Raw genomic sequence first — 64,461 nt, forward strand, 5'->3', positions numbered from 1 at the left:
AAATAGTCGTCTCTTTGTACATTAAATTGTCCATACATAGGTAAGACCCATGTTCCTCTTTGGCTTTTCTATTTGCTCTTGATTTTTTTTGACTTTGTTGAGCTTCCCTGGATTGGTTTAAAAGAAGGGAAGGATCATATTGAAGATGTTGAGTTGAACTGTGAGATAAACCATTGCCCTTTCTTTCACCTTTGGAACCTAAATTCAAATGCTTCCCCTATTGATAGCAATAAAGTCTTTTACCGCCCCATCAGTCTACTCTCAATCATTAGCAAAGTGATGGAAGGTGTCGTCGACAGTGCTGTCAAGCGGCACTTACTCACCAATAACCTGCTCACCGATGCTCAATTTGGGTTCCACCAGGACCACTCAGCTCCAGACCTCATTACAGCCTTGATCCAAACATGGACAAAAGAGCTGAATTCCAGAGGTGAGGTGAGAGTGACTGCCCTTGACATCAAGGCAGCATTTGACCGAGTGTGGCACCAAGGAGCCCTAGTAAAATTGAAGTCAGTGGGAATCGGGGGAAAACTCTCCAGTGGCTGGAGTCATACCTAGCACAAAGGAAGATGGTAGTGGTTGTTGGAGCCCAATCATCTCAGCCCCAGGACATTGCTGCAGGAGTTCCTCAGGGCAGTGTCCTAGGCCCAACCATCTTCAGCTGCTTCATCAATGACCTTCCCTCCATAAGGTCAGAAATGGGGATGTTCGCTAATGATTGCACAGTGTTCAGTTCCATTTCACAATCCCTCAGATAATGAAGCAGGCCATGCCCGCATGCAGCAAGACCTGGACAACATCCAGGCTTGGGCTGATAAGTAGCAAGTAACATTCGCACCAGACAAGTGCCAGGCAATGACCATCTCCAACAAGAGAGAGTCTAACCACCTCCCCTTGACATTCAATGGCATTACCATCACCGAATCCCCCACCATCAACATCATGGGTGTCACCGTTGACCAGAAACTTAACTGGACCAGCCACATAAATACTGTGGCTACAAGAGCAGGTCAGAGGCTGGGTATTCTGCGGCGAATGACTCACCTCCTGACTCCCCGAAGCCTTGCCACTATCTACAAGGCACAAGTTAGGAATGTGATGGATTACTCTCCACTTGCCTGGATGAATACAGCTCCAACAACACTCAAGAAGCTCGACACCATCCAGGACAAAGCAGCCCACTTGATTGGTACCCCATCCAGCACCCTAAACATTCACTCCCTTCACCACCGGTGCACCGTGGCTGCAGTGTGTACCATCTACAGGATGCACTGCAGCAACTCGCCAAGGTTTCTTCGACAGCACCTCCTAAACCCGCGACCTCTACCACCTAGAAGGACAAGGGCAGCAGGCATATGGGAACACCACCACCTTCACATTCCCCTCCAAGTCACACACCATCCCGACTTGGAAATATATCGCCGCTCCTTCAAGGTCGCTGGATCAAAATCCTGGAACTCCCTACCTAACAGCACCGTGGGAGAACCTTCACAACACGAACTGCAGCGGTTCAAGAAGGGGGCTCACCACCACCTTCTCAAGGGCAATTAGGGATGGGCAATAAATGCCAGTGACGCCCACATCCCATGAACGAATATAAAAAAAATAAAGTCTTTTCTCTCCCCAGTGACCTTTAAGTGCCACACAGCGTAGTAAGTGAAAGCTTTCTCATAAAGGTGATTATAAAATAGTTGATCATAAAATAGAAATGTCACAATTACACACTAAAGAGGTGCATTTCTGAGATGTAATTAATGCAGATTGTGTGTTTTTTTTGTGTGTGGATATGGGCAGCTGTTCTGCACTGTGCATCAAAGTAAAGATGGAGCGATTACATTTTAATACCATCTTCAAAGTGGTGTTTGGGACTCAGTCTCCACTAACAAGGCTATATTGCTATAATCTCAATACTATTTTCATATCAGGAGATGCTTAAAAAATGTAAACAAAACATTTGTTGGACTGTACATGAACTTGGACTGCTTTGTGCTGTGAATGAGTGCAGAGAAACATTCCTCGTGTGAATAAGAATAAAATTCTCTACATGAATAAAAAAGGAGCAGTAACAAGATAAGTCAGACTAAGATGAATAAACAAGTAATAATGACTGTTTGTAAATGTATATGCTTTCCAGTTGATGCAATATGTAGAAAAGTTCCTGTTACTTGCAAATTAACATTTCACCAAGAACATTAATATTGCCAGCTGTAAGAAAGCCAACAGCTTTTCAGCTGATAATTGGGCACTAATTGCCCACAGAGTACAGAATTGGTTAATGCAATTAAAAAGTTGTTTGACTGTGATTTATACATACAGCAGACCTATGGTGCATATTCCAAATTAAAGGTTGATTTTGAAGCCACTGGCCTGCTTTCCATCTTTATGATTACTTATGTTGTTAAAACATTTCCAACATTGACATCAACTTTTAATTTCCCAGATGCAGCTTTTCCTCGCAAATAATGAGTACTGGGTTATTCCATATGCAAATTTTGTAAGAGCTGTTCAACAAAATGAAGCATGCATTACTCCTTAACTCTAGATAATGCTACCACTGAGTATAACATTTGTACATAAAAATTTTATTATAGCAGTTTTTCGAGGAAATATTTCAGTTTCTAGAGTGCAAATAAAGCCTTGTTGTCAAATATTAGGATTATTATATTTGCTGTTTAATAGGAGTGTTGGTTTAGTTCTGTTTTTAGAGCTCCAGGAGCAGGAGTAGGCTATTCAGCCCCTCGACCCTGCTCTGCCATTCAATTAGATCATGACTGATCCATACCTCAACTGCATTTACCCACCTTAGCTCTATATCCCTTGATACCCTTACCTAACAAAAATCTATCGAGCATCCACAGCCTTTTGGGGGAGAGAATTCCAGGTATCTACTACCCATTGTGTGAAAAAATGCTTCTTGATTTTCCTCCTCTAGCTTTGGGATTATGTCCCACCTATCTTTCTATCCTTCTACCTACATTAATATATTTGACCTAGGTTTGAAACCACTCTTTTCCACTTTTAGCACTCATGAAGTATCACTGTGCAATCCTATTTCCCCTTTGTTGATACTGGAAAATGTATTAAACCCTTTGGTTTTGTCATTTCTGACCACTGCTATTAGTGGTCCAGCAGATAAAAGGACCATGTGATATCCCATCAAATCATAAGCCAGGATGGCTCCAGGTTCAAACTCTGTCCTGTTAGACTATCCACTGGGATCATTTAAAAGGGAATTGGATAAATATTTGAAAAAGAATATAAAACAGTACAAGGAGATGCAGTGAAATGGCATTAAAATAGATTGTTCCATTTTAAAAAGCTAGCACCTGGACAAGCACGATGGGCCCCTTCTGGATTTTAATTTCTTTGATTCTGTTATTTCAGGTTAAGGTTGGCCTTAACATCCAGGGATTAGGAGAGAAGAAAAATAGCTTCTGCTCCTGATTGCTGTCCAACAACCTTTGTATGGGCGTGCGGATGCCAGCTGATAACACCGAGAGCCATGTTGGCACATGGAGAATGACCACTTGGCTGAGGCATGGGAGGGGGGCTGTGGAATTGTGCTCCAGCATGATTCACCACCTCAGAGTGGGGCTGAAAAAAAAAATTTTTGGTCCTGTTTGAAAATTAGAAAATTCAATGAATGAAATTTACCCCAAAATAGTTTTCCTGCTGGTCCAAGAAAAATTACGAGAACTTTCGAATGAGGTTAAAGTTTATACTTTACGTAAAACATCATGTGCATGGCTGTTAAACTGCAAGATAATGATATCGTATAAATTCAGTCAGGAATCAACATTGTTACATAGAATTACATTACATAGAATGTACAGAACAGAAACAGGCCATTCGGCCCAACAGGTCTATGCTGGTGTTTATGCTCCACACGAGCTTCCTCCCACCCTTCTTCATCTAACCCATCAACATATTCCTTTCTCCTTCATGTGCTTATCTAGCTTCCCCTTAAATGCATCTATGCTAGTCACCTCAACTACTCCTTGTGGCAGCGAGTTCCACACTCTAACCACTCTCTGGGTAAAGAAGTTTCTCCTGAATTCCTTTTGGATTTATTAGTGACTATCTTATATTTATGACCCCTAGTTCTGGTCTCCCCACAATTGGAATCATCATCTCAATGTCTGCCTTTTCATAATCTTAAAGACCTCTATCACGTCACCCCACAGACTTTTCCTTTCTAGAGAAGACATTGCTTAGATGAATGCTAAATCCTGTACAAAATGTAAAAAACATTCAGGCCAAAAACCTGCAGGCCTTTGATTCCACCATAAATACCAGGATGCACTCACTGGCGACATTCAGCAGTGAGCCCTACTAAGTCTGTGGGATTAGGAGGAAGGTGCTCTCATAATAATAATGGCGGACGCCTGCGCCACTAAGAGCACTTTTTAGGTGGCCGCCATGGTGGAGAGACCAGGAATCCCAGCAGGAGGGTGTCAGGAATTTCCTCTCTTTCCCTCCCCTCCTCTTTCCTCATCCAGGAAGAACTCAAAAATGCCCCCACCCCCACCCTTGTAAGGGGCTGAAGTGTCTTGGAAAAAAATTACTCAATCATCAGGGGTCTAGCCCATGATGCAGGCCTGGACCCCCAGGTGGGCCCCACATCTGCTAGTCTAGCAGCTGGCATGACTAATGCTCTGTTCCGGGATAGGGTCACAGAAGTTCCCAGCCTTTTGGCCATGCCCTCTGCTACGCTGCTGACCTTGCAGGCAGAGACTCCACTCCAAAAAGGCCCAGCAGAAACTTTGGGGGAAGGCCAGGATGTGGCCTGTTTAGAATTCTCAAGGGCAATTATGGTTGGGCAATAAATGCTGGCCTTGCCAGCGATGCCCACATCCCATGAACGAATAATTTTTAAAAAATCTTGGCCTAACTGTAGCTCTGAGTGCGCTCGAAGGAGGGGATTTTCAGCTCCATTGAAATCTGAAATTCCAATATGTGAACTATACTAATTAATGATGGTGAGACAAACCTTTCTGTCCTTTTGCTCATGTGTGTCTGTGTGTAAGACGTAACACTGGTTTACAAGATTGTACCATGTTGCAGGGTTCACGTGGCATTCATAAACCACTACTACAAGGACGATTGTCAAAATCCAGAAGCTGAACACACCCTTGTCCATTTACGTGTGTTCATTGAATCAAATCAAGTTTTGTAATTAAGCCAGAAGAGTTTCAGGAATCTTGCTGAGTCTGCTTTTGCTAGAAAGAGAACACAGCCACCAATGTCAAAAGCAAAATACTGCAGATGCTGGAAATCTGAAATAAAGCGCGATCCCACCACCAAACACATCTTCCCCTCCCCTCCCCTTTCAGCATTCTGAAGGGACTGCTCCCTCCGCGACACCCTGGTCCACTCTTCCATCACCCACAACACCCACTGTCCTCCGTATGGCACCTTCCCGTGCAAGTGCAGGAGATGCAACACCTGCCCTTTCACTTCCCCCCTTCCCACCGTCCAGGGCCCCAAACACTCCTTCCAGGTGAAACAGCGGTTTACTTGTACTTCTTTCAATTTAGTATACTGTGTCCGCTGCATATAATGCGGTCTACTCTACATTGGGGAGATCAAATGCAGACTGGGTGATCGCTTTGCTGAAGACCTCCGCTTTGTCTGCAAGTGTGACCCCGATCTGCTGGTCGCTTGCCATTTTAATTCCCCTTCCCACTCCTTCTCTGACCTCTCTGTCCTTGGCCTCTTACACTGTTCCAATGAAGCTCAACGTAAGCTCGAGGAACGGCACCTCATCTTTCGTTTAGGCACTTTACAACCTTCCACACTCAACATTGATTTCAATAACTTCAGATCACAATCATTGCTTCCATTTTTTCAGTCAGCTAGTGCTGGTAATGGTTCTGCTGCTACCATTTACAGCTACTCCTGATCAATCTTTTGTTTCTTAACCTGTCCTATTACCACCTTCCTTGCCTTGCACCATCATCCCTTTTGTCATCACTCATGCCCCTTCTACCTTATCACAGACCTACCCTTTTCTCCCCTCCCCTCCCTCCCCTCCTTTCCCTGGCTCTGTACTTGCTCAAAAACTTTAACTCTTTTAATATCTTCCAGTTCTGACGGAAGGTCTTCGACCTGAATCGTTAACTCTGTTTCTTTCTCTAAAGATGCTGCCTGACTTGCTGAGCTTCTACAGCCACCAATATTCTTGGCCAAGAATCAGAAATTCAACAAATAATACCTAAGCATGGTGGATTAACTGATTTCAGAGCTTTAGCTAGCTGGAGACTAAAGAGTTGGCAGCATAGAACCAGAGCAACCAATAGTTCCTAAGGCTGTGCTAGTGATTGTGATTCTAATACTGTCACTAATTTAGAATAACAGTTTGACTATACGCAGTGGTCAATATATCCTGAAATCTTCCTACCACTCAGTACATAATGTATCTCTCACTGTTTACTTTTACATCTAGCTTCCCTTTCACTCGAAGAAACTAAAGTGGATCCAATAAATATGTAGCAAAGTAACTGGCTTCTTAAATCTACTGGTATTTTAATCTCCTAGTCCCAGGATATGTATGCTTGGTGAAGTTGCTTCTATTGTTTGACGTGCGTTGGTAATATTAAGGTCAGCTGCAAAGTGATTTAATTAATGTCATTAAATAGCGCTGAAATGCTGAGGCAGAAATAATTTGTACACTAATACTACACCCAAACTGAAGTTCATAACCTGAATGGAGGACTCCTGTGATGGCTCAGTGAGTTTATCCAGTAAGTAGCTGAATTCAAACGGAACAGTCTGTCGAAGATTCATTCGCTAGGTATGTAGATGTTGGGTGAGGACAATCGCTGAGAAGGTTTACTCATGAATAATGGTCCCTTAGATGAGGTACCAGGAGGCAAATGGTGCCAATGGTACTGTACTCATTACTGAGGGAGCGCTGCACTGTCGGAGGTGCCGTCCTTCGGATGAGACATTAAACCGTCTGCCCTCTCAGGTGGACGTAAAAGATCCCATGGCACTTTTAAGAAAAACTGCATATTTATCCCTCATTCAACACCTAAAACAGATTATCTGGTCATTATCACATTGCTGTCTGCGGGACCTTGCTCTGCACAAATTGGCTGCCACATTTCCTACATTACAACAGTCACTACACTTCAAACGTACTTCATTAGCTGTAAAGCACTTTGGGACGTCCTGAGGTCTTGAAAGGCGCTATAAAAATGCAAGTCTTTCTTTGTACTCCAGCAATGCCTACAGGAAAAAAGACAAGAAAATTGGTGTCATATATTAAAAAAAACCTGAACAGAAAGTAGAATTCACCTGTACAATATATATTTGTTCTCAAATCTCTCGTGTGGGAGCAATGTGTTTTGTAGAACAGTGTCAGTACTTCTTACAGGCCTTATGATAGACTACTCATCAAAATGAATATCGTGCAAGATTTAGATTTGACTCTTTCGCCAGGAACTCCCTTCGGGGTACTCCCAATCGACTGCCGTAACTTCGATTATTATGCCAGTTCCATCTGACTACTGCTTTCAGACGACTTTCCCCGGATTTCCTGGGGCTCCCACTGCCCACTCCCTCATTTGCATGTGTCAGAGTGAGCGTCAGGTGGCGAAGCATCTCCGAGTTTCCCGGATTTGAGCCGGGTAACGGAACACACGGTTCAAGTGAGGCCCAGCTGCTTTCGGGATCAGCTGCTCAAGGTAGAAGTGAGGAGTTCCTGAAACAGAAGAGGCTGATAATCTTTCAATTCAGATTCCTCCTGGTGGCGATGATTCTTAAAGCAGTTTTTCTTCTGCCATTCTGTCTACAGACCACCTCGCTTGCATCTGACTACACCTCACGGAGTCGGACCAGCGGCAGATTTTTAGACCCTCACTCACCACCCACAGCCCACAGTCAGGGCCTCTCTGGAGCAGGAATGGCATTCCCTGTGGGCATCCATTCTCGTGCTAGCTGCCACCGGAGGGCCAGGGTCCTAGGAGGTGGCCGTCTGCTCATGCTGTACAGAAGGCTCACGGAACTGAGGTGGCCCTCGTCTCATATCAGCTTGCTCCTTAGCTTGTTGTCGCTTCCCACGTTCCACTGGCGGAGTGCTACGAGGGGGAGGCCTGGCATGTACTATTGCCCTGAGAGGTGGCAGTGTCATGTGGCTGCTGGGTGGCTTGATCTTCGTCATCTTCCTCACCACCACCATCGTTATCTTCCTCCTCCCGTGTCGCCTGTTGCTGTGGTGGATCTGCAGGAAAGGAGGCTAGAAGCTAAGAATAGGTAAGCATCACTCCCTTGGGATTAAGGAGACAGAGAAGGGGGTGGATGGTTGTGTCCATGTGGTGCTTCATAGGATTACCAGGGTGATGGTGTCGGTGCTCACAAGGTAAATTGGTGCCGGCAAAAGGCCGCCCATCTTGCCATCTCTTACAGCAAGAGCTTAGCATCTCCCCACGAGTTCCAGGGCCTTGTCCTCGAAAGGGGTGAGGAGTTTAAAGGCATGGACGCCCCTCATGGCCTGGCTGTGGTGGGCATTGTGTGCCTATTTGTCCAGCAATAAAATAGAATGAACGAGTCTAAGGCTAGCAGTTGAGGAGTGTGAGCCAAGTGGAATGGGAGAGGTGAAGTAAGAGATGTGGAGATATGAGGCTGTTAAAATGGAGGCATGGGTTTTAGTGTAAGTAAGTGCTGTGAGGGTAGCCATAAATCAAGGTGCCAAGTTGGAGCCCCCTTAACCAAAGAGCACTGTGAAGGGTTAGTTGTGAAAGTGTTTCTGTAAGAGGGTGAAGAGTGCGCTGGTGTCCAGGGTGAACTTGGAAGAAGATGGAGAGGTGTACAGTATGTTACCTTGCCTGTCCTGGTGAGGCTGTGGAACTTTTTGGGGCATTGTTCCGCAGTCCTGGAGACGAGGGAATTGGCTCCTTGAGTGTTCATAATTCTGTACAGGTGTAATAAAAATATTGCTAAGACATACAGTGACGATATCAGAGAGTGAAGTGAAAGAGCCAAGCACTGTTGCTCTCTTACTTGTCTGTCTTCCAGTGCAGGCTGAACTGCCTTTTTAAAGGCAGCATAGAATTTTCCAGGTAGTTCAGCTGCTTACACCTGTTTTACACCAATACCTGCACCAACAGGAATCCAAATGAGGAGATGAAGGAAAAGTATATCTTCCTCTAGAAGCCACTGGCTGATGCAACACTTTTATTAAAGATGCAACAACAGTGTAAGTCATTTTGAGGTTGTTCACTCTGCGATGGTTCTCCCGTTCGTCCACCGTAACTTCGGCGGAATTAGTTGCAGAAGCCCTGGAGAAATGGCAGAAATTCACCCTCTTTTTATTTTTATTTACGTATCTGCATTAATTAACAACAGCTATGATAATTTGCATACCTATTGGAGTAACACCCAAGTTTTTGGTTTGCGGTAACTTTGCGGTGATGTTCATTTAACCAGGTACCGTTTACCTACTGCCGCGAAAGCAAAGTATGGGATGGTAAACTAGCAAATTACTTGGGATAATGGTGAGTGTGTGTAGATTCTATTTCCAAAGAAGGTCCTTGGTGCCTGTACTAATTGCTTACATGCAGCAAGGCTGTGCTAAAACTGCAATTACTAAATATTTCCATGGTAATCACTTTAATATGATATACTCAAGCACTGGATCACACGGAGATTGTGCTGTTTCAATTAAACATGAAAGCAAGTTCTCAAAACTTTTTATATTGTTACAATGCTAATCTGCTATGGTAAATTATTTCACTAAACCATTTTGCATATTATTTTAATTAGCATGTTGTTATTATTGCTGTTATTTTTAGATTTGTGAGAACAGTAACAAGCATGGCAGCCGATGTGTGCTTCTCAAAACTGGAGATCTGGTTTCGGCTGGTTCTCCTCATTGGTGCAGGTAAGACCCAGAGTTTTTTGGGTTCTGAACAATTGTCTAAAAGTTAGGATCTAGAACTGAAATAAAATCTATTAACGAGTTGCCATTTTGAGTCATGTTAGAAATACAGTGAAATCATTATTGTGGCAGCAAAGACATCTGATTTTGAAATTTATGAAAACAACTTTTATATAGTGCCTTTTTAAAATAAAATCCCAAGCAGCTTCATGGAGGTGTCATCAGACAAAAATGGACATCGAGCCAAAGACGGAGAAATTAGGAAGGGTGACAATAAGCCTGGACAAAGAAATGGGTGTTAAGGAGAGTCATAAAGGAGCTGGAGGGGTTTAGGAATGAAATTCCAGAGCGTGGGGTGAAGGGGGCACAAGGTGCCAGAGTCGAAGGAACGAAGAGTTCTGGGGGAAAGACCATGCAGGGATTTAAACATGAGGATGAGAATTTTAAATGTGAGGCGTTTACAACTAAATTATAGAATTGTTGCTACTGTGAGAAAAAGGTAGCGCCAGTATACTCTGATAGAGAAAATGCATTAGATGTATGGAATAATTGACACTTGTGAGTGTGTTACAAGGCGTACTCAGATACAGAAATTCCACTACATATCTATCAGTCAGACGTTAAAAACTTTGCATCCGTGCACATTTCCTGTCAACTTTTTCCATTATAAATTCTTATGTCCACGTTTATAATGGAAACTGCCAAGGTAAACTTGTTACACACCTGCAGCACCACCATTATATGAGGATGTAATTATAGGTGACAACTTTACATAGGCAGTTTCCATTATAAATATGGAAACTATGTAGGAATTTTTTAATGGGAATATAAAAATAAGGCAGGAATGTTTGACTTTAAAATGGGGATTGAATTACATCTGTGTGTTCTGTCCAGTTATCCGCCACCCTCTAACCCTGCTTCACTTGAAGACTACATTTGGTTTTGACTCCCTGTGTATAATGCCACAGGAGATAAACTAGTATATAAAATAACAACACATATCTATGAGTTTATTATAAGGCATTAACTACAAAATGTTTTACTTCTTTGAAACATACTCTTGCCTATTGTTTAAAACACATGCAAAATCAAAAGTTAATACTGGGCGCATAAGATTCAAGGGAACAAATATGGATATGAAGGAAGTACCAGTTGATTGACATGAAGGAAAATTATTGACCTGGTTAGGAAATTAGCTGAGTGGCAGGACACAGAGTAGGGATAATGGGCAGGTACTCAGATTGGCAGGATGTGACTAGTGGTGTTCCACAGGGATCTGTGTTGGGGCCTCAACTATTCACTGTATTTATTAATGACTTAGATGACAGGATAGAGAGCCTCATATCCAAGTTTGCTTTTGACACAAAAAAGATAGGCAGCATTGTAAGCAGTGTAGATGGAAGCATAAAATTACAGAGATATTAATAGATTAAGTGAATGGGCAAAACTGTGGCAAGTGGGAGGTCATCCACTTTGGACCTAAAAAGGATAGATCAGAGTACTTTCTAAATGGTAAAAAGCTCAAAACAGTGGAGGTCCAAAAAGACATGGAGGTCCATGTACATAGATTGTTAAAATGTCGTGGACAGGTACAGAAAATAATGAAAAATGCTAATGGAAAGCTGGCCTTTATATCTAGAGGACTAGAATACAAGGGGGTAGAAGTTATGCTACAGCTATACAAAGCCCTAGTTAGACCGCACCTGGAGTACTGTGTGCATTTCTGGGTACCGCACCATAGGAAGGATATATTAGCTATGGAGGGAGTGCAGCATAGATTTACTAGAACGATACCTGGATTCCAAGGGTTGAATTACGAGGAGAGAGTACACAAACTAGGGTAGTATTCCCTGGAATTTATAAGATTAAGGGGTGATTTGATAGAAGTTTTCAAGTTATTAAGGGGAACTGATAGGGTAGATAGAGAGAAACTATTTCTGCTGGTTGTGGAGTCTACGACTAGGGGACATAGCCTAAAAATTAGAGCCAGGACTTTCAGGAGTGAAGTTAGGAAACACTTCTACACCCAAAGAGGGGGGTAGAAATTTGGAACTCTCTTCCGCAAATGGCAGTTGATGCTAGCTCAATTGTTAATTTTAAATCCGAGAATAGAATCATAGAATGGTTACAGCATAGAAGGAGGCCATTCGGCCCGTCGAGCCCGTGCTGGGTCTCTGCAAGAGCAATCCAGTGAGTCCCACTCCCCCGCCCTTTCTCCGTAGCTCTGCAGATTTTTTCCCTTCAAGTACTTATCCAATTCCCTTTTGAAAGCCATGATTGAATCTGCCTCCACCACCCTTTCAGGCAGTGCATTCCAGATCATAAGCACTCACTGTGTAAAGAAGTTTTTCCTCATGTCACCTTTGGTTCTTTTGCCAGTCACCTTAAATCTGTGTCCCCTGGTTCTTGATCCTTCCACCAATGGGAAGAGTTTCTCTCTATCTACTCTGTCTAGACCCCTTATGATTTTGTACACCTCTATCAAATCTCCTCTTAACCTTCTCTGCTGTAAGGGGAACAACCCCAGCTTCTCCAGTCTATCCACGTAACTGAAGTCCCTCATCCCTGGAACCATTCTAGTAAATCTTTTCTGTACCCTCTCTAAGGCCTTCACATCCTTCCTAAAGTGCAGTGCCCAGAATTGGACACAATACTCCAGTTGTGGCTGAAACAGTGTTTTATGAAGGTTTGTCATAACCTCCTTGCTTTTGTACTCTATGCCTCTATTTATAAATTGTAAACAATTTTACAACACCAAGTTATAGTCCAGCAATTTTATTTTAAATTCACAAGCTTTCGGAGATTTTCTCCTTCCTCAGGCAAATGTTTCAAGATCTCCTTGAAGCCTACGCATTTATACATATTGAACAATAATACATGGTGTTTACAGACTGCCCCTGCAACTGCCCGTTGCCAAGGCAATCACCGTGTTCAGACAGAGAGGTGTTACCTGCAGAACCTCCGAATACACATTCAACAAAAAAACAAACAGGGAAAAAAAACAGAGAAAAAAAAACACAGAGAGAGGCAGAAACATCCGGAAGGCAGAGAGAGCCAGCAAATGACCCATTATATTAAAAACAGATAACATTTGTTCGCTGGTGGGGTAACGTGTAGCGTGACATGAACCCAAGATCCCGGTTGAGGCCGTCCTCATGGGTGCGGAACTTGGCTATCAATTTCTGCTCGACGATTTTGCGTTGTCGTGTGTCTCGAAGGCCGCCTTGGAGTACGCTTACCCGAAGGTCGGTGGATGAATGTCCATGACTGCTGAAGTGTTCCCCGACTGGGAGGGAACCCTCCTGTTTGGCGATTGTTGCGCGGTGTCCGTTCATCCGTTGTCGCAGCGTCTGCATGGTCTCGCCAATGTACCATGCTCTGGGGCATCCTTTCCTGCAACGTATGAGGTAGACAACGTTGGCTGAGTCACAGGAGTATGAACCATGCACCTGGTGGGTGGTGTCATCTCGTGTGATGGTGGTATCTGTGTCGATGATCTGGCATGTCTTGCAGAGGTTACCGTGGCAGGGTTGTGTGGCGTCGTGGACGCTGTTCTCTTGAAAGCTAGGTAGTTTGCTGCGAACGATGGTCTGTTTGAGGTTGGGTGGCTGTTTAAAGGCGAGTAGTGGAGGTGTGGGGATGGCCATAGCGAGGTGTTTGTCCTCATTGATGACATGTTGAAGGCTGCGGAGAACATGGCGTAGTTTCTCCGCTCCGGGGAAGTACTGGACGACAAGCCCAGGATCCTGTATACTTTTTTAACTGCTTTCTCAACCTGCCCTGCCACCTTCAACGATTTGTGCACATATACCCTTGGGTCTCTCTGTTCCTGCACCCCCTTTAGAATTGTACCCTTTAGTTTATACTGCCTCTCCTCGTTCTCCATACCAAAATGTATCACTTTGCACTTCTCTGCATTAAATTTCATCTGCCACGTGTCCCCCCATTCCACCACCCTGTCTCTGTCCTCCTGAAGTCTATCACTATCGTCCTCACTGTTCACTACACTTTCAAATTTTTTGTCATCTGCACATTTTGAAATTGTGCCCTGTACATCCAAGCCCAAGTCATTAATATATATCATATATTATGTTCTTGATAGAATTTTGTTAACCAAACGTATCATGGGATATGGGGCTACGGCGGGTATATGGAGTTAGGTCACAAATCAACCATGATCTCATTGAATGGCGGAACAGGCTCGTGGGGCCAAATGGCCTACTCCTGTTCCTAAGGAAAATAAATTGGGGCACCCTGGTCCCTCATACTTAACACCAAACCTTTCTCATTTAGAGCCATCAGGTGGAAGGCAAAGATAAGAAGTTTTTCACTTTTATATACATTTCATATGGAGCTGAGCAATCATGGTGCAAACCTAAGTTGGGAACTGTTGCACTTTCTGGAAGGTACCATTTCAAGCATTGTACACAGCCATTGTTCTTCAACTCACATTCTTTCATTGTGCCAAAACTGGATGGCATACTGTCTTGATGATGGAGGTGGCAGCCAAGGAAAGGCAAACAGAAATTGTGGCATTCAGCCCAAGGTGCTTCTCTGCTCTTAAGAGGTCATCAACCATGGAAGTAGTGGATAACCCTGTTCTCATAGGAGTCATCCACCCAGTGTTGCTTCTCATTCAAATAATATGAACACCATGGACTGCTACATAATGGAGGGAAGATGGCTGCTTCCTGGTAACAGTCACTGTTTAATGATGTTTCTGGACAGCTACTACCTGGACAGTATTGAGTGCAAACCCTTTCTATTCGGGAAGGCTATGGGATGACATGAAGAGCCCTGGCACCAACAAGGGTACCATTTTTGACACTTTGTACTGAATGGAATTCCACCATCTGGTGAAAACTGTACATGCTCTCCAGTAGATGCCTCCTTTCCACAGCAGATGTGATAAAGATGTTGACCCTTGCAAACATAGTGTTTGTCATTCTTGATACATGTATGCACTGCAGACTACCTGATGTGGCACATGTTTCCTGAGGTGACTTGGAAGGATTCGGTGGCATGAAAATTTAATGATGTGGTAACCTTCACTTCTACGGAAAGAGCTATCCCTGATCCAAATGTAGTCTGCAGGTGCATCAGATGATACAACTCTATAGCAGCCTGTTTTGTGAAGTGAAGATAGGGCTCCTTTGATATGTCTAGGTACATGTGAAGGGGTCTATAAATGCAGGTCCCAGGACAGTGATGGAAATAGCCAAAGTACCTCATGTTGTTGCACTTGCATCTGCTGGCCCCTCACACGTTCTTCCTCATCTTAGTCAGACAGCATATTTGGAAGCCCCAAAATCTATCCTCATGAAGCAATATATTGAAAGGAAATGAGCAAAAATACAGGATCACCCAGCAAAGCCAAGCAATGCTCAGAACAAAATGCGATGAAATATATTTGGAAACGCAAAAAAGAATTTTTACTTGCAACAGAAGCAGCCTTTGAGAAGCCTATTCAAGCAGACCAGGTCCTAGGCCTCATCATGCATCCAGTTTTAATGGGTGAGCCTCTCGCTGTGGGCGAAGCTTTACTCAAAGATGTGAAATTTAGCGTGGGGCCTTAGAACAGGTTATCTGACTATTGGAATGAGGCTGTTTGTGGCGGAGCTTTTGATTCCCTCACATGGTGGGATATTACAGCAACTTATTGCTTCTTAAATAATCCCAGGGTTTTCTGTTCCACCTGGAAGTCCACACCAAATGTTGATCACACTTTGTATCAGAAAGAGATTCCTGACATCATTCTTAAATTTGTTTTTTCACTAGTTCCTACCTGTGTCCCCAGTTGGTAGTCTCACGATTCAGTTTGAAGTAATTTTCGGAATCAAACCTCTTCATACCATTTACTCTCTTATAAACTTCACACACGACATATTGCCGCTGGGTGAGGTATTTGAGGGCTGTCGGATTGAACTGTACTCACCAGGAGTCAATGTCTTTATGAGAGCAGAGGAGAAAATTGAAAAAAATAAAAGGCTGATTGAGGGACAAAGCTCACGAATTATCTGGTTTGCTCAAATTATTCTGTTATCCTTTCACTAAACTACAGAAACAACAATCACTGAGTCCGAATCAGGGTTCTGACCTTTTGATAGCCAAAGAAATGGTTTTGTCTTTCCCTTAATACAAAGCCAAGGTTCTCCTCCAAGGCATCAACATAATAGGAACATAGGAACAGGAGTGGGCCATTCAGCCCCTCGTGCCTTCTCCGCCATTTGATAAGATCATGGCTGATCTGTGATCTAGCTCCATATACCTGCTTTTGGCCCATATCCCTTAATACCTTTGGTTGCCAAAAACCTATCTATCTCATATTTAAATTTAGCAATTGAGCTAGTATCAATTGCTGTTTGCGGAAGAGAGTTCCAAACTTCTACCACCCTTTGTGTGTAGAAATGTTTTCTAATCTCACTCCTGAAAGGTCTGGCTCTAATTTTTAGACTGTGCCCCCTACTCCTAGAATCCCCAACCAGCGGAAATAGTTTCTCTCTATCCACCCTATCCGTTCCCCTTAATATCTTATAAACTTCGATCAGATCACCCCTTAACCTTCTAAACTCTAGAGAATACAACCCCAATTTGTGTAATCTCTCCTCGTAACTTAACCCTTGAAGTCCGGGTATCATTCTAGTAAACCTACGCTGCACTCCCTCCAAGGCCAATATGTCCTTCTGTAGATGCGGTGCCCAGAACTGCTCACAGTACTCCAGGTGCGGTCGAACCAGGGTTTTGTATAGCTGCAGCATAACTTCTGCCCCCTTGTACTCCAGTCCCCTAGATATAAAGGCCAGCATTCCATTTGCCTTCTTGATTATTTTCTGCACCTGTTCATGACAATTCAATGATCTATGTACCTGAACCCCTAAGTCCCTTTGGACATCCACTGTTTTTAACTTTATACCATTTAGAAAGTACCCTGTTCTATCCTTTTTTGATCCAAAGTGGATGACCTCATATTTGTCTACATTGAATTCCATTTGCCACAGTTTTGCCCTCAATCCTCAAACTATTTTCGGAAGAGTGTGACCACTGTAAAAATGCTTGGGATAACAAGAGTCAGGAATATAATTTTTTGTATGTACAAGACTGGCACATTTTTGAATTGTATGTGTTTGGTGGTATTGGCTAATGAAGAGAGGAGAGGAGGCTGAAACTAGTCTGTGGTTACAATTGCATAAGTGACAATACTGCTCATGCACTCAATGATCTAAACCACCTTAAAACCACACGCGTGTTTATATTTCATCTCCTGCCCAGGTCGTTATTATTCCCTGATTCACACGCTCAAAGCCTGAGTCATCCAGCCTGCACACATGAGGCAGCAGTTGGCAATGAACACATTCTAGTTTACTGAACGTCTTAGCAAACTGAAGATGTTGCAAAATCAATCAGCAGGCATTGTATTATTAATGTTCTTTTAAGCTACAATAATGAGGTTGGTGGAGTATCTCTTAACTGTCACAAAATTTACAAAGCTGTGCGAATATTTAACTGTTTAACAGATATCACCACAGGAACCATAAATTTAAGTACGGAAATGTCTTAATCTTTTTACCAGAACAAATAGTGGATGATATTTGGCACTGCTCACTTATGTTGCTGCGGTCGTTATTCTTCACTCAACTACACTATTTTGTACAATTCAGTTCCTGCTAATGTGAATAATTATAATCCAGGTACTCAATTGAAGTCAATTAAAATACTTTTAAAACTGTTACTTTGCTGGTATTTATGAATAAATGTTTATTGGTTCCAGCTAGAAAAAGCAGTTAAATTTAAGTCTTCGCCACTCAATGGGTCATTATGATCAAGCTTTAAACCCTGGTGCTGATCATCCACTCCTCGATGCCCCTGGTACCAATCCATTTCAGGTAGCAGTGGCCCACATTAGGAAGCACTAAGATCTCAGGTGTATGGAGTTGCCAATGTGCACTGCACTCATTAATGTGCTCCAGAGATATCTATACTGGTCAAAGTGGGACTTGAACACAGGTCTACCTGACTGGAAGGTGAAGGTACCACCAACTGAGCTAAGCTGACGCATGTTTACTTTATTTGAGGGAAGGCTTTTGTTCTTTGGGGAACTAGTTAGTCTGAAGTGCTAAGTGTAAATGCCAGCTCTTGTGTTTGCAGATGTTAAAAGGATGGGTCTTTGCAAATGGATTCATTCAATTGAGAATTAGGAACTATGTATATCGGTGAGCGGCGGGAGAGAGCGAGACCAGAGCGGGGGTAAAAATAGCGCGGAGAGAGCGAGAGTTCAGTCGGTGAGCGGCGGTAAAGAGCGAGACCAGAGCGGGGATAAAAACAGCGCGGAGAGAGCGAGAGTTCAGTCGGTGAGCGGCGGGAGAGAGCGAGACCAGAGCGGGGATATAAACAGCGCGGAGAGAGCGAGAGTTCAGTCGGTGAGCGGCGGGAGAGAGCGAGACCAGAGCGGGGATATAAACAGCGCGGAGAGAGCGAGAGTCCAGTCGGTGAGCGGCGGGAGAGAGCGAGACCAGAGCGGGGATATAAACAGCGCGGAGAGAGCGAGAGTTCAGTCGGTGAGCGGCGGGAGAGAGCGAGACCAGAGCGGGGGTATAAACAGCGCGGAGAGAGCGAGAGTTCAGTCGGTGAGCGGCGGGAGAGAGCGAGACCAGAGCGGGGATAAAAACAGCGTGGAGAGAGCGAGAGTTCAGTCGGTGAGCGGCGGGAGAGATCGAGACCAGAGCGGGGATATAAACAGCGCGGAGAGAGCGAGAGTTCAGTCGGTGAGCGGCGGGAAAGAGCGAGACCAGAACTTGCTCTGAGAGCGAGACTCTGAGACCAGCGGCAGTTCGGGGTGACGTCACCAGTCAGAAAGTGACGCGGCACAGGGGAGGCAGCTGATTGGTGAGTAGGTTCAGGTGAGTATTTCTACCATTTTACTGTAAGTAAAGTAATAAGAAAGGGAAGATCTGCAGGTTTTATAGCAGATAGTGTTTTTTTTTAGTGAACCTAGGTCCCTAGTATAGTTAACATTTTCTAATTTCAACGTAATTTAAAAGGGGTAACTAAGCTAAGGCAAGTCATGGCAGCAGACCTCGCACCCGTGATATGCTCCTCCTGCAAGATGTGGGAAGTCATGGACACTACCAGTGTCCCTGCCGACCATGTGTGCGGGAAGTGTGTCCACCTGCAGCTACTGACCGATCGTATCTCGGAGCTGGAGCTGCGGGTGGACTCACTGTGGAGCATCCGCGATGCAGAGAAACTCGTGGATAGCACGTTTAGCGAGTTGGTCACACCGCAGGTAAAGGGTATACAGGCAGGAAGTGAATGGGTGACCACCAGGAAGAGTAAGAGGTGCAGGCAGGTAGTGCAGGGGTCCCCTGTGGCCATCCCCCTCTCAAACAGATATGCCACTTTGGATGCTGTTGGGGGGGATGACTTATCAGGGGAAGGCAGCAGCAGCCAACTTCCTGGCACCACGGGTAGCTCTGCTGCACAGGCTGGGAGGAAAAAGAGTGAAAGAGCTATAGTGATAGGGGACTCAATTGTAAGGGGAATAGACAGGCGTTTCTGCGGCCGCAACCGAGACTCCAGGATGGTGTGTTGCCTCCCTGGTGCAAGGATCAAGGATGTCTCGGAGCGGCTACAGAACATTTTGGAGGGGGAGGGCGAACAGCCAGCTGTCGTGGTGCACATAGGCACCAACGATATAGGTAAAAAAGGGGATGAGGTCCTAAAAGCAGAATATAGGGAGTTAGGAGGTAAATTAAAAAATAGGACCTCAAAGGTAGTAATCTCAGGATTGCTGCCAGTGCCACGTGCTAGTCAGAGTAGAAATAGGAGGATATTTCAAATGAATACGTGGCTAGAGGAATGGTGCAAGGGGGAGGGATTCAAATTCCTGGGACACTGGAAACGGTTCTGGGGGAGGTGGGACCAATACAAACCGGACGGTCTGCACCTGGGCAGGGCCGGGACCGCTGTCCTAGGAGGAGTGTTTGCTAGTGCTGTTGGGGAGGGTTTAAACTAAAGTGGCAGGGGGTTGGGAACCTGAGCAGGGAGAGAGAGGAAAGCGTAACAGGAAGGGACAGAAGGTATGGAGTAATAGGTAAAGTGTTAAAAAAGGAAAAAGCAGGAACTAAGCGTCACAAAACAGATTTGAAAGTTCTTTATCTGAATGCACGTAGCATTCGTAACAAAATGGACGAGTTAACGGCACAAATAACTACGTATGGGTATGATCTTGTGGCCATTACAGAAACATGGCTGCAGGGTGACAACGACTGGGAATTAAATATGCCAGGGTATTTAACAATCAGGAAGGACAGGCAGGAAGGAAGGGGAGGTGGGGTGGCTATGTTAATAAAGGAAGGAATCACTGTAATACAGATAAATGATATTGGGACAAAGCATCAAGATAATGAAACAGTTTGGGTGGAGATAAGGAATAATAAGGGGAAAAAAATATTAGTGGGCGTAGTATATAGGCCTCCTAATAGTTGCAACTCTGCTGGAAGAAGTATTAATCAGGAAATAGTCGGGGCATGTAATAAGGGAACAGCCATAATTATGGGGGATTTTAATTATCATATTAACTGGACAAATCAAATTGGGCAGAGCAGCCTTGAGGACGAGTTCATTGAGTGCATCAGGGATGGATTTCTTGAGCAGTATGTAACTGATCCTACAAGGGGGCAGGCAACCTTGGACCTGGTCCTGTGTAATGAGTCAGGATTAATTAATAATGTCCCAGTTAAGGATCCCCTTGGAATGAGCGACCACAACATGGTTGAATTCCATATCCAATTAGAGGGTGAGAAGGTTGATTCTCAAACAAGCGTACTGAGCTTGAATAAAGGAGACTATGATGGTATGAGAGCGGAATTGATTAAAGTGGACTGGGAAAATAGATTAAAGGGTAAGACGGTACATGAGCAGTGGTGTTCATTTAGGGAGTTATTTTACAACTTTCAAAATAAATATATTCCACTGAGGAAAAAAGGGTGTAAAAGAAATGACAGCCATCCGTGGCTAAGTAAAGAAATCAAGGATAGTATCCGACTAAAAACAAGGACATATAAGGTAGCCAAACTTAGTGGGAGGATAGAAGATTGGGAATTCTTCAAAAGACAGCAAAAAGTAACTAAAGGATTGATTAAGAAAGGGAAGTTAGATTATGAAAAGAAATTAGCAAAAAATATAAAAACAGATAGCAAGAGTTTCTATAGTTATATAAAAAGAAAAAGGGTGGCTAAGGCAAACGTAGGTCCCTTAGAGGATGAGACCGGGAAATTAATGGTGGGAAACATGGAGATGGCAAAAATGCTGAACAAATATTTTGTTTCAGTCTTTACAGTAGAGGACACTAAGAATATCCCAACACTGGACAAACAGGGGACTCTACGGGGGGAGGAGCTAAATACGATTAAAATCACTCAGGAGATGGTACTCAGTAAAATAATGGGACTCAAGGCGGATAAATCCCCTGGACCTGATGGCTTCCATCCTAGGGTCTTGAGGGAAGTGGCAGTAGGGATTGTGGATGCTTTGGTGATAGTTTTCCAAAATTCCCTGGACTCAGGAGAGGTCCCGGCAGATTGGAAAACTGCTAATGTAACACCGTTATTTAAAAAGGGTAGTAGGCAGAAGGCTAGAAATTATAGGCCAGTTAGCTTAACATCTGTGGTGGGTAAAATTTTGGAGTCTATTATTAAGGAGACAGTAACGGAACATTTAGATAAGCATAATTTAATAGGACAAAGTCAGCATGGCTTTATGAAGGGGAAGTCATGTCTGACAAATTTGCTTGAGTTCTTTGAGGATATAACGTACAGGGTGGATAAAGGGGAACCAGTGGACATAGTGTATTTAGACTTCCAGAAGGCATTCGACAAGGTGCCACATAAAAGATTATTACTTAAGATAAAAAATCACGGGATTGGGGGTAATATTCTGGCATGGGTGGAGGATTGGTTATCGAACAGGAAGCAGAGAGTTGGGATAAATGGTTCATTTTCGGACTGGCAACCAGTAACCAGTGGTGTTCCACAGGGGTCGGTGCTGGGTCCCCAACTCTTTACAATCTATATTAACGATTTGGAGGAGGGGACCGAGTGCAACATATCAAAATTTGCAGATGATACAAAGATGGGAGGGAAAGTAGAGAGTGAGGAGGACATAAAAAACCTGCAAGGGGATATAGACAGGCTGGGTGAGTGGGCGGAGATTTGGCAGATGCAATATAATATTGGAAAATGTGAGGCTATGCACTTTGGCAGGAAAAATCAGAGAGCAAGTTATTTTCTTAATGGCGAGAGACTGGAAAGTACTGCAGTACAAAGGGATCTGGGGGTCCTAGTGCAAGAAAATCAAAAAGTTGGTATGCAGGTGCAGCAGGTGATCAAGAAAGCCAACGGAATGTTGGCTTTTATTGCTCGGGGGATAGAATATAAAAACAGGGAGGTATTGCTGCAGTTATATAAGGTATTGGTGAGACCGCACCTGGAATACTGCATACAGTTTTGGTCTCCATACTTAAGAAAAGACATACTTGCTCTCGAGGCAGTACAAAGAAGGTTCACTCGGTTAATCCCGGGGATGAGGGGGCGGACATATGAGGAGAGGTTGAGTAGATTGGGACTCTACTCATTGGAGTTCAGAAGAATGAGAGGCGATCTTATTGAAACATATAAGATTGTGAAGGGGCTTGATCAGGTGGATGCAGTAAGAATGTTCCCAAAGATGGGTGAAACTAGAACTAGGGGGCATAATCTTAGAATAAGGGGCTGCTCTTTCAAAACTGAGATGAGGAGAAACTTCTTCACTCAGAGGGTGGTAGGTCTGTGGAATTTGCTGCCCCAGGAAGCTGTGGAAGCTACATCATTAGATAAATTTAAAACAGAAATAGACAGTTTTCTAGAAGTAAAGGGAATTAGGGGTTATGGGGAGCGGGCAGGAAATTGGACATGAAGCTGAGTTCGGATCGGTCAAGGCCCTGTGGGTGGCGCAGAGGGCCCAGGGGCTGTGTGGCCGGGTCCTGCTCCTACTTCTTGTGTTCTTTAGATTTGTGGTTGGGATCAGATCAGCCATGGTCTTATTGAATGGCGGAGCAGGCTCGAGGGGCCGATTGGCCTACTCCTGCTCCAATTTCTTATGTTCTTATGTTCTTATTTCATCACTGTGTAATGTCAAGGCTGAATTGTGGCTTCATGTTAAAACTGGCTAAGTGAGATATGTGAAAATGACTGTGGATTGTATTAAACCTGCACTAAAAAAATAATTTCTTTGATTTGTTGTTTCTGGGGCCTTGCTATATACAAAATGGCTGCCATGTTTGCTTGTAAAACAATCGTGACTTCACTCAAAAATAGATTGTTGGTCGTGAAATGCTTTGGGATGTCCTGAGGATGTTAAAGGGGCTATATAAATGGAAGTTATTTCTTGTATCTATTTTAAATTGTTTTTTGGAAGAATATTATTTTATATACAGTGCACTAAAATAAAACAGCATAAATTTCACAATTTCTGACAACACTGATGAAATGTAACAATTAATGTTAGCATTCTAACTGTAGAAGCAGAGCTAGCAAGAGCTTTAATGTTACAATACCTATATGTCTTGTAATCTAATCCTCTGTATTTTGAAACTTCACCTGATTTCCTAAATAAATTTGATTAATGGTTTTAATCCATCAAGTCTCTGATCTGTCTGTAATATTTTCCAACTGTCCAACATCAGTGTCGGACCATAGCATGAACCTATGCATAATCCAGTAGCACTACCACAATTGGAATAATTTCTAAGTCCCCATGACTATACTCTCTGCAGGGACAGAAAGCATAAAGATACAGAATTCAGATAGTTAGCAGACTATTCCACTGGCCTAGCTGTTCAATGAGAAAATTGTGGAAAAGAACCCAAAACCATAAAAGGGGTTTCAATTATAGACAAACACATGGGGTAGGGAAGAGAGAAAAGAGCAACTGTTCCTTGCCCTTGTCTACTTTTCAAAATCTTTCCAGTTATTTGATGGTGACAGAACCACAGAATCAGCAACTATACATCATGATGCAAAATAAAAACCTGTGCTTGTACTGGCTGATGCTTAGTTGGCTGTTGGTCTTTATTAAGGATGTGCAGATGTAAAATAGATACAAACCCGTGGTTTTGCAGTGGTATAGTTTAAAGTAGTGGGTTTATATTGGAGACTTATACCGGATTTATACCGGTAAAGTCTTCATTGGAATTGGGACAAACGAGTAACTAACTGGTGCACTGAGTTGACTGGTGTTTTTGATCAATCAATTGTTACTCTCTTTGAGTTGCATATAGCTGAGTACACTTGCACTGTTCATGTTTGAGATATGCTTGATGCAGATGAATGATTAAGGGGCAAATGGGGCAACTTCAGCCACTTATTGCTCGAAATGAGCAATACTTCGTGCCTGCAAAGATTTTTGCTATGATTCAACTGTGCTAAAGAAAGAGCTTGCATGTCTAAGCACCTTTTCACATCTCTCAGGACGTCCCACAGCACTTCACATACAATCATCACTTTGAAATGCACACACTGTTGCTGTGCAGGTGAAGACAGCCGCCATTTTTGCACACGGTCTCTCAAACGGCATGCGAAGAATAACCAGTTAATCTGTTTAAACAAGCCTTCCTGTGACAAATATGCAATCTTGATCATTAGTAAATCTCATAATGTTTTAATTCTGCTTTAATTTTACAGAAGTGTGTGGACTGACTGTAGGGATCACTAACGATACGTTGTTTTAATCTTCAGGAGCTGCCGATGTGTTCTGGAAAAACTGCAGTCACATGACATTGAATCCACCAGTTCTTCACCTTGGTCGTCCTTTGAGAGCTTCTTGCCAGCTGAAAAATGAAGACTGTGATTTTGATTCCAGCGTTGATCCGACTGACATAGTCTGGCGAATGGACGAGGAAGATATTTCAAGAAGCCATTACAGTGTGTTGAATGACAGAGTGCCAACGGTGATCATACCTAGTTTCAATCGATTGAAAGGGAACCTGACTTGTTACATCCGTTACAATGAATTGCTGCATCTACTTCAGTGGGCTGAAGTCAAAGCTGGATGTAAGTTCAGAAAAGAAGTGAACGAGATTGCAGTTAATTAAAGTCAAAATACATTACTGCACTAAATGGTATTCATCCAAATTTCAGTTTCATTAATATGCAGCAGTTTAAAACATTTGAGCACTTACTTTGTATCGAACCCCTCATCAACATTTTCCATATTTTTGCAGAATATTCATTTTCACCAATATTATAGCCTTAAAAAAAACAAAATTAGTAAGTAGTTAAATATTCTGAATTTCATTTGTAAGAATATTGGGGGTGTTCTTCAACTGCCAGCTGCCTTAAAAACAGGCGACGGGCAGTTGAAAATCAGGGGGATTTGGGCAAGATCTGCCTGGTGCAATTTTCATGTGGGCCTATGAATTGGCGAGCAGCATAAGGCTGCTGTTTTGGGCGTAAGGCTGCTTAAATATGCAAATTAGGGTGCTACACCCGTTGTAGCACCCTGTTTGCAATTTTTGTGCACCCCCCATTTGTACTGGGTGGTGAGTGGGTTAACTGGCAGAGACTGCTGGTATTTAAGAAAAGGCCAAGAGTTTTGGCGGGGGGCGAGAATTTATGTGGAGTCAGGAGGAACAGGAGCGTTCCTCTTGGCTGCACAAAAATACTACGGCCTGCTGCCTGCCTGCGCTCAACCCTCTGCAGGATCAGATTCTCCTTCCTCCCCCCACAGCAGTGCAGCTGACCTGCCAACTTCACACCCGTTTCAAGTTATTGTTATGAAATATGCTAAGCAGTTTACCATACCCCCTTGTGTTTGATGGTTATACAGCAAGTGAAGGGATTATTTTGTTTTAAAGCTACACAAGTTTATCAATTTATTTTTTAATGTTTGTTTAATACTTCTCATTGTGTAATGTGAGCTGCTTCACCTGTCCTTCCCCTAGATAATGCTCACAAATCCCCTAGGAAGCTTGAAGTATTATATTCACAAAGGGCATTTTGATTCTAAAGATTAACTACTAACATGAACAAGACATGAAACTTGCATAAGTATGTTGCCCAGGATACCATAAAAGAAAAATATGAACGAGTTACTACAACCCGTATAGCTGGCCACATATACAGAAATGACACTATCGCAGCTGTAGTGCAGGGCAGCAAGATCCAAGTGCGTAACATCGCGATAAATTATTTGTATGTGACAAAATTATCGGAGCAATTAAAGGACGTTTCGATCCAGTTGAGAGAATGCGCCATATGATAGCTTGATTTTATCTAACTGGATTTATCACAGCAGATCAGCCAGCGCCTGAAACAAAAGCAACTTTCATTTACATAACACCTTTAACAAAGAAAAACATTTCAAGTTGCTTCATAGAGATGTGTAATAATAAACAGACACCATGCCAAAGAGTGAAAGATCAGGAGGGGTGACCAAAAGGTTGGTCAAAGAGTTAGGTTTCAAAGAGGGTCTTAAATGAGGAGAAGGTGGTAAAGAGGCAGAGGGGTTTAGGGAGGGAATTCCAGAGCGTGTTGCCTAGGCAGCTGAAGGCACAGCCACCGATGGTGGGGCGGAGAGGGGTTGCATAAGAGGCCAGAGCCAAAGGAATGGAGAGTCAGAAGGGAGGATTGTAGCCTTGTAGGAGGTTATAAAGATAGAGAGGGGTAAGGTGATGAAGGAATTTAAACACAAGGATGAGAATTTTAAATTTGAGGTGTTGGGGGCCTGGAAGCCAATGTACATCTGCAAGGACGGGGTTGATGGGTGAGCGGGACCTGGGTGGTAATTTTAACCTAGTCCATCTGGCGGGAAGTGAACGCAATCAAGTTGGCCGTCCATTTTACACGCCGTCTGATTTTACTTTCCATTGAAGCCAAGGAAAAGTGGGAGTGAGCCTTTTGCTTGGTGGTGGCAAGGCAGAAAATGCAAGATTCGAACCCTGATCCAGACAGCTCTGGAGAGTGGAAGCCGGAGCTCCAGCATTGAATTCTGGGTCTACTTCCAGTGGAATACTCATGTCATCGTGTGTGATGTGGCAGCCCATAAAAAATATCCACCCTATCAGCCCTATCGTGGCTGTGGAAGGAGTGTTCACCTCGTGGCCTGTCAGACTGTTAATCAATCTGTGAATCCATCCATTACTTCACACCCTTCTCCAAGGGAAGAAAGCAAAGATACGAAAACAACAATGGAAAGTAAAATCAGGCAGTGTGCACAATGGGGGTGGCTGAACAGTTTCCCACCAGATGGGTTAGGTTAAAATTACGCCGTGCTGTGGATGGGGATACAGACAGGAAAAGATAGGTCCCATGAAGGGGTCCACCAGATCCTGATTGACTAAATACAGATTTCCAAAGTTTTGTTTTTATTTAGATTTTATATAAACGCCTATTTGGATTCACTGAAGAATCAACAATATGTCTGCTGACAACCAGAGTTTTTAACAGATCTTTTTTTCTCCCCTCATTATTACGTCCCTCACACCCTGTGCTTTGCTCCATTCCCTGACTAAGGAGGCTAGATAGACTGCCTGCCCCCAGCCGTCTGCTGTTATGGTTCCTGAGATGGCCATTTGCCCTCTGATCTTTCCCTCACTCCTGGTGAGAAAGTATCTGAAGTCTTTTTTTTCACCTGCTCCAGATTGCGAAGTTGAGACCATGTAGCATCCACCTACTCTTTGCCATGTCCCTCCCTATCATAGTTTAAACTGTAACGTTGAAATAATTGAAGAAGAAAATTAAACATTTAGTTCTAAAACAAAATATGAAGAAAATTTTACAAAGCATTTCAAAGTTTTGATGAACAAGATACTATTTACAGTCCTAAGTAGCTACCAACACATATATCTACTGTAAGAATAAAATTATTTGTGTCAATATTTCACAGCTGTCCAAATAGAATACTCTGTGATTGTAGTTTGTGTATATAGCCCACCATTAACTCAATAATAAATCTCACCAAACAGTCCATTAATGCAGTTCATATGAAAATGAGTACTTTTACAGGACAATACTGAGTTTGCTAATTCAAAGGCACCTTGAGAAATGTAGGAAATTGCTGCCACCTACTGGAATATGACACATACAATACCAAAGTTCAGTATTTACAGTTACAAGGAATAGATCTGATACGTGATTCCCATGGCATATTCAACAAAGAACAGAGAGTTTTCCTGGTGTCCTAGCCAACATTCATCCCACAACCTGGAGATGCAGATTAACTAATCATTCATCTAAATGATGTTTGTGAGATCTTGCATTTGTGCACTTCTACAAAACAGATGCTGCACTTCAAAGTAATTAATTGGATGAGGAGCACGTCAAGACATTTCTGAGAGATGTAACATTGCGCTATATAAATAAAGATAAAGGGGTGGACCTTGTAACAGCTCCTGTTCCTCCAACCTGGTCCTCGGTGATTTGAGTGGCTGCAGCTCCATCAGTCTTCAGGGCGCCTCTGCACTTTTAACTCCCTGGCTGCCTCTTCAGTGGCAGGCCTGGAATTTTATGTCGGGGCGCTAGCAGGCTGCCTCTTGGCAATGGGAGTTCTGCCAGGAACCCTCCATGCATCTGTAATCACCCCTTGACCCAGGAAACTGGGTCAGGGTTGGAGTTGCGGGGTTGGAGGTGCGGTCAGAAGTCTCGACCCAGCAGAATACTACCACTGGAAGAAAAATCCCGGCCAAAGTGTCCACCGCATTCTTGAAAGAAAAGGAAGAGCACATCATTACTGGTACAACGTAATATCTTTGCTGCAAAACAAAAAAAATAAGTACAGTTGACTGTGGAAGTTAGTACTTAAATTATATGTGGAGAAAAAATTATAGAACAGTTTAGGTCTTGGTGCAGTGTGGTGTATGCATGTGAACCAGATATCTTCATTTTTTTTCTTCCAGTTCCTCCAAAGAAGCCACGTCTTTTATTCTGCACCTCTTACTGGACTTCATTTTTGATACAAAACATCACTTGTAATTGGGATGCAGGACCCGAAACATACCTAGAAACAAACTTCACGCTACATATATCTGAGTGAGTAATCAGATTCCGCATTTAACCTTGTTCAAAACTGGGTGGTGATGTTAAGTCTACCAATAAGGGTTCCTCGTTCTACAGAAATAGTGTGGGGATAGTCTCAATTTGATCTGACATAGCAAAACCCATCAAATGCAAAGCTCAACCAAACATTCTCCATATTTTTAATACAGTTGTAACTAATGGGAAAACTAGATTGATTTGCCAAGATTAACGTTTTAAGTGATTGAATTCGGCTTGTTACCTCTTTCAATTTATACTTTTAGATGTTTTTGTTTGTTTTTTGCTTATATTTTTGTGCACTGCAGATGAACCACTTTTCCATATTGGGCACTCCAGGGTCACCCTCAAACACTCTCTGGTCAACTATAGCATAGCCCAAATGCAGAGTAAATCTACATGTCCCAACAATATGTCTTAACCATGACCTCTGAAAACACGTCCACATGTATTGGTCTGAATTTCTGTTTCCCACACCAGGGGGGTGATTTAATGAGGCAATTGCGGGTGCATCGGGGCCGGGGAGGCTCCGAAAATCGCAGAAATCCCATTCGGGTTCGGAAGCCGGCTCCAACCCGCCAACTTCTGAGTTTTCCAGTGAACCACCTGTGTGCACGCGGGCGACCCGAAAACGGAAGTCCCGCTGGCAATTAAAACCGGTGGGATGACAGTTAAAGAGTCAAATGTACCCCATTGAGGTACTTAAGGCACTTTACCTGTGACAGGTGAAGTAATTAGAACGATTTTTAACTTACCTGGACAGCTTGCCCACTGCTTCTGATTCACGCCTGGTGAAAGCAGGGTGAAGGGCCGGATCAGGGAAGAAGAAACTAAATAAATTAAATAAAAAACCATAGACGGAAGTGAAAACACAAAATAAACCTACCTTTGCAAGCTGCTCCGATGTCCGATGTCTCCCGTTCCATTGTCCCCCTCTTCATCCTCCCGATGTCCCCTTCTTCACCCCCCGATGTCCTCCTGATGTCCCACTCAACTCCCCCAATGTCCTCCCTTCACCCTCTCCCGATGTCCCACTCTTCACCCCTCCCCCGGATGGCCTCCTGATGTCCCATTCTTCACCCCCCCGATGACCTCCCAATCTTCCCATCTCCCCACCAATCTTCCCCTCCCCCCCCTGATCTTCCCCTCTCCCCCCCCCACCCCGGCCGTCCAGTCCAGAGCCAGATCTTCCATCCTCCCCCCCCCTCACCCAAACTTCCAGTCCAGTGCCGGATGATGTCTTGCTCTCTCTCTTCCTCATCCCCCCCCACCACGTTGCAGCTCCTGACGGCAGCCAGCCTGTCAATCAGGCTAGCTGCCGGGCGCGAAACCCAGAGAGGATGTTAATTATCATCATTCAACATGCGATCGGAAATGGTAAGTTTTGTTCATGTGGGTTTGCTACGCGCACCTTCACCCCTGCTGCCCCCCACCCCCTGCTGCCAACCCACCACCATTGTAAAACCAAGCACTAGATGTCGCAATGGCCTTTCTGAGGGAGGTTGCCAATTAATGTCGAATTCTGAGCAATTTGTGCAGCAGTTTCATTCCCACCGGACACTTCATTGAGCCTGCCAAAACTTAAGAAGAGAGGGGAGATTTTCATCCCCTTAGTCTGGGTTGCATGCAAAGTTGGGTCCTAGAGTCAAAGAACTGTGTTTTGATGCAGCCTTAGACACCTTTCTACATTTCTATTGACTGTTTTCTTGTAGTGTAAAATTGTCACCACTGTCCCAGGTAAAATGCTTCCATACATTACTTGTTTTAGGTTTCAGCGGTGGCACTGCAGATTTAGCAGGTGTAGAGGAGCTAGTAGTCCCAGCTGCCGTTTGTCTGCTAATTCTCTTGCTGGTAGCTTTCATCTCAACCCCACCAATCTTGGATGTATACTCAAGCTCACCCGGCAACCACAAAAACATGTAATAATAGATATACAGACATCACAAGTAATCTTCACAAAAGCAATACCTGTATTGTTATCCTTAACGCCACTTATAACCATTACCAAGAATAATACCTCTGCAGGTGTTCCTTTAATAACTGTTTAGTTTCTGGTTATCTCTACTTAACATTTCTATTGCAGTCGGCAGAGAATGTTTTCCTTTCATCATTGAAACGGATGGTGAAATTATCCCGAAGAAGTGGAACTAATCTGATTTTAATCTGGACAATAAACCTGTATCACTGAAAGGATGGTGCCCTGGAAATGGGGAGAGTTATCTTTTAGAAAGAAATTTTGAAGCATATTCCCTTGTGTACACAACTAGATCTTTAGTGTACTGTCAATGTTACCTTGAGGGGCGGGCACGGAACTGGTAGAATCATTATTATTCCATTTTACGTTGTTTCATTTCAGAGTTTCTTAGTGTCTCATCAGTGTGACCAATAGCTACCTCTTATTAACCAACAGCCATTTATTTTTGGTGCCTCAACTCTTAGTCCCTCTTCATTTGTCAACATTCTTGCTTCACTATTTTCAATGACCTCAAATGGTACTCCCCACATCTCTATCACTAAAGTTGCCTTCAAGAAGCTTGGTTTCCTCTTTTGTGGCAAAAACTTTTATTGCTTCAACAGGCCCTTTAGTTCTCTATCGATCCCAAGATTTGAATACTGCTCTTAACACTTCTCTTGCATTCCAAGACAAAGCTTGTCATCTGATGGGGAATGTTTCTCTCACATCTTCCAATTTATCAGTCTCTCGTTCTTTCTTTCTCTCTCTATCTCTCTCTCACACCTTTTCTCTTGCATTGTGACTTTTCTTGTCACTTTATTTTATCAATAGTATTATGGTCAGTGCACCTCTGAACTTTCCTCTCTTGTCTTTCCAAGTTGCAAATACACTTCCTTATACACTCCTCCTTTTAAAAAGCTAAACATTGAAGGAGTAAAGAAAGACTGAAGGAGCTAAGGAGTTCCACGATTTTGAAATGGGTTTAACGAGGAGACTGGACAATAAATCTTGATTTCAACACCTTGAGAATGTAGATTGGAGGAATAGTTTTTTGGAGCTTGGAAGGAACAAGAGAGGAAATTTCACAGGAGCACAGTCTGTAGTGATTTAAATAAGATAAAGACAAGAAAGATTGCAACTGAAGGAAAGGTGTAAGTTTAATGATGAGGATTGCCTATGAAACAATTAGCTTTTTCTTGTATCTTGTTAAGGAGTGCTAGAGAAGTGTTAAAAGATTAGCTACAAATTTATGCTGACTCGCACATGCTGCCAATTGTAATGCACATGTAAATAAGCAACAAATATCTTTGATTTTTAATTTTTGCACCTTATTGCGCTGAAGGTACAGGTTATTTAGGCTACAGCGTCTCCCACTTTGCTGCCATGTCTTCAGTGGAAGTCCGCCACACTTCCAGCGAGGTTGCGGTGACAGCGAAGCAGGAGAAGCTCCAAGAAAATTGAGGACTTTATTCAATAAAGGTTATATCCTAATCCCATGAGATCGGTGCAACAAATCCCAGCGACAATGAAGGACCTTCGATGTATGTCCAAGTGAGGGTGGTGTGTGACTTGGAGGGGAACGTGCAGGTGTAGGTGTTCCCATGCGCCTGCTACCTTTGTCCATCTAAGTGGTGGAGTTTGTGGGTTTGGGAGATGCTGCTGAAGAAGCCTCGGCGAGTTGCTGCAGTGCATCCTGTAGATAGCACACCCGGCAGCCATGGTATGCTGATAGTGGATGTGTAAGCCAGTCGGTGGGGTGCCAATCAAGCAGACTGCTTTATTCTGGATAGTGTCGAGCTTCTTGTGTGTTGTTGCAGCTGGACCCATCCAGGCAAGTAGCGAGTATTCCATCACACTCCTGACTTGTACCTTGTAAGTGTTAGGGAGGCTTTGGGGAGTCAGGAGGTGAGCCACTCGCCGCAGAATACCCAGCTTCTGACCTGCTCTAGTAGCCGTGGGATTTATGTGGCCGGTCCAGTTCAGTTTTGTGTGTGTATACTTAATGCATATGTGAAATACAGACAACTTTATTCTAAAGTGTTACATTCCTTGACCATTTCAGAACTATTGGAAACTGCAGTGCCAGATATTTAGAACCAAAGAATTGTACTACACGTAGGATCAAGAATTCGTGTATGGTACTTGTTTCAAATCTGGCTTCTTACCATGACATCTGGGTTACAGCTAAGAATGGGCTTGGTACAGAGACGTCCAACCACATGTGCCTTGATGGCATGTTAATAGGTAATAGGAATGTTTCATCAAATGTTAAAAACAAATATTAAAATGATAGTCCTGTGGTGAGAGATTTTACTAATTTTTGGCAAGAATAATACAGATTTTTTGGATTATGTAATTGATAAAATGCGTGCAAATAAAAACAGCTGATTTGCTCTTTGTAAATGTAAATCCATCACAGTTTAGCCATCTACTGTAATTTTTCTGAAAAAATGTTAATGTTGGATAAAATTTAATCTTAAAATTCCATTAGATTTTCAAAATAAAGAAAACATTTTTGCAAAACTTTTGTTCCACCATTTGAAATCAGTAGTTCCTTTATGTTACAGAACTGCTTCCAATAGAAGTGATTCTTTAATATGCCAGGGCTGCTGGTTTGAATACAGTACAAGTGGACCTCCTTTGACATTGCTCTTAGTAAATCTGGTAAATCTGGGATTACTCTGGCCTCAAATGTAGGCCTACCAAGCACCAACTGGAGGCTTGCTTCACTAATCTGCTGGTCGGGAGTAAAACAAAACAAGCAGAGAGCATTGGAAATCAAATGAGAAAAGTCAAGGCAACAGAGCAGTGCAGTGACTTGGATAAAGATAAGCAGGAAGAGACAGAGAGTTTAACGGTAATAGTGCATCAGCGAACAAGGTCAAAGCAGGGAAAAATGGTAAAAAGTTAAAATTAGAGGCTCTTCATCTGAATGCACAAAACATTCTTAATAAGATAGATGAATTCATGGCACAAATAGAGATAAATGGATTTGATCCAATAGCCATTACAGAGACATGGTTGCAAAGCGACCAAGGTTGGGAACTAAATATTCCAGTCTACTTGACATTTCGAAAAGTCAGGCAGAATGGAAAAGGAGGAGGATAGCCCTGATAATAAAGGATGACATAAGGACAGTGGGGAGAAAGGATCTTGGCCGGAGGATAAGGAAGTAGAATCAGTATGGGTGGAAATAAGAAATAACAAGGGGCAGAAAACACTGGTGGAAGTAGTTTATAGGCCCCCTAACAGTAGCTATACTGTTGGGCATAGTATTAATCAAGGAATAATAGGTGCTTGTAACAAAGGTAATGCAACAATCATGGGGGACTTTAATCTTCATATAGACTGGACAAATCAAATTGGCAAAGGCATTCTGCAGTTCATGGAATGTATTCGAGACAGTTTCCTAGAACAATACATCATGGAACCAACCGAGGAACAGGCTATTTTAGATCTTGTATTGTGTAATGAGACACAGTTAATTAGTCATCTCGCAGTAAAGGATCGTCTGGAAAAAGTGATCATCATTTGATAGAATTTCACATTAAGTTTGAGAATGACGTACTTAAGACGGAAACTAGAGTCTTAAACTTAAATAAAGCCAATTATATAGGTATGAGGGGCGAGTTGGCTAAGGTAGATTGGGAAATTAGATTAAAAGGTATGACAGTAGATAAGCAATGGCAAACATTTAAAGAAATATTTCCATTGAGAAATAAAAACTCCATGGGAAAAGTGATTTATCCGTGGCTAACTAAAGAAGTTAAGAATAGTACTAGATTAAAAGAAGAGGCCTATAATATTGCAAAGAAGAGTAGTAAGTCTGCGGATTGGGAGAGTTTTAGAAACCAGCAAAGGATGACCAAAAAATTGATAAAAAGGGAGAAAATAGAATATGAAAGTAAACTAGCAAAAAATATAAAAACGGATTGTAAGAGCTTCTACAAGTATTTAGAAAGGAAGAGAATAGCAAAAGTAAACGTTGGTCCCTTAGAGGCTGAGACAGGAGAAATTATAATGGGGAATAAGGAAATGGCAGAGACGTTAAACAAATATTTTGTATCTGTCTTCACTGTAGAGGACACATAAAGCATACCAGAAATAGTGGGGAACCAAGGGGCTAATGAGAGTGAGGAATTTAAAGTAATTAATATCAGTAGAGAAAAAGTACTGGAGAAACTAATAGGACTAAAAGCAACAAATCCCCTGAACCTGATGGCCTACATCCTAGAGTTCTAAAAGAGGTGGCTGCAGAGATAGTGGATGCATTGGTTATGATCTTCCAAAATTCCCTAGATTCTAGAACAGTCCCAGTGGATTGGAAGGTAGCAAATGTAACCCCGCTATTCAAGAAAGGAGAGAGAGAGAAAACAGGGAACTACAGGTCAGTTAGCCTGACATCATTAGACGGGAAAATGCTGAAATCCATTATTAACAAAGTGGTAACAGGGTACTTAGAAAATCATAATATGATTAGGCAGAGTCAACATGGTTTTATGAAAGGGAAATTGTTTTTGACAAATTTATTAGAGTTTTTTGAGGATGTAACTAGCAGTGTAGATAAAGGGGAATCAGTGGATGTAGTATATTTGGATTTTCAAAAGGCATTCGCTAAGGTGCCACATAAAAGGTTGTTACACAAGATAAGTGCTCATGGGCATCTGGGTAATATATTAGCATGGATAGAGGATTGGTTATCAGACAGAAAACAGAGAGTAGGAATAAACGGGCCATTTTCAGGTTGGTAGGCTGTAACTAGTGGAGTGCTGCAAGGATCAGTGCTTGGGCCTCAGCTATTTACAATCTATATTAATGACTTAGATGAAGGGACCGAGTGTAATGTATCCAAGTTTGCTGACGATACAAAGCCAGGTGGGAAATTAAGCTGTGAAGAGGACACAAAGGCCAGGATTTTAACTTGGAGCCGGGAAGGGGGCGGGGTGGGGGGGCCGAATTGCGGATGGGAAACCCAGAAGTGCGGGTTTCCTGGACGTCCTTACGATTTTGACGTAAGGATGTCTTTTTTTGTCGGTTTCCCATCTGAGAGGCTGGTCTGATTGACAGGCTGGCCTCAGTCAGATGGGAGCAAAGCAAGGAAGAGGACATCTTCAGGTGAGTGTTCAGGTAAGTTTTAGATTGTATGGATGTGGGGGGGGAATGGGGGTGGCACAGGGGCATGGGTGGGCATCGGGGATCCCGGGGGGGTCAGTCATCGGAAGTCAGCCATGGTGGGGGGGAATCGGGGAGTCATTCACCGAGAGGGGGGGTCGAGATCAGGGATCATCGCGGGGGCTCACGATCGTTGGGAGGGGAGGTCACGATTGTTGAGGGGGGGTCACAATCGTTGTGGTGGGGGGGGGTCGCTGCAGATAGGCTTGTTAGGCCCAGGGGAAGCACAGGTGTCCCACCAGGCCCACAAGCTGTGCTATAAAGGCACCTACTTGCAGTTTTGGGCCTTCTCGCCTCCTCCCATGTGGCATGAAGGAGAAGGCTCTGGAATCCCTGCCCCCAGAGGTTGAAATCGCAATACCTGAAAAAATGGAAGCCCGCAGCCTCCTTGAAACGTTTTAGTGTCCAACCCTTGTCCTGCCCCATTGAAAACTGGAAATGGGCTTGTTGGGGTGGGTCCGAAATTGTTGCAATTCTCAATGCCTCCCCGCCCCCAACCCACCTGTTTTTCCCTGTTAAAGTCCTGCCCAAAAAGTCTGCAGTGGGATATCGATAGGTTCGGTGAGTGGGCAAGAAGGTGGCAGATGGAGTATAATGTGGGGAAATGTGAAGTTATTCACTTTGGTAGGAAGAATAGAAAAACAGAATATTTTTCAAATGGTGAGAAACTATTAAATTTTGGTGTTCAGAGAGACTTGGGTATCCTCGTACAAGAAACACAAAAAGTTAACATACAAATACAGCACGCAATTAGGAAGGCAAATGGCATGTTGGCCTTTATTGCAAGGGGGTTGTAGTACAAGAGTAAGGAAGTCTTACTACAATTGTACAGGGCTTTGGTTAGACCTCACCTGGAGTATTTATCTAAGGAAGGATATACTTGCCTTGGAGGCAGGGCAATGAAGGTTCACTAGATTGATTCCTGGGATGAAAGGGTTGTCCTGTGAGGAGAGATTGAGTAGAATGGGCCTATACTCTCTGGAGTTTAGGAGAATGAGAGATGATCTCATTGAAACATACAAGATTCTGAGGGGGCTTGACAGGGTAAATGCTGAGAGGTTGTTTCCCTTGGCTGAAGAGTCTAGAACTAGAGGGAATAGTCTCAGGATAAGGAGTCGACCTTTTAAGACTGAGAGGAGGAGGAATTTCTTCACTCAGAGGGTTGTGAATCATTGGAATTCTCTACCCCAGAGGACTGTGGATGCTGAATCATTGATTATATTCAAGTCTGAGATGGATAGATTTTTGGACTCTAGGGGAATCAAGGGATATGGGGATCGGGCAGGAAAGTGGAGTTGAGGTCGAAGATCAGCCATGATCTTATTGAATGACGAAGCAGGCTCGAGGGGCCGTATGGCCTACTCATGCTCCTATTTCTTATGTTCTTAACACACTCCATAAAATGCTTAGTGTATAATTGAAATCTTAATATACCCTGGAGGGGTTCCAAAGTAGATTTAATCTCAGTATTCTCTCATTATAAGCTAAGTAAGCTTCACTCTTGTTGTTCATGTCTCCTAAAACTCCTGTTTGACTAGTTTGTAATCAGTCCCAGATATTTATTACTGTATATATTGTGGCATGGGATGATATACCAATAAATGATCTTTTGTGACTGTAGACTAAATTGAGGGTAAAAGAGATCAAAATCTGAGGTAGGAATTATTGTCCCTCTACTCTGCCCCAGCACTGTGCCTCCGCCGTACAGAAAAAAAAACTACTATAACACTGATATTTTCCATTTCCCACACCAGCCGTCCTGTGATCTCTCTGTTTTGGGTTGAGACCGTCCAAAGTCATTTTACACAGTAAGATCAACACAGAGAGGAGACTTCCATTCCATCAGTCAGGGCCGGCTATGAATCCAAGTTCTAAGAGTGAAAGGCCGATGCATAATCCATTACAACACTCACTTTCCCCACGAAAAGGAATTATTCTTATTAGAGCTGATCTTAAATAGTTTCTATTGTTAACACAATAGCATTAGGAAGATTGAACAATATCTGGTCTGAGTCAGTGCTTGAAGCAGTCATGATAAATTCTGAATGATTACCCTAATAAAGCACATATGACACTAAATAGGAATAGTACACTTGAAGTCAGTTGAAGAAAATGAGAAAAACTTGAGTGAACATTCAGAACTGTTGCTCAAGTGATTGGATGTAAACTGGAACACTGTCCTTTCACTTCAGGGACTTGGATGTGCTGACCAAATGTAATTCTAATTCAATTAGCAGACTTGGTTAAAAAGGCTATCCGATTGGAAATGTCACAGTGCTTGCTGCTGGTGCGGTTTTGAAGCTAAGGATAAGGCATATCTCCGCATGAAGTGCTGCAAAACCGTAAGCACTTTCTTCATGAACACATTTACAGTTTTGCTGCACTTGCACATAGAGGAAAATGTATGCATTGTTGGATGTCTAACCTGTGAGCTACACTATAGGGCTGATTATCCGAATGCACAGTATGCCTGCTGGGAGCTCATATTGGAAAATAGCAAGCACAATCCCCACGATATTCTGCTCACCAGGACCACATATTGGGAAATTGCGAGCCTGATTCCTATGGATTACTGTTTATTAAATATATGTGCTCCCATCCAGCGAGGCCCTACTCCAGGAGCGAGCATTGAGAAAATTGTTCCTTATATTGGATGATATAATTGTCATGCAATATTATTTCTACTTCATAGAGATGAAGTTAAAATCGACAATAGAGAGGAACAGTTCAGAGTAACATCACCAGAATCGATCCCCACTCAGCAATCATTATAGTTGATCGAAATAATCAGTACTTAAATTTAATATTATTGACTTTCAGAATGCGGTATAAACAGAATACATGTTGCTGAAGAATATGGAATACATCGTATTTGTCGTGCTCTTCATATCTCTCAATTTTGTCATTCGATGAGCATGAAGTTGGTGTACACGTTGGATATAAATTTTAATCCATTGGCTCCTTGTCATGTTTACTCTGGGTGCCTGACATTAGAGCACTTGACCTTGATACCAGTTGTGGAAGCGGAAAGATTTCCCATTACCCAACAATGACATCCCTCCTCATGCTGAGTACAACGGGGGTGAAATTGGTCTTAGACGGTAGTGCAAAACGGACGATAGGGAATCGGCAACCCGTTTTACACCCCGCCCAATTTTCTTTCTCAATTCACTATCGCCTGTTTTGCAGTACCACCCAAGAACAATTTCACCTCCAATATTTCAAAAGCGAATGCTGGGATGGTGATTTTGATAACTTTTTCAACATTCGCTCATTAATGTTACAAAAATAATTTTAACCACATTCAGGTTGATACATAAGGAGCACTGAATAACTAGAGTCTTATGTTTTATTTATTTCACAGTAAAATTCAAAGCTCCTCAAATAATTGAAGTGAAACAGGACGCACAGCAAAATGATTGTTTACTCGGACACTGGGAGATGCCCTTTGAAATGGTCAATCACAGTAAGGCTGCATTTGAGATCCAGTACAAGGCACTTGATGAAGACAAAGGGATCCAGGTGATTTTTCTATATTAAAGACTCAACCAAGGCAGCATTTTAATTAGCACTTCAATGTTCGATTGAAATATTATCCCTGAGTTGCTAAATTAACAAAGGAATTAAATGCTACAGTGCAGTTCAGTATCAGTTTCTTAATAAGAATACTCTTGTGATATCTAAAAATGTTCTCATGTTTGAGCATTCCTATTAAGTAAGCGATATGTTTCTTAATTCTATTTAATAGTAGCTTGTTCCATAATACTTTGTTTATGTTAAGACTTGCAGCTGGATTATAAGCTTGATGTTGCCTCCCTGCCTGCAATTAAAGCATTCAAAATGAAGCAGATTTACTCAAAGTTCTAAACTTACAATGTTTACAGTTGTAAATAGCAATAAATCACTTTTTTGTGGTGAGGGGGTGACATGAGAATCATCTCAATCTATCTCAAAGAGCAGGTTTCCATGAGATGAAAATAAAACAGTCCTTTTGTACTTGCCCCAGAGCTCTTTGGTATTAGATATATTTATGATAATATGATGCATGATTATGATATATTTGGATGAGATATATTTTATGATACCAAAATGTTATCCAAAGGAAGAACACAAGAAAATACTGAAAGAGACAAGGCTATTTGACCTATCAATCATTCCTTCTAACAAGAATAACTAGCATTTCTAAAGTGCTTTTAACACAGCAAAACATCCCAAGGCATTTCACAAGTGGGGGGTTAGACCAGAGTAGAGGGAGGGGGAGGAGTTAGGAGAAACTTCCAAAGATGCAGCCAAAAAGGTAGGTTTTTAACAAGTCTTTTGAAGATACAAAAGCTATGAGGAAGCTGTGTTGGTTTAGGAAGAGAATCCAGAGTGTGGCACTAAGAAGGCTGAAAGCTCTACTATTTCTGGGCGAGACATTAAACTGAAGATCCATCTGCCAGTTCATATGGACATAAATGATCCCACGGTGCCATTCAAAACAAAGTGGAGAGTTCACTTGGTTTCATGCCCATTATTTATCCCTCGACCAACACCACCAAAACAGATTAACTAGTCACTTACTGTTTCTGGGACCTTACTGTGTACAAATTGACTTCTATGTTTGCCAACCTAACAATAATGACTAATCATTGGTGGCGAAGTGCTTTGGGATGTGAGGACATGAAAGACACTATATAAAGGCAAGTTCTTATTTCTTTCTTAATGAGCCATATAAAAACTAATGATCAGAGGCAAACCGCCCCAATGCTATGACCTGACCAAGCTGTCGTTATCGTTTCAACTGAAAATGAACCAATTCATAGAATTGCAAAATGAAGGATTTGACACTAGATATCCTGGTTTGGCAGTGTTGCAGCATTGCTAAGACAGGACTGAAGAGCCTTCAGTGCTCAGTCTAAACTGGCATCGATCCAGTCCGTGTGGAGACCATCCAGTCCGGCTTTGAGCCAATTCCATCCAAAACTGGATTTGCGCATCTGCAGGATTGGGTCCGAGCAGGATTCAGAGTTATGCGGTTTTAGGAATGTATCAATTAGGAACAACACAGCACTTATCACAGTCCTGATTTAGATTCATGCTTATTGGACTGCTAATTCTACAGATGAGTCCTGCCACATAGCTTGAGGGTATGCACAGACTTTGCCGGAAGACAGTATTCTTCCACTTGACATAAATCTGGCAATTTTGTAGGTGTCTGTGAAAATATCAGCTGAACCTTGGCTATGATCCAGCACTGGCAGAGAATGTTCTAGGAATCTGCCAGCTCTTCAAGTGTCTGTGGAAACAGCAGTGCCAGCCAAGCCTGCCATTTTTCAATCACGGAAAATTTAGGAGAAGAACCAGCCAAAACAGAGTGCTGAGATACTGCGAAAATAGTTTTAAATCAGGTGAACTATACTAATTAAAATATCGTTGCTTTTTGGCAGAATATTAGGTGTTTCATTCTTAATCATTCCTTTGTGTTGCACTGTAGAGTTTTAAAGGGGAAAATTGTGGCACACATAGGAATCTGCATTAAAAGGAATTTATGTCAAATTCTGCATCAGGAATTACAGTAGGTATCTATAATACATCATCCTGATTATCAAAGATTATTTTGGGGAATTTGACATTAATCCTATGATTAATGGCAGTATTATGGAGATCACAGGAAGTCATATGGCTGTGGCAGACCTTCTGAAAATTCTCTTGTAATGTACCTCAAGGTTGGTCAGACACTTAAAGCAAGACCTGTGGCCCCCTCCCCTTGTACTTTCAATCCTTTTGGCGCAAATTAAAATCATTCAGTTTTTCAGATACATCATAGCACTAAAATCCTTTTATTCAAATTAAAATCAAAGTTCAAATTGATCAGGAAAGCTCCTGTCTTATAATGAATGAGAGACAAAAGTCAGTCAGAAAAATGAGCTTCTTTTCTTGAATACAACAACACGTGACTTGTGAAGTTATTTTGAACAGTGCGTCCCTTAGGCCATTCTATGCTTTAAGCTTCATTCTGTTTCAGACCTGCCAGTGCTGAAAATTTTAGCATGTACAAATTTGTAATGAGAAAAGAGATTAACATTTATTTTTGTTTGCCTTCGCCTCTCTTGTCTCTCTGGACCATGCATGTCCTGTGGCAGCCATCTTTTTACCAGGCTTCTGCCAGTGCTGGTCATAACCAACAGCTGATAATGTGAATCAAAGGAAGGAGAGGTGTCTAGTCTGTGCTCAGTGTCTCCACACAAAAGCGTGTGGGATAGAGCCTGTCAGTGTACCACCAAAACAGTTGGACATTAATGTTCTGATTGCCCTTTCTGTCAGGTTGAAATGTTCTGACATGACTCTCATATGGTTATGAGAATAGAGCAATAAGTGATTAGTGCCATTTAGAATAAAATTATACTTCCACAGAAAAAAGCTTTACAACATATATGATGTTTGATATGGACAAAAAAATCCTCGTTACATAATTAGCAAAAAGTTGTTAGTGATAGAGAAGATTTCCTCTCAGAACATTCCTGGAACCTCTGGAGAAGTTATGAGCTCCTCCCACCCCAATTACCCTATTATGGGCAGTAAACCAGTGAAAAAAGCAGCACAGTGAAATCCTGGCTATTGTGACTTCAGGGTTTTAGCAGCAGTTACTAGTTATTCTAAAGTCCTTTTTCTTTTTCTTACACAGGTTCCTTTAACAGCACTAAATAGTACATTCTTCAGACAGTGCAATCTCTTACCTTACACTGAATACCAGCTAAAGATTCGTTGTAAACAGAAAGCTGAAACTAGTCCATGGAGTGAATGGAGCAATGAGAATACAGGCATTACATCAGAGTGTGGTGAGTAAGAAAATACTGCAAGCTGCTGCAGTTGTCTTAATTTATAACCTTTGGTCATAGATAGCGGAACTGCCAAAACTCATCTTTTTAACGATGCAATTTCTAATAGTTAATTTTCTTGAACACTGTCTTCATTAAACAACTTAATGAAATCAGAGAGGTGTAGAGGTTTGGTAAGGGCAGTCCCGCTATTTACATTTTCTTTCCATGCTGCTTTGGGATTCTGCCCCAATACTTTCCTTTGTGCATTTAGTTTCTAAAAATTTGTAATCATGTTCGTTTAATGCACAAAATCTCATTCATGTGCCCTTTTACAAATGTGTCATTGAAACTACTTAGAGGACTTGACAGGGTAGATGCTGAGAGGCTGTTTCCCTTGGCTGGAGAGTCTAGAACTAAGGGTCATAGTCTCAAGATAAGCGGTTGGCCATTTAGGACCGAGATGAAGGAAAATTTCTTCATTCAGAGGGTTGTGAATCTTTGGAATTCTCTACCCCAGAGGGTTGTGGATGCTCAGTCGTTGAGTATATTCAAGACTGAGAGCGATACACTTTTGGACAGTAAGGGAATCAAGGGATATGGGGATAGGGTGGGAAAGTGGAAATGAGGTAGAAGATCGGCCATGATCTTGTTGAATGGTGGAGCAGGATCGAGGGGCCGTATGGCCTACTCCTGCTCCTATTTCTTATGTTCTTATGTGTGGTAGTAGTTTGTTGTCACAGCTTTCATGTTATTTTCAAATAACCTCTAAATGCAAGGAGCTAAAAAATATTTTGACTAACTGCAATTGTACTTTTGCTGTTTTTCCTTTTTGCTGCGCTTTGATTAATTTTCACAAGCTTCTTTCTTTATATTAGCTCCAGCCCATAAACTAGAGATTTGGAGAAGTATTGAGGCCGCCGACTCAAATGGAACACGTAGAGTGCGCCTAATGTGGAAGGTACACCTCTTTAGTATTAATCAGCAGAACAGAGATTTTATCATTTCAAGACAGCAATATCCCCTGACTGTCAGTAGCCTTACTGCAACCCCTGCTGTTTGCACATTAATGTTGTGCATTGATATGAAAATATTTAAAAGACAAGCTATCGGTGATGATTTCACCTATGAGGTGACAAATTGTTTGCGAAGAAATATTTCTAGATTTTTAAAATCTCAAGTCAATAAAGTCCTGCCAGGCTTTGATTTTTAAAAAATGTTCATATGACAACAAGAATGCTACTAATGGAATTATTTTTGCAAGCAAACATGTAATGAATTCAATTGTTACTCCTGTTGACATACTATGTTTTGAATTGGGGGTCATTTTAACTTCGCCGCAGTAACCTGGCGGAACAGATCGCCTGTCCGTTGTAGAACCCGCCTGATTTTTATCCATTGATTTTAGGTGATCTGCTCGGTCAGATTTCCGCCCACGTGGCAAGGTTAAAAATTACCCCAGTGTGCTTTTTACACTGATGTGAAAAGTCTGATTTCAGAACATAAATGTATTTTATAAAAATGAAGGCTTTTCTGTGCTTTGGGCTGAATTTTGACTCAACGTCTTATCCAATTAAGATTATGTGCAGTCTTAAGTAATTATGATGAACTTTGAAACTGTTTTACCACAATACTGCTTACCACTGTATGCACTAAAGAACCTGTAAACGCCATGTGAGCTAACAGCTAAAGTAGCCTGTGAGGCTGGGTTACAAGAGATAGTTACTAAAGCTTTCAAGCAAACATTATTGCTGTCACTTTTTAACTTCCAGGAGAAACCTAAATTCAGTTTGCTGTAATCATATTCATTAAAATATTGCATCCATCTGAGTAACACCATTAAATCAGCATCTTAACATTTTTCCACAGCCACTGAAAAAGAACGCAGCAAATGGAAAAATTTTGGGTTACCGAGTCAACCTGCATGAGTCAGAGATCCAAGCGTTCAACACTTCAGACTTAGAGTACAGCTTCCATCTAGCTGACGGAAACTACAGGATCCAAGTATCTGCTTACAATTCAGTTGGGAAATCTCCAGAGGCTCAGATTGTCATCCCTTCATCTAATGAACTAGGTAACCCAAATCACATAATTTTAGCAAAATATTTCCATTCAATATTGGTTAGGTCTTTGCAAAGGAAAATTATGTCAAACAGATTATACAGGATGAAATTGCATTAAAATTAAATTCTAAATCTAAATTTAACATTGCATGGCTGCATTGTATTGGGTATCTTTATCTCAGAAGCAGAACAACTGAGTAATGTATAAGCAACAAAGTCTCAGGTTTATTCTGACATTTGATTCACACCATAGATACATAATAATACCCAAAGAGATTTCTTCATAATGATAAACTCTCAATCCTAATCATTTTACTGAATCTTTGTGATACCCTTTCCTTGACTAATATTGTTCCTATAATGGGGTGCCCAGAACTTCATGCCATACTCCAAACTATGGCCTAATCTATTCCATCTAGAAATTCAACATCAGGGGCTCGAATTTAGCAGGCCTGCGGGTTCCCAGCGGGTGGTCCTCCGGGAGCGTCGAAAACGCGAACGGCGAAATTAGTGGGTTGCCCACGCGATCGTAGCAGGCAATCCACTAATAGGATCCAATTACCTGCTCCTCCGGGGTCCACGGCGCTGGCCTGCGCGTCGGTCGGGCTGCGCATGCGCAGTACGATCTGTCAGCTGGAGGCTCTCTAGTTAAAGGGGCAGTCCTCCACTGACAGATGCTGCAACCAATGGGACAAATTGCAGCATGGAGCAGCCCAGGGGGAAGGCTGCTCCCAGTTTAATGATGCCTCACCCCAGGTATCATCAGATGGGGTGAGGAGGAGGGGGAGGTCACAGATCTTCCCCCCGGCGGGCGGGAGGAAGCGGCCTGCCTCTGCCACCAAGAAGGCCTGGCTCGAGGTGGCAGAGGGGGTCACCTGCGCCACCAACATATCGCCCACCTGCATACAGTGCAGGAGGCGCTGCAATGACCGCAGTAGGTCAGCCACAGTGAGAACACGAAGTCTTTCCCCTACACTCCGTCTGCCACAACACTGCCCCCACCCCAAATCTCCTTCGGCACCGCCAACACTATTCTGTCACATCACCCTTCATGCCCACTCACACCCCATCCTCATCTTACCTCCACCTACTCACCTCGCCAGTACTCATCCTGCCACTAACACGCGACCCAATCCTCATACAATCTCATGGCTCCATCCCATACTCACCCTCTCGTGCATCTCCCTCACGGCCAGCCTCACTCAACCTGCCACCACCTGTGCTGCAGCCACAGGGCATGCATCACATATGTGCAGTAGGCAGGGTAAGGCAAACGTCTCGTCAGCATGAAGGGGGTGCACAAGGGTGTCTGAGGGTTTGTCATGGGTGTTACCCATATTGAATTTCAGAGCCACAAACAGCACACATTATATTGACACCACCACTGCCATGTCTCCGCGAATCCTGTCCATTGTATCCAATAATGCCCGCTCCTGGGTATCACTATGAGGACCCACCACTGATGCCACCCATCGTGTTACTGCAGAGTAGGTGCAGGTGTATTTGCAGGGCTCGTCCGCGCAGACGACTGAGAGACATCGGCGGTGTAGCCGGCTGCACCCTGGAAGGATGCGGAGGAGAAGGTGTGGAGGTCAGTGGTGACTTTGCCAGCGACAGGTAAGCAGTTGGTGCTGGGGCCAGCCAGGAGCAGCTCGGCATGAAAGAGGCTGCAGATCTCCACGACTACATGTCGAGCGAATCTGCGCCTCCCTGTGCACTGCTGCTCGGAGAGGTCCGGGGAGCTGCGCCTCGGTCTGTGGACCCTGTGGCGAGGGTAGTGCCCTCTGCGACGCGTCTCTCTCTGCGGTAGCCCTCCCTCCTGCTGTGCAGGTGGGCGTGCAACCACACCGTGTTGGGGGGATCCACGTCTCTGCGGCGGACGGCGTGGACTGCGAGGCTGCTGGTGCTGGTCATGCTCTTCGTCCTCCGAGGGTGTCCACACACCACCCAACTGGCAGGTGTTGGTCTGAGGGGTTGTGCAGGGTAGGTGTGTGGGTCCTCGGACTGGGGCTGCGGTTTCGTGTCGGTCTGTCCTCTGGCTTGGCCGGGGGGTGGTGGGGGGCAGGGGTTGCCCTATGTGACGCGGTGGCCTCCTGCGTGGGTGAGGGCTCTCCCCCGTGGAGCGCACCTTGGCACCTGCCACAGGCTGCTGGCTGCAACACGCCTGGTTTGAAGGGTCCTGTTTCCCCCAGTGTGGGAAACTGACTGCCTTGAACGTAAAATCCCACACTTCCTCTTTTGACAGCTGCTTCAGCTCATTAACTGACCACAACGAGCAAGTTAAGTGCTCTCAAGTGGAACCCCGCTGGCTTTAATTGCCTGCGGGATTCCCACCAGCGGGGCTTTCGCGCGCAGCCCCGCACGTCAGCGCGGTACCCGGAAGTGGCCGGGATTTCGTCCGAATCCGGTCACGTGATCGGAGATCGGGATTTTCGGGGCCCCCCCGCTGGAAACCCGCAGGTAACCCGACCCTAAAATCGAGCCCCATGTGTTTCCTGTTGGTAACTGTCATAATTTTTTATCAACATGATTGTTTAATCAAATAATCTGAGATTTACTGGGGAAATTAATAATGAAATTCCAAGATTAAGATTTAGGTGATGTTTGTCTTTAAAGATCGCCAATTCACAAGAGCTTCTGCAGTATCTATGCTGCACGGATAGAGAGATGGCTAGGAGACAGAAAGTAAAGAGCAGGAGCAAATGGACATTTCCCAAATTGGTGGGATATGGGTAGTGGTCATCTCCAGGGAGCTGTGCTGGGATCTCTTTATGTTTCTGCTTATATAAATGATTTCCCATTCACAACAGGAATAAATCAAAATTTGGTAATAATACCAAATTAGAGAGCATGCCAAACTGGAGGAAAAGTGCAGTAGTTTACAAGAGGAAACAGACAGGTTAGCAGAATGAGCAGATAGGTAGCAGGTGCAGTTTAATACAGAAAACTGTGAAGTAGTACATTTTGGGGAGAAAAAAAAACAATCGAGAAAGCAAACCCTACACAGTAAGACTCTTAACTGAGTGGAAGAATGAAGCGATCTAAGGATGCAGATACATAGATCTTTAAAAATCATTAAAATAAAGGGGATTCTAGGTTTTTATAGGGGCACCGAATACAGAAGCAAGGAGGTGATGTTGAATTTCTAGATGGAATAGATTAGGCCATAGTTTGGAGTATGGCGTAAAGTTCTGGGCACCCCATTATAGGAACAATATTAGAGTCAAGGAAAGGGTATCACAAAGATTCAGTAAATGATTAGGATTGGGAGATTATCATTATAAAGAAAGGCTCAAAAATTGTGTGGGGGGTGGGTCTACTAGAACAGATAAGGTTAAGGGAATACTTTTTGGAAGATTTCAAATTTATGAGAGGGCGAACATTGAAAGATTGCTTCTTCTGTTTGGTGAATCGGTAACAAGGGGGCAAACACTCAGGATTATCACTGGAAGAACAAAAGGGAAGTTCACTTTTTCACGTAGAAGGTTATTAGAACTTGGGATGCTTTACTGAGGCAAAGGCTATAGTATCAAATAAAGGGGAATTGGATAAGTATGTGAAAATGAAGAATATAAAAGAACACAGGCAAACGGCAGGGAAATTAGATTAGAGTAGATAGCTCCAGTCAAATAGTTAACTCCGCCAGAGGTGCAATGGGCTGAACGAACTCTTTCTGTGCTGTAATTTTCATGATTCTATTCTTCTGCATTCTAAATAGTGTCCAGTCAAATGAAGTGGTGCACTATGATGTTCATCTGTGAATCTATACTGACTATTTCTAGTGAATTTGCCTACTTTTGTCAGTGTTGCAATCCAAGTCAGGCATGAATATCCATTCCATGGTATGCAGCTTACCACAGAACCCTGGCTTTAGCACTGAGAATGAGGCTTACTTAGCGGATCTGTTTTGTATTATGGCTTTAATGCCACAAAGGTTTTTTTTTTCTTATTTTGTTGAATGTGAGGCACTCTCTTTTCAATTTTTTTAATTTGTATTTTTGCTGAATTTCTGTGTTCATTAAGGTAAGAATTGTGATTGGTGGAAATGGAAGACCTTTTAGCAGATTAAATCTCTGCTCCAATGATGCTTTTCCCACACCAGTGCAAATTCCTTTAATTTCCCATAGCAGCTACTTTATTATCTCTCTTGAGTTATACTGCCAACATATATTGAATTGAGAACTGAGTTTTGTGTTTTGAGCCTATATCCAATAGGACCCAATTAACGCAGGACCCTTAGAGCCAAAGAAAGAAAGACTTTCATTTATATAGAGCCTTTCACGACCTTGGGATGTCTCAAAGTGCTTTTCAGCCAATGAAGTCCTTTGGAAGTGTAGTCACTGTTGTAAAGTAGGAGATGCGGCAGCCAATTTGTGCACAGCAAGGTCCCACAAACAGCAATGTGATAATTACCAGATAAGCTGTTCTTATTGATGTTGGTTGAGGGTTAAATATTGGCCAGGACACCGGGGAGAACTCCTCTGCTCTTCTTTGAAATAGTGCCATGGGATCTTTTACGTCCACCTGAGAGGGCAGTTTAATGTCTCATCCAAAAGACGACACCTTCGACAGTGCAGCACTCCCTCAGAACTGCATTGTAGTACTTTAGCCGTATGGATAGCAATAAAATCCAGGTCCAAAGTGTTCCAATGTACTGTCCCACTATTCCTTATAAACAAGAAGTACATGCAGGTTTCAAACTTTAAACCAAAAAGTATCATTTTTTGTTACCTTTAGAGTAATTATTCTGATTGCCTATTCCTGGCAGAAAGCCTCACTCGCCAAGAGCTCATATCAAGGAATTGGCAAGTGCAGCCTACAACTTATCGTTCATTAAAATTACCTTCTTCTAAGAAGATATGGCAGTTTCTTAAGACAAAATATTCACCACAACTTTCTTTATGTTATATGAGCAGGGTTTCCGCCACTGTCCCATGTTTTTGCTTCTTCAAATGGCAACAGCAGCCTTCTGATACAGTGGAAATCTCCCAGCATGACAACAACTGGTTATGTGGTCGAATGGTGTGTGGTGTCTGAGAAAATTGCCTGTAATATCAACTGGCAAAATGTACCTGCCAATAGTACAAAAGCAATTGTACAAGGTAAGTAACTGAATGCTAAATTCTTGGGTGAATTTGATTAGCCTAATAATGGTTTTGCTAACACTGTTTTAACTGAGAAACCTTGGCGAAGGACCGTGGTCCATTGTGCAAGTCATAACCAGGGTTAAGCGGAGTAGGAGCCGACAAGATAAATTAAGAAGTAATGGTTAGAAGGTTGGATTGAGGGAGTTAAGTAGCTCAACAGTTTTTAAGTCCTAGGAGTTAGAGTATTAATACAAAGTAGGTCTGTGGTTAGGTTAAGCAGGGGTCCTGTTACAATTTGGGCTAACTCCCAGCACTTTTTTTTTACTTATGCTCACCACAAAAGGCAGCTTCCAGTGTAGCACTGTTCGTCTCATGAATTGAAACTTGAGCCTATAGGTCTAGTGAATGGGATGTAGCACGTCTCAAGGCTAATAATCTGCCCTTTTACCTGAACAAGTAGAGATCCACAGGGTACTCCTGATTCTTCAATAGGTAGAAAACCACATTGACAGACTATATATTTCAGGATAAAGAAAGAAAGAGCTTGCATTTATATAGCACCTTTCACGACCACAAGGCTTCCCAAAGCACTTCACAGGCACTGAAGTACTTTCAAAGTGTAGCTACTATTGCAAAGTAGAGAAATACAGCAGCTAATTTGCACACAGCAAGGTCCCACAAACAACAAAGAGATAAATAACCAGACAATCTTTTATGATGCTGGATGAGGGATAAATGTTGGCTCGGACAACTCCCTGCTCTTCAAATCTTGCCATGGGATCTTTTACACCCACCTGAGAGGGCAGATAAGGCTTCAGTTTAACCTCAATTCTTACTGAACTGAAGTGTCAGGCTAGATTATTTACGTAAGTCTCTAGAGTGGGACTTGCACCTACAACCTCCAGACTCCAAGGCAAGAATACTATCACTGATCCAAGGCTGTCACTAAGACATAAGTTATAGAACCTTACAGCATAGAAGGAAGCCATTCGGCCCGTCATACCTGTGCTGGCTTGTTGAAAGAGCTGTCCAATAATTGTTTATTATGAGAAATAAATATTCGCAGAAGCAAGTTAAGTTCAGTAGATAAAATAGCAATACAAAATGTAACTTTTACCATACATTGAACTGTTTTGAGTCCAACATAAGAAATCATTTTAAGATTTTAGTCCATTTCAGAGTTCTTTAAAATGAGTCTTTTGATTAACTTTTTACTGAAGGCACACACCTTGATGCTCATTTCGGCCTGTTTTGGCACAGAAATATATTAGATTTGAGTGGCAGTGAAGATGAGCGGTGAGAACCGTGTGTCAAAATAAACACCTCAGGTCACAGATACTAACTTTGAGACAACAATAGCAGGATGCCTCCGATGGGACAGCTGTTACTACTCACGACTGTCTCTTTATCGCAGCAGAAAACTGCGTGCATTGATTAATTAATAAAAGCAATTTTGCCCTGATAGGGATTTATCTGCAAGTCATTAATGTACACAGAGATGTGCCATGCCTTGTAGCTTGCACCTGTATTCCACACAGGAGCTGTGTGTTTGCTTCACTGCACACATATAAATATAAAATGCTACTTGATGCCCTTATAGTCAGGGAGTCAAGACCAAGTGTAGTCTTCAGGTGAAGTGGGATTAGAGGGGAGAGATGTTAATTGGACCCGGGAGCAGACATGATAGGATACCTATTTTAAAGTCAGACATTCTGTCTTTATTTGTATATAATACTTTGATTTTGAATTAGCAAAACTTAGGATAATTTTGGAAACAGAGGAGTACAGTTGGCTGGGAAAAGAGGAGTTTCTTTGCAGTACATACTGAAGAACTAGGCAATGCTTAACTGAGGTGCCACAGTGCCACTACTGGCAGGAGGATGTAATTACAGCATAAGTTTACATAGGCAGTTTCCATTATAAATGTGGCTATCCGAATTTATAATAGAAATAAGGACAGAATGTTTCATTTTAAATTAGGGACTGAATTAAATCTGATTGCCCTGTTCCAATTATTCCACCCCTCATACACACACATACACAAAAAACAGAAATCAATTTTAGAGATCAGTTAACAGAGAACAATTTAAATTTCTTATTCATTTGTGATGCCGATAATCAGAAGTATATATTCACTTTGCTGACAGGCTCTGAAGCTAAAAGGACAAAACAGAAATTTAACAGAAAAGCAGTCATGGCTTCCATTTTAAAACCCGAGAGCCCTGGCCTTCCACTGATTTAAATGGAAGAATATAACATAGAAATGTTACAGCTTGAAACAGGATGGATCCTCATTTCTGTTACAACCTATATATCATTTTTCAATCTAGGAAGCTTAACATTGACTTAAACTTGAAGGTAGAGATGGAACAATGGTTAACTGTAAATCATTTGACTCCTTTTAAGGAAAAATCTGAAAGCAATAGAACTTCCAAATCTTCTGATTGCCCTTTTATTAATTTATCATAGGTTTCATGTGTAATTCCCTATTTAGCCACAGCTTTGAGATAAAGTGCAATAGGTGTCAAAATGATAATGTTGTCATATTGGATTGAGGATCAAATTAAATTTCAAACCATTGTTATTGAAAGAAATATTAATAGAACAAAACTTTGTTGCACACAAAAGTGTTTCTCAAAAATTGTTTGTAGTTGCTGACCTGTGGTCCTGTAAAAACTGAGTTAGTAAATTAACCCCCTTTCAGTTAACATTACAATTACAAAAGCTAACAACCCAGCCAAATTGAGAATTATTTTTGGGAGAAAAATACTAACGGATTAAGAAATGATGAGGGGGAATACTTGTTAAAGCTATACTGAAATCCTGTGAATTTCTTTTCCAGACAATATTGAGCCAATGCGCCTCTACAGCATTTTGGTTTACCCTCTTTATGATAGTTTACCAGGCATTCCAGCATCTACTCAGGCATATTCAAAAGAAGGTGGTAAGTAATATGAATAAAGTTTGCCCTTTTGGTTTTGTACACAGTATCAGTTTTTTAAAAAAGAAGCTCATTTACTGTTTAGATTTACCAAAATGGTACAACAGGGAAGATTTAACAAATGTGGAATTATAAAATTATTTTACAAATAATTTTAATGGTTGAAAAATTATGAGCCTAGCCTAGCTAGGATTACTACTTAATCCTGTCTCATTACAAAATACAAGATCTAAATAGCCTGTTCCCTAGTTGGTTGGGTGGGGGTGGGGAGTGGGGAGGAGGACAGGAGGGGAGCTAACATACGACAGTAGCAGCATGGAGCTGGGAGGAGCATGAAAAGAAGTACTTACATTTTGGTGGCGGCCTCCAGCAGTCCCTTTAAGGCCTGCTAGTTAGGACACATGTAATCCTGAGCGGAGCAGGCCCAGCCTGGAAACCCCGCCTTTATTAATATGATGGTGCCCGTAATACAGGCGCAGATTGGGCACAGGACATTGCATCCGAGATTAGTACCTTTTGCTGTTTTCTGCCCAGAAAACAGGCATAACGAGGACCAATTTCTCTCTCTACGTCTGACATCCTTGCAATTATTCTCAGCAAACTCATGACAACACAGACTTGATAATGAGTATAACTGCTTACAGGCTTCCATACCCCTAGCAAAGGTAAGATGAAATAGAAGACTAATGATTAGGGGAGAGTCTATGGGTTTTAGGACTGCTTTCTTTCCTTTGAAGATTAAATAGTTTCTTCTAAATCATCAAACAATCAAAATGTTAACCATTTTTAACACTTTGATATATATATAAACAAGAAGAATTGCAGGAACTCAGGCTTCTTAGTGGCCTAATAAGCTGTTTTGATGCCTGATAGAAATTGGAAAACCCAATTTCGTCTGTGTGGCTGATACAAAATTAACATGAGGTACTACTTGTCCTTCAAATAACCGATCATTTGATTAATTTATAGAGCAAAATTCAGACAGCCATTACAGTTTTCCAAGAAATGCTTCACATAACATAACTCTAAAATAATATTAAAAATGTCTCATTGGGTGGAAACTACTTTTGAGACAGAGAAAAATCTGCTGGAGTTCCTACTCCTATTCACAACCCTGTTTGCACATACGAATACCAGGTGAGGACAGGATTAGGCTCAACTGAGATGCTCCCCGTGGTCGGCTAGTCTTTTAGGCACGCACATGAAGTATGTCCAATTGGGCAAGGTAACATCCATAAAACAGTACACCAGCAAGGAGGGAAGGAGGAAGGGAAGGGAGAAAATTACCAGAAAAAGGTGAGAGAAAATAATAATGGAAAGTCCTGCTTGCTCTCACATTGATGTCATTAATATTGCAGCCCCACGAAGCAGTCCTGTAATTAGATCGAAGCAGATCTGGAAGACCAAAGTACAGCTTGAGTGGGATGAACTTCCAATTGATGATCGGAATGGTTTTATCAGGAACTACACAGTATTATACAAAAATAAGAATGGCATGCTAAAATGTAAGTAAAACCACCGGTAATGATTATGCTTAATTTAGTTATGATATGGGTAAATTAATTGTTATGACTCCGATTCACTCAGAAATTGCCATTTTCACTGCCTCCGGCACATTTAATGAAAGATTGTGTTACTGGGACAGCTTGAGGACATGGTTGTTTTAATGGAGATGTCGAGCTACTTTTATTTTAGGGGCATAAGACTACAAGAGTAAAGAAGCAGTGACTTTATACAAGGCAAGGTTTAGCCCACAGTTGGTGTACCGTGCAATGATTTTTTAAATGATGAAGAATTTTGCTAGACTGATTAGGAAAGACTCTTTCCTCTGTTTAGAAGTCATCAATTTAAAATGTTCACGGACGGTGAGGAGGGAGGTTAGGAGGAATTCCTTTACACAGCATGCAAAAGTTTACCACAGGGAGTGGGTGAGGTGGAGACAGTTACACTTTGAATGAAAAACCGGATGAAGCAGAGGAAAATATAGAGCTATTCAGAGAGCGCATCAATGGGATTAGTTTTAGATTGCTCTAGCAAAGAGCTAGAATGGATACATTGGGCAGAATGGCCTCCTTCTGGTCTGTAAACTTGTATTGAGTGGGGCTGCCTGGGTGGTGGAGGCCCATGGCATCATTGTGGGGCCAGGAGGACCACTCCTGCTCCTCCTCACCCAAGAGGAACCTGTAAAAATAGACTTACCTGAGCCGGGATCCTTGCTGCTGCCAGCCATCAGGACACGACATTGCTCAATAAATGAGGCTCCCACTTCTCTGGGGCGGGCGGCCTCCTGTGCCTGAAGTCAGGTAAGTAAAAATGGTGGGGTGAGGAAACGCTTCGGGAATGTGGCACGAATGCCCCCTCCCATCTTATCACCGTCCTCCACACCCTCTGTACGCAGCAGACAGATAAAATGGGAGTTAAATCGGCCCTTTGGTCTCCCTCTCTGGAGTACTGCGAGCATTAATCTAGCAATTTTTGGCATTACTGTCCCTAACTGTTTACATATCTGCAGCAGACAATCAACCATGCTCGGCTTCTGTCTTCAAAGCTATGCAGAAGTTAGTATTTCCAACTATTAACCTGACTAATCACAAGGTCAAAGAAAACTATGGACGGGCTGGACAGGCTGGTGCCTACCGCCATCTTGGATTTAAAGAGACATGAAAGACTTATTTTTCACAATTGTTGTACCTGCTTGCAAAGCCATAATTCATCTGTTCTGACAGAGCCTTTTGCCTTCATTACCATCCTAAAGGAACTAAATAAAAGATTATGAGACATGTTGTATGATTGTGCATGGGGTTGGACCTGGTTTGGTCAGTAGGAACGCAAGCCTGAATTTTCTGATCATCGTTATCTTAATGCCATTGGAAACCAGTTTATTTTAAGCCAGGCATTGAAATAATGCTGATTAGCAAGTCCAGGGTGCAATGTCCTAGCTAAAGGAAAAGTGAGGCCACCTTTGTAGATCTAATCCCTCTGGTTGTGGGTATTGAAGGACATTGTGGGAACATCTTGGCAACAGCAGTTTGATGACTTCATGTGGGTCAAATGTTTCTCTTGTGTTTCTTATACCTGGTTGTATTTTTAAAAAATGAACATGTTCTGATACCAGCTGAAATAACTTTACATACTGCAGCGGCCATTTTCTTCAGCTACCACTGGTCTTAATGCCACCTGTATAGTAAAATATTGTTACATTTTATTTGGAGCTTTCAGCTAAATATATTTCTTTGCTTTAAACAATTGCCCTTCAATATATTTATATACATGCAGCTCCCCTTGCCCCCATCCCCCCATTACTTATCTACCATGGCAGTGATAAAATCAACTTTCTTAGAGACTGAGGAACATTGCTGCCTGTAAGTGTTGTGAGTTCACCAATACCAACCAGGCATAAATTCTCATTTTTGCCGGTGGCCACACCACTCCCAATAACCATTAACCATTTGCCAAACTTGTTTGGATTGAAATCCATTTTGGATTTATCAATGACAGGTTTCATAACCCATTTATTTAGTGGTTTGTCTGCAGTATTTCTTTGACTCCAACAGAATTATTTATCTTCCCTTCTCCTCAGCTGCTGTCGTAAATGGATCTGAAAACAATTACATTCTTTCTGGTCTATCGGCAAACACAGTGTATGATGTGAACATCATGGTATCCACAGATGCAGGAAGCACCGCCGGCTCCAGTCTAACCATTACTACCAAGACATTTGGTAAGAATTATAACATGGATGCCGAAACCTTTATAGTTCAGCAAAGTTTACCATGTTTAAAACAGTAAAAAAAAAATTTGTTGCACCTCATTTAAGTATTTTACTAAATAATTTAAAACATATTAAAGTTTTCATAAGAACATAAGAAATATGAGCAGGAGTAGGCCATACGGCCCCACGAGCCTGCTCTGCCATTCAGTAAGATCATGGCTGACCTTCGACCTCCACTTTCCCGCCCAATCCCCATATCCCTTAATTCCTCCATAGTCCAAAAATCTATCTATCTCAGCCTTGATTTAGGCAGCCAGTTTCTTACTGGTTTTAATTGTAGCAGAATATTTCTTACTTTTAATTTCTTGTTTGGTAAATTAGTGCAAAAGATATAGTTTGCATGGAAGAGCTAGAAAGTTGACAAAGTGGAAATCTTTTACTTCAAAACAGTTTACTTCAAAGTAGACCATAAACGCAAACAAAGTTCACTGGAGTGTAAATTTGCCTTGAGCGGTAACGCAAAATGGGCAGTAACGCATCCACAGCCCGCTTTGATATTTTATATGCTAAAACAATGGGATTGATGTTTGGATTGCACTAGGGGTACTCTGCAATATACCCTGGAAGAGTTAGCAGAATGGTAGCATGTGTTGCACGCTGCACAGCGTAGTTGGAGAAAGAGGCTTACGTCTGTTTGTGAATGAGTAATAATAATAAGCCACGGCACAGAAGGAGGAGCAGGAGTTAACAAAAACCATTGCAGGAGATCTATTAGGAGGTGAGGGTTCCTGTGAACAAGTCTCCTTCTATTTGGTCTATCTACAGCTGTAGATCTATTTGCTCCTTCATCCTGTTGATGCTTCTCCTCCTCATCATCATCCTCTAGCCAGAGTGCCATTAAGAATAAAGAACATTGCACAGCCACTACAAGAACTTTAAAATTGTCTAAGTAGCTAAAATACACTATCTAATACAAGCAAAATGTCTGCCCAACCTTTGCAGTATGTTAACTGAGAGCAGGTGAGGATCCCTTTAAATACCATTGGAAATGGCTGCCTCCCAACTTGTACCGCCCATGGTTTGTGGGTGGGTTGAGGAGCTGGTGGCGTAAACGTGGGTAGAGATGAGAACGGCATTGGGATCCTAACTGTCATTTTACCCTTATTTTTATTTATGAACGAGGCCCCCCTGCCTGCTTCTGGTGGGAGCGCTGGCTGCCTAAATCAAAGTCGGCACGAGAATTGTAGGCATAAACGGGGTGGCAGTGAGATGAAAATTACCCCTGTTAACTTTTAGCTGAGGTGTACTGTACTTTACAAGGCAGAGTCTGCTCAGTGTTACATTAACTTGATGTGCAGGTTTTCACTCACTAGTTTTGTACCATGAAAAGTTGTTATCTTTGTGTTTGACGTTAATAACTGTTACATTTCCAATATCAGATGATGGAGAAATTGAAGCCTTCCTGATGGTCATCTTTTTGTTCTCTCTGTTGATGGCACTGATTGTGATAGCAGCCTGTATCTATCAACGACACAGGTATATGGCAGAAATGTGTTTTGACCTGTAAAAATGTTTGAAATACAGTACTAGCTAACAAAAGAACATCAGTAGACAATTCTGGAGGCATCGTAGTAAAGTGGCATTTTTTTCTCCATTTACCTTTTGAATCCACAGAATTAAGAAACATTTCTGGCCCAACGTTCCAGATCCTGCAAATAGTAGCCTTGCCAAATGGATGCCAAAGAAATTATGGCAGGTAATTCTTGTCCAACTGCTCATTCTTCATTATGAGAGCGACAGGCTATTTTACCAGGAGAGGAATAGCAGCCCAGTTGATTCTACATATAGATATCCCTACATATAGAACTTAAGAAATCAAAAAGGCATTAGTTGTAAGACTCCAATTTTCCATACAAGCAACTTACCACACAAGATTGCGTCATTTCCTTGCTACTCTTGTATTTTTCAGTTTCAGTTGTAACCTTCATAATGGCCCTCTAGTAAACAGCCAGCATAGACATGATGGGCAAATGGTTTCCTTCTGTGCTATAAACTTCTGTACTTCTACGGTTGAAATTGAGTTGGGACATTTTGTTACAGGAAAGGTATTGTAGAAGTGCAAATTGTTGCTGGTGGTTATTCAGGTAAAGATTGATGACCCATCTTTAAATCACCCACTATTGTTTCACATGCCTACTAAGCTGAGGAGCTGGTACTGACAGTAGGAGTTTAAAAACAAATTATTTGTGGATGGGATGTGGCTGACAGTGGCACAGCCACATTTATTGCCCATTCCTGATTGTCCAGAGCAGCTGGTGTTGGGTCTTCATTTTGAACCGTTGCATTCCTTGTGGTAATGGTGCTCCCATGATATAGTTAAGTAGGGAGTAGACATCATTATAGCACAGATAAATGTTGGCAGATACATCACAAAGCAGCAACATTTCTAACTTATTCTACTTTTTGTGTTAAAAGGATGTAAAAGAGCTTCAAGAGGAGCAAAGTCCAAAGATTCAGGTCCAGGTTGTCTGTTGTGGTAGCCTGACCAAAGCCAACATCAGTAGCATCAACTATTACTGGATACAAGACGTGAAGCATGGGAACTATCCAAGGTCTGAGACCAACAGCTTAAATGAAGCGAACAGCAGCAACAAGCAATCCTTACAAGTCTTCAGCTCCTGGCAAAGTGAGTCAGATGCACAGGCTCTGGACAATTTCCATAACCTCCATCTCGCACCGGAGCACAGCAATGTGACCACAAATGACTACAAGAAACATGGGAATCCAACATTTGCTGTTATCGCATCAGACTCAATCCAGCCCCTTTTCTCTTGCTTATCTCCAAATACTCCTAGTGAAGAGCATAACCAGTCATCACTATTTCACAGTATCCCAGACAACAGCAATGATAAAACTCTCCAGGAGTTAAATGGTATAGTAGATGAACAGGAACTGTTATGCAGTTTTCCATTTTTAATGAATTTAAATATAGGTTAAAGTCCTGATATATTAAACTGAATATATTGTGATGGACAAGGCATCACAGTTGTGTGGGACAGGCTGGATGGACCACAGGATCTTTTCTTGTCCATCATTGTTGGTATGTTCGTGTAACAGTGGTATTAATATCGGCTAATATTGTGCGTTCAAGATTTCGCTGCACTCAAAATGCCAGTCAAAAGTTACTTTGCCAGTGTGCACCAAGGCCTGGTTTCTGAAGCAATTTAACTGTTCTACCGCTGAGGGGAAACAGTAGGACAAATGTTTTTAAAACAAAAAATCAAAGTTGGTGAAGGTGAGACAAAGTTTGAGTTTTATCCACCTTTTTTTTATTTCTGTAATGTGCAGTGAAATCTGATTAAAAGTATTTTTAAAGTAATTAAAATTTTAATAAGTTTTCAAAATTATCACTATGTAGCATTCTGAAACACAGACCAAGATGAAATGAAAGCAAAATACTTGAAAGAACCCAACCTTATCATCATGGTGGATAGATAAAGGGTGTTAAAACCCAAAGGACTTGAAATAAATGGGCTTACTCCTCAATCAGAATAGCAGACAGGAATTTCATACAAACACACCAGCATTCTAAGTTAAGATTCAGTCAGGCGCTAGTGCGATGCAAAATATAGAAATGGCAGCTGTGCACTTTTAGAATGGGCATGTATTAATATCCTCTCCCCAACCTTAAAGTTGTAAACATTGGTCGTTCAATCAATGAGCAGTGAATATTTCACCTTGAATTATAGAATGTAAACTATATGTATAACTGGCAAAACACTGATCTATAAGTGTACTCGGCACTGTGTATCAGCTGTTTCTTATAATCACTAGGGGGCTTTAGTAATTCCCACTATTATAGCATCAACATTTTGAACATTCTTAACATTATTATTTTGACCACTATTTGCCTTGACGTATTAATTATATGATTACGTGCAAGTTGTTAACTCCCTTCAACACACGTGACTCGATGCATTTCAGACATGAAGGCACTTTGTTTGGCCATTTTTGGGTTTTTTACTCTAATCATAGAATGATACAGCACAGAAGGAGGCCATTCAGCCCACTGTGCCTGTGCCAGCTCTTTGAAAGAGCTATCCATTTAGTCCCATTCCCCTTCTCTTTCCCCATAGCCCTGCAATTTTTTCCACTTCAAGTATTTATCCAATTCCCTTTTGAAAGTTATCATTGAATCTGCTTCCACCACCCTTTCAGGCAGTGCATTCCAGATCATAACAACTCGCTACGTAAGAAATTTTTGCCTCATGTCACTTCTGGTTCTTTTGCCAATTACCTTAAATCTGTATCCTCTGATTACCAACCCTTCTGCCACTGGAAACAATTTCACCTTATTTACTCTTATCAAAACCCTTTATGATTTTGAACACCTCTATCAAATCTCCCCGTAACCATCTCTGTTCTAAGAACAATCCCAGTTTCTCCAGTCTCTCCACGTAACTGAAGTTTTTCATCCCTGGTACCGTTCTAATAATTCTCCACTGCACCCTCTCTAAGGCCTTGACATCCTTCCTGAAGTGTGGTGCCCAGAATTGGCCACATTACTCCAGTTGAGGCCTAACCAGTGTTTTATAAAGGTTTAGCGTAACTTCCTTGTTTTTGTACTCCATGGGCTCGATTTTAGAATGGTGGCGGGTTGACAGCAGGGTGTTGGGGGGGGGTTGGTGAAGGTGCATGTGGCAAACCCGCATGAACAAAACTTACCATTTCCAACGCGATTGCACATTGATTGATAGTGCTTAACGTCCTCTCTGGGTTTCGTGCCTGGTAGCTAGCCTGATTGACGGGCTAGCTGCCATCAGGAGCTGCAACGCAAGGGGGTGGGGGTGGGGGGCGCGAGAAGGAGAGAGAGCCAGACATCATCCGGCACTGGACTGGAAGGCCGGGGGTGGGGGGAGAATTGAAGATCGGAGGCTGGACTGGAGGACCGTGCGGTGGGGTGGGGGGGAAAGAGGGGGACATCGGGATGGTGAAGAGGGGGACATTGTGGGGGATGAAGAGGGGGACATCGGAGCGGGAGACATCGGACATTGGAGCAGGTTTCAAAGGTAGGTTCATTTAGTGTTTTCACTTCCTTCCATGGTTTTTTATTTACCAGGCATGAATCTGAAGCAATGGGCAAGCCGCCCAGGTAAGTTAAAAATCTTTCTATTTATTCATCTGTCACAAGTAAAGTGCCTTAAGTACCTCAATGAGGTACATTTGGCTCTTCCGTTTTCGGGTCACCCGCGTGCACACATGTGGGTCCCTGGGAAACTCGGAAGTCGATGGGTTGGAGCCGGCTTCCGAACCTGAATGGGATTTCCACGATTTTCGGAGCCCCCCCGCCCCCAACACACCGGCAGTTGCCCCCTAAAATCACCCCCTATGCCTCCATTTATAAAGCCAAGGATCCTGTATGCCTTTTTAACAGCCTTCTCAACTTGTCCTGCCACCTTTAAAGACTTGTGTACGAACGCCCCCAGGTCTTTCTGTTTCTTCACTGCCTTTAAAATTGTATCATTTAGTTTATATTGTCTTTCCTCATTCTTCCTACCAAAATGAATCACTTCACACTTCTCTGCTTTCATCTGCTATGTGTCTGCCCATTTCACCAGTCTATGTCCTCCTGAAGTCTGTTACTATCCTCCTCACTGTTTACTACATTTCCGAGTTTCGTGTCATCTGAAAACTTTGAAATTATGCCCTGTATACCCAAGTCAGGTCATTAATATATATCAAAAGATCAGTGGTCCCAACACCAGCCCTGGGGAACACCACTGTATGACTCCCTCCAGTCTGAAAAACAACCGTTCACCACTTCTCTCTGCTTTCTGTCCCTTAGCCAATTTCGTATTCATGCAGCCACTGCCCCTTTAATCCCATGGCTTCAATTTTGCAAACAAGTCTATTATGTGGTACTTTATCAAACACCTTTTGAAAGTCCATAGACACATCAACTGCACTACACTAATCAACCCTCTCCATTACTTCATCAAAGAACTCAATCAAGTTAATCAAATATGATTTGCCTTTATCAAATCCGTGCTGGCTTTCATTTATTAACCCATATTTTTCCAAGTGCTAATTAATTTTGTTCTGGATTCATGTCTCTAAAAGTTTCCCGACCACCAACGTTAGGCCGAGTGGCCTGTAATTGCCGGGTTTATCCCTCTCCCCGTTTTTGAACAGGGGTGTAACATTTGCAATTGTCCAGTCCTCTGGCATCACTCCCATATCTATGGAAGATTGCGGCCAGAGCCTCTGCAATTTCCAAACTTTTTCCCTAGGATGCATCCCACCCAGACTGGGTGACTTTTCTACTTTGAGTGCTGCCAACCTTTTAAGTACCTCTTTATCTATTTTTATCCTATCCAATTTCTCTACTACCTCCTCCTTTACTGTGACATTGGCAGCATCCTCTTCTTTAGTGAATACAGATGTGAAGTACTCATTTAGTACCTCAGCCATGCCCTCTGCCTCCACAAGAAGATCTTTTTTATCCCTAATCGGCCCCACATTTCCTTTGACTACCTTTTTACTATTTATATGTTTGTAAAAGACTTCTGGGTTCCCTTTTATGTTACCCGCTCATCTATTCTCATACACTCTCTTTGCCCCTCTTATTTCATTTTTCAGTTCTCCCCTGTACTTTTTGTATTCAGCTTGGTTCTCTACTGAATGATGAACCTGACATTTATCATGCTTCCTTCCATTTGTTCTGCTTACCCATGTCTCTTGAAGGAACTGATTCACTCTGGGAAACCATTTCCCATAATATCAGTTACCTACACTCTGTTATCTCATGCAACTGGCATTATTTACGTGTGGGCTTGGATTGTGAGTCCCAGCCAGCTCTTCGACAGTGAGTCCAATTGAGATCACGTTTAGGGTTCTAGGTGTGCTTTTCCAGCAGTCGTCGCTGGATTGTGATTGGGATAACGAACCATGGTTTGTCCCTTCCATAGCCAGGAGAAACTGCGGTCTACCGTAGCACCTTCACTCCTGCTGTGGTCAGCATGGACCAAGAACTGAACCTGGGACTTCCCTGATCCAAATGATTCAGTTTTGCACCATACTGTGTGTAAACCCACTGAATCAAGGGGCAATTCTGTCTTGACTGTTTATGGATGGTTGCTAACCTGTTACTTTTAAGTCCTGATTTAACTTGGTAGGAAGATATGATTATACTGGGTGATTATTTTGAGGTCTGTTGTAAATGCGAATCTGTATTTTGTATTTTTTAATGAATATTATCATCGTAGAATGAATGATTAGAAATAGAGCATGAGGCAGTATGTTGGTTTGGTGCCTATAGTAGGTGGTTCTCAGGTACAACTAACAAGAGAAAAGTTACAAACTTTCAGTAAGCTATTCTGATGACCTTGTGGCTAACTCAGTGTTCTAGGTCACGCGGGCCAGAAAATCCCAGGTTTAAGTCCCAGCCTGGGCTGAATTAGCTGATCCCAGTGGATCTCAGAGTCCAGCACGTGAGTGCAAAAGACAAGGCTGAAGCGTTTGCAACCATCTTCAGCCAGAAGCGCCGAGTGGATGATCCATCTCGGCCTCCTCCCGATATCCCCACTATCACAGAAGCCAGTCTTCAGCCAATTCGATTCACTCCACGTGATATCAAGAAACGGCTGAGTGCACTGGATACAGCAGTGCTCCAGTACAGCTACAACACTGGCATCTACCGGACAATGTGGAAAATTGCCCAGGTATATCTTGTCCACAAAAAGCTGGACAAATCCAATCCAGCCAATTACCGCCCCATCAGTCTACTCT

At 42.5% G+C, this 64,461-nt stretch overlaps 1 protein-coding gene across 1 annotated transcript; it reads left to right on the top strand.

Moving 5' to 3' along the window:
* Positions 1-8,342: 8,342 nt before the first annotated feature.
* On the top strand, positions 8,343-60,027 carry LOC137299690 (interleukin-6 receptor subunit beta-like). Its single transcript, XM_067968629.1, has 16 exons — positions 8,343-8,362; positions 9,795-9,883; positions 24,652-24,966; positions 28,809-28,941; positions 32,961-33,142; positions 39,435-39,592; positions 42,738-42,891; positions 43,749-43,831; positions 44,740-44,944; positions 49,850-50,035; positions 52,863-52,964; positions 54,320-54,466; positions 56,542-56,682; positions 58,113-58,209; positions 58,348-58,429; positions 59,149-60,027. Exons 1-16 carry the CDS (start codon positions 8,343-8,345, stop codon positions 59,668-59,670), a joined length of 2,616 nt encoding a protein of 871 aa, XP_067824730.1. The 3' UTR covers positions 59,671-60,027.
* The last annotated feature ends 4,434 nt before the right edge of the window (positions 60,028-64,461 follow it).

The sequence above is a fragment of the Heptranchias perlo genome, chromosome 29 (genome assembly GCF_035084215.1).
Source record: "Heptranchias perlo isolate sHepPer1 chromosome 29, sHepPer1.hap1, whole genome shotgun sequence".
Taxonomy (NCBI): domain Eukaryota; kingdom Metazoa; phylum Chordata; class Chondrichthyes; order Hexanchiformes; family Hexanchidae; genus Heptranchias; species Heptranchias perlo.

Coding starts and splice junctions, on each gene's coding strand:
- LOC137299690 (XM_067968629.1), top strand. CDS start 8,343: ATGGTGTCGGTGCTCACAAG. Junction 54,467..56,541: donor TAAGAATGGCATGCTAAAAT/GTAAGTAAAACC, acceptor CCTTCTCCTCAG/CTGCTGTCGTAAATGGATCT. Junction 58,210..58,347: donor TGTATCTATCAACGACACAG/GTATATGGCAGA, acceptor TTGAATCCACAG/AATTAAGAAACATTTCTGGC.